Source organism: Papaver somniferum, chromosome 7 (assembly GCF_003573695.1).
Source record: "Papaver somniferum cultivar HN1 chromosome 7, ASM357369v1, whole genome shotgun sequence".
Lineage (NCBI taxonomy): Eukaryota > Viridiplantae > Streptophyta > Magnoliopsida > Ranunculales > Papaveraceae > Papaver > Papaver somniferum.
Genome location: NC_039364.1, coordinates 7,507,761 through 7,579,849, shown reverse-complemented (window position 1 = coordinate 7,579,849; position 72,089 = coordinate 7,507,761). Strand labels below are relative to the sequence as shown.

Here is a 72,089-nt window from a genome sequence, read left to right as displayed (position 1 = left end):
CTTTAGCAAACTTTTCTTTCGCTCCAAATTCCAAAATCTGAAAGGAAAATACAAAAATCCAAAAACGTAAAGAAGAACAAATAAAATAAAAACCTAAAAAAAAAAATCTAAAAACTCTAGCCTAAAGACAAGTCCGCGTCGGCGGCGCCAAATTTTTTATGTGTTTTCAAAGTTGTTGTAGTAAAAAGGTTCGTTGAGACTTGTGAAAGCGGATTTTTAGATTAATTTTTATAAATAAAAATAGCAAACTAAATTAAAAAGATGATGTGAAAATTATGGAGAGAATGGGGGTAGGATTCCACCATTGGTCGATATTAGTGATTTAATAAAACAATAATTGTGCAACTCAACATTTAAATTGATTCTAATAGTGTTGCCTAGACATGTAGATTTCCAAAAGAATAGATGTTAATCCAAGCATAGAATATCAAAACCCTAAAGCAAGCATATTCTATCAAGAGAAAATACACCTAACTAATCAAAATCATATAAACAATTTTTAGTTCAATGCAAAAATCATAATAGAGTTGTTGTAATTAATTAATGAAAATATATCACTTTTACCGAAACAACGACTTCCTCCATAGCCCCAAGGATTGGGTTTAGCTCCTAATTATTACAAAGAAAACCAAATAGAAGAAATAAAAGAAAATTGTGAAACTGGCTACCGGCTCACCGGCTCTCCCCTGATTGTGCTCTCTTGCTCTCTATTTATACCCATTAATCAAATATATTCTTCCATAACTCCAACTCTTCTTCTTTTTAATTAAAAATATCTTCAAGAATTTTTCTTCTTCTTCATATTCTCTAAATTTCTTTATTATACTCAAATCTTCTTTAATTCGCAGAATCAAATTCAAGAGAAAAACCTCTAAGATATCTTTCATGTTTAATAGAAGATAACTTCTTTTTTTTCAAAACTCCAATAATTAATACTCATAGATTTCATGTTTATAAGGAATAAGATATTCTTGTCTTAAAAATTGTAAATCCTTTACTGTTGAAACCCAAATTTGTCGCCAATATTCTGTTCGAAAATGAAGAAGAAGGTGGTGCCCCTATCCAAAATGCAGGTGCCTTTATTATTTTTCTCAGAGAGGTGCAAACATAACTATTCGAGCAACTTTTTCCACACAAATGTATTTCTCCAAAAACACCTACACAAACATGAAAACACCATAATAAATACAAAATCAAACGCTAACAATAGAGATATTGAGGACAATTCAGACACAAAAATGTGTCTATCATATGCCCATTTACAAGTTAAGATCCATTATAAGAAACTACATTTTAGTTATTAAATCTTATCTTAAATAAGGGTCTACCAATTAACAGCATCTGTAACTGATTAATTAAAAATTTAAGAGAAAGATTTAACGACTCTAGATCAAATCTCATGCTAATCGATTCCATAAAGCTAATGCAGGAATACAAAATTTAACAAAGAGATGAGTTTTTGTAAGATGAAAAGGATAGATTACCACCCTCCACCTGAAACATTCCCAAGAAAATCTGTCAATCTCAACAGCACGCTAAAGCTAGCAAAAATTCAAACCGAAAACAATTAAGTTGTCTAAATATTACTCTCTACCAAGTGTTCAACCAGTATAATTATCGATTTTTAGAAACTATCAGCACAAGATATCATACTGGTGACGTAAAATACAAGAACTGGTACAACTATTTTCCCAGTGATCCGAGCACATACCAATTGACCACATATTAAAAAAAAAAATAATGTTGATTTTTCTTTCTCTAAAAAATATTAAAAAACAAATGTAAGAAAAAATAGGGCCAATTGCAAAATCCTGATTTGTTCGTTAAAATAAAACCATTCAAAATATTCCTCTCCCTAAGATTTTTCATGTCATAATCATAACTATAACATATAAGAAAGGTACTTACAGGAAAATGAAGAAAACCAGAAGAACCTTATATTAAATCCTTCTTTATTTTCCTCCATAAAAATCAATATCATCACCCCAAACTCTGCTAACATGTGCCACCATCATGCCGCCGGGAGGTGAACTTCTTTATCCTTCACCGCAACATGAACCCGCAAAGTGAACCTATAATACAACCACACCTTACAATAATATCAATAGCAACATCCCGGAACTAGGACAATATGATTGTAGAGTGCAGGAAAACAAGTCCAGATACATAGCTAGGATACATTGCTTGATTTGAAAATTAAAACCATTGAAAAGATTCTTCCCTAATTTTTTGTGCCATAAATGCAGATATGCAACAAATAAAAACTTTCAAGGGTACTTACAGAAAAATGGGGAATTCCAGAAATCATCCATAGAAATCATTCTCATACCAAACTCTGCTAACATACGCCACCATCATGCCAGGAAGTGAACTTCTTTAATTATCCTTCGCCATAACATCAACCTGCAACACCACCGCTGCAATCACACCCTACAATAATATCAACAGCAGCATCCAGTGGCGGAATTAGGATAATAGGAATGCAGACGTTTTATCCCTGGATATACATCCCACGACGAAGATTGAGAAAGGGAAATTGATCATGCTAATGGGGTTGTGGTAGGAGAAACGGCAGTGATTGGGAATAATATGTCGATTTTGCATCATGTGATTTTAGGTGTGGCTGGAGAAATTGGCACCTGAAGATTAGTGATGGGGTATTGATTAGTTCTGGAGAAACTATACTTGGGAATATTAAGATTGGTGAAGGAGCTAAGATTGGTGCTGGGTCTGTTGTGTTGATTGATGTGCCTGCTAGAACTACTGCTGCGGGTAATCCTGCAAGATTAGTTGGTTGGAAAGGAAAACCTTCTAGGCATAAATATGTTCCTGGGGAGTCTATGGAATATAGTATTTGGTAGAGTTTTAGGCATAAACAATGTCTAAAACAAACAAACATTTGAAGTATTTGGTAGAGTTTTTCTTGTTATGAACGAAATCTTCTTTTGCTATCGATCTTTTGTTTTGGAAATTAGCATTGTCAGATATTGTAAACTGCTAATTACATTTTCCGTATTGTTTGTAACGAATTTGGGAAGTTTTGTGTTTTGAAATTGAAATGGGGTGTTGGGGATTGACTGGTAAATTGGATTTTACCGAACAGTAGAACATCAGAGCACCTTTTTGACAGAGGAGGTTAGTGTTTTGTTGTGGCCGTTGAGCAGACAAGACTTCAAGTTTCTTGATGTTCGTACTTAAGTGGTTGTTGTGTTGGTGTTGGAAATCATGAACTCGATATGGGTAACTAGGATTTGTTAACAAAATGGTTAGTAGGGATTCAGGTTTTCAATGTGGTTTTTGAGAAGATAAGGAAGTAACGTTTGTCGACATGAAAAGATTAAACAAGAAAATAAAGTCAGGTCAGGTGCAGTGAGCATATTGAGGTTTGTGTAGGTTTACTTATAACCATGAAAACATTTGTGGCATTTGGGTCCAAGTGATATGAACTCCCGGTCATTCAAATTGATGGGAGATGAACACCGGACATTTGGACAAAATGAAAAAAATAAAAAGTATTCCTGTGATTAAGAGCACAGTCTTTCGTTAAACACTTATACTAGATGGAAAACACCAATAAATTAGTGTAATGTCTGCTAAGGAATACTATGATTCTCGTAATATTAACAGACTCAAAATAAGTGGCTTTATCTTTGCATGGTCTATTTTGAAGATATGATTAAAATACGATAAACACTTTTCTATTGACGTTCTTTAAGTATAAGGGATGGTTTCTAGCGACACAAGTGTATGAAAATAAAGAGGTCTATGATTATGTTTCTTTGCCTAAGTAGAGGAAAAGAGTAAAAGTCCTTCAACGCAACTGACAACCAGATAGTTAATTAGGATCCTGAATCTCTTATTTGAGCTCAAAAGATAATCTCAGCCTTGCCAAAAATGTAGAGAAATATGCTTCTTGTATCTAATATAACATACAATATTCTGTTTGAGATAAGGATTGGGGTCGTTTTTTGTGTTCTTTTCTCTATGAATGGAGGTTTTTAGATCAAACTGATTTGAGTTTTCCAATACCAGTGAGAACTTGATCCTACGTACCTCAAAGTTCTAGGTGGTAAACCCTGAAGTAAATGGGTATGGAATTTACCTTGCTGATTTTAGCCAACATGCGAAATCACCATGAAGTTTCCCAAACCATCCGAAGATCTTAACAAACTTATGGGAAATCATGAACTTGACTACTACTTTGATTTCAAGTGGTTGTTGGTGTTGGAAATCATGAACTTGATTTGGGTAACTGGGATTTGTTAACAAAGTGTTAGTTGAGTTTTTTTCTTTAGTTGGAATTCAGGTTTTTTCCAGTAGTTGTTAAGTAGACGGAGGAAATGAGGATTTTGATGCTGCATTAAGGGATTCATAGTTGTAAAGCATTTGATGAGTAAGATCTGTCGACATGAAAGGATTGAGCAACAAAATAAGGTCACGTGCAGTGAGTTTATCGGGGTTTGTGTATAAGCATGAAAACATTGCTCGCATTTGGTTCAAAGTGATTTGAACTCCAAACCATACAAGACACTGGACCAAATGACAAAAACTAAAATTATTTTTGTGTTTAAGACATCTTTTCGTTACACCAGTTGGAAAACACCAATGAATTACTGTAAGTTTTGTGAATGAATTTTGAAGGTTTGAGTGATTAACCCTACGTAAGGTATACTATATGATTCATTGATTCCCATGGTATTACAACAGTTTTTACCGGAAAATGAGTAGATTTGTCCATTGCCACACCACACTGGGACTGCCAAACCAAATAAAATAAAATTGATGGCTAAATGTTTAAGTTTAAAAGTTTTCCCATCTAATCTCAAATTAAGCCGATAATTTCAACTTCTGACGAGTACAAATTCATGTTTTTTTTCTTCTTCTGTTTTTTGTTTTTTTTGAAGTAACCAGATTTTTTCATGGTTAAACTGGTTCTAAAGACAGAAAGAAGGTATGTTTTATACTTCAACCAACTTCACGGAAGAATTTATTAATTATTTTGTGAAATAATGTATCTCTTGCTTTATGAGAGCCACTGAGGCAGTGCTACTTGCAAAGCAAAAATATGTTACCTAAACACCATTAAACCACTAACCTGTTTTTATGTGGTTCTTCAGATTTTTTCAGATTTTTTTACAAGTTAAGAGAATGGAGTCAGCACTAATATCGCGAGGAGAAGTAGTGATTTTCTTGAACATAGTAGGAGTTTATTTTTCAGTTCTCGTTTCTTTAAAATTGTGTATATATAGCGTTTGAAAAACTATTTAACTGACCGCCTTGCATGTCGGGATAAAAAACTTAATATCAAAGATGTTTGGGTCTTATATCCTTCTTTTTAGGACTCTCTTGTAAGGAAGGAGACTTTAAATATTGTTTGTAATTCTCTTCTTTGTTAATCTCATGGCGTATTTCTTAGCAAAAAACAGAAAACTCATTTTTATGAAGATTTTTCAGCATCTATGACCACCGACCCATCTTTACGATGGTCCTTCCGCATCCTCCAACATCTTATATTTCGCCGTCAAGAGGCATCATTAATGATAAATTTTGAATTGAGTGTACAAAATTTTCTTTCTGTTTTTTCTTTTTTTTCTTAAATGGAATTGGTAGTTTTAGATGTTACTTATGTCCGAACGTGAAACATTTATACCATGACAATAGCTTACTGTGTGTTGTATAAAAGTCATGAATGTTTGTTGTGTTTATAACGGAAAAAATGCTAGTTACCTCAATTCATTTGTCTTCCCCACTAAGTTGTGTCCTTATCAAATAGAAACAACATGACTATAACGGCCAAAATGCTAGTTACCTCAAGATTCGCCATCGAAGTTTCTTATAAGATGGGTTGGGCTCTCCTACGAAACCCAATATTCTAAAACTTGTCCATACTTGCAACGCGTGCTCTAATCAGTCCAAAGATTCCAAGTCGGCCAAAGAAATCATACTACTTTATGGCAGGCAGGTGAAGTACACCTTTCTGCGCCTACGCAGATCAGTTGGTATCATCAAAAAGATAAATTAAATGAATACTGTCTGAAGTGAATAGGGATGAAAATCAAGTCTATTTGCATTGCTAACTTGGGTTTTTAGCGCTTATTTGTTTGGAAATTTGGGAAATTTTGGATTTGGAACTTGAAATGGGGCGCTGGTGGTTTCACTGGTAGCATCTTTGGCGGAGGAAATTAGTGTCGTGTTGTGGTTGTTGGACAGATAAGAGTTCAAGATATTTGATGCTATGCTACTAGCTTGTGTTTACAAGGTGCTGATAGCTGTAGAAATTCTGGATTAACAAAACCATAGATTGTGATTAAAGCCTTAATTTTGTGAAGATGCATTGAATTTATTTTGTTGGAGCTAAAGATTATTGTGTCAATCCTTCTAAAAGAAGGAGAATGAAAGCGAGAAGACTGTACTGCACCAAAATCGATTCTTACAAATTTGGTTGAAGGTTCCTGTCTGAGGATAGCATGGGTGACTTTATTGTGTCCGTGGGTTTTGGTGTTTATTTCTTTTGGATGTATGGTAGGCAAAGTTTTTTTTTTTTTTAATTCATATCCGAATTTGACTACTATTTTCATTTCAAGTGCTTATTGGTGTTGAAAAATCTGGAACTTGATATTGGTAACCGTGATTTGTTGTTTCCTTCAAGGAAAAAATACGAGTTGGTGAAATTTCTTAATTGGATTTAGGTTTTTTGTTGTAGTTGTTCAGAAGATGAAGTAAATGAGGATTTTGTTACGAGGCAATGTGTTATAAGGATTTATCACTGTAGAGCATTTGATATGAGGAAAAGATATGTGGCATATGGTTTGTTGACATGAAAAACATTAAGTAGGCAAATATGGTGATATGCAGTGAGTTTTTCGAGGTTGTGCAGTTTTTACTTATAGGCATGCAAACACTTGTGGCATTTGGTTCCAAGTGATAGGGAACTCTTACCATTCAAACATATGGGAAATAAAATGAAGGACACTCGACCAAATGACAAGTATTTTTGTGTTTAGGAGAACAAATCTTCGTAATACTATGAAAAAAAAACACCTATGAAGTATTACAATGATTCTCGTAGCATAAACATGACACATAATTTACTTTATGTTTTGTATATGCTTACTTTTTCAATGTATTGAACCTATTGAGTATTGACTTTGTAAAAGGATGGTTTCCAGAGTCACAAATGTATGATAAGAAAGAGGCCTATGGTTATTTTGCTTTGCTTAATTTTAAGGAGAAGATAAAAAAATATCTGAAACCAAATACTTAGGGACCTGAATCTCAAAAGGGAAAAATTCACCACTGACCTTTGCCAAGCATGGTGAGTAAAATACTTCTTTTATCCCATATGACATACAATATAGTATTTTGTTTGAGATATAGGTTGCGGTCACAATTTATGGTTTTCAGTTTAAGGGAACGGTTGAAGTCAAATTTTGTGTTTACAATTTGGAATGCTACTGACGTTTTGATCCGAAGTCTCGCTCGTTGTCAATATCTGATACTTTAAAATGTGCAAGATTGCAAGCAAAGTGCCAAGGTCAATGGTGAACCCTGGTCCTTGAAGTTTATGGCCGTGAGTAACTCGTCTTTGTAATAGTCTTCCTGTATCCTCCGACACCTTATATTTTTTTGTTACGGTAAGTGTTGTAATGAATGAATAATGGTTGTTTATTTTTTCTTTGTTAAATGAAGTAACAAATCTATTTCAATATCCTATATATGTCTAAATTTTTAACAAATTAGGAAATTTATATTGTGACAATGTTAATTATTGTGTGCTCTATAGGATATGAATGTTGGATCCAAAAATATTTGGGATGGTTTGTTTCCCAAATAAATAAATATTGGGGGCGTCTGCCACCCAGTTAGTTTCAAATTTTATTTTTAGAGCAAGGACTTTCTCTATCTTCTTCTATTTTTAAATAAATTTTTATGACAATATGCTGCAATAAATTTTTATGGTAATATGTTACTTGGATGGAGTGTCATAATTTTGTTAGGATAAACATCATGGTTGATGATTTCACTTCGTTATAGGTTAATTATAACGAAATTTACTTGTTATAACGATTTCGCTTCGCTATAGAAAAATTAATCAAATCTGATCCACCCTTAAGCTAAGCAGTGAGACACGGAAACTAAGTTTCAATTTGAAAAATCACTTTATGAACTAAGTTTTCGTGACTTTTTGAATGGATACTGAATTTCTTTTTTCAAGTTTTCATTATTAACCTATTTCTATTCCTTTTAACTTTTTTATTTTACTTAGTTTTTTCTTCTTATTATATCTCAATTTTTTCTTTTAAATTTTTGTTTATCCATAAACAATGTTTTTCTATAAATTTGGAAAATAAATAAATAAATGGAAATTCATTTTCCGTTTTCCATTATTTGCAGGGAAACTAAAATTCAGCGTAGTTGAGATAAGCGATGACCATTACCCATAAATAGGTGCACCTTCATGCTCAGTTCGTGTTTCCTTCCCTCTGAAGATGCAATATTCGCATTTCCTCCCTTAGAGATCGATAATTAGCAAAACCTCTCATCATTAGATTACCTGCCTAGGTGTCCGTTAGGTAAGTCATCATTAAGGGAGGTAATGAAAATTACAGTAGAGCTTCGTTAAATTAATCTGCGATAAATAAATAACTTCACTAAAATATATAATATTTTTTACCGGTCCCGAATTGAGCCAATGTGCTAAATTAATAACTCAGCTAAATATATAAGATAATAAAAAAAATTAAGTTTACGATAGGGCCCAACTAATATATAAATTAATAATCAGTGTAGTAGCATTACATTATAGTGCCTTATTAATATAAATCCAAAGTTGTTTGTTTCTTATTCATATTCATATAACACTGGACTTCATTTCTATATTTTTTCCCTTAACAAGTGTAGGAGTGATTTTATTGTGTTTTTCTTCTTCTTATTTAGTTTACAAGATAAAAGTATATACATTTACATGCATAATATATTTTCTTTGAAATTTAAATCTAAATTTAAATGTTTCATATACTAATAATTTATTAATTTATTGATAAATTAATCCTTTGCTTAAATGATAGAATCTAACAGTCCCGGGACTATTATTTATTATTTTATTGAAGTTGTATTATATAGATTATATAGAAGGGAAGCAATGCAAGTTAATGATGACTCCAACGATATACAGATTCATGACAAAACTAGTTTCATAGAAAAAGAATATTAGTTAATTTTATACATACATCCATGCTCAAAAGGAATTATGAAATGTTTGGGGACGTTTATGTCAGCCGTTCCTCCTTGTACATGCTAAAACAGGTTTAATCGATATTTCAGTATCCTCCATCATCTTAATTTTGTTTTATCAAGACATAACATTTTCGACAAGTCTCCCGTAGAGTAAACAACTTTTGTTTCACCATTTTTAGCTAATGGGATTACAAATCTATTTCTATAACTTATTTATATCTAAATTCTTAACAACTCGAAACATTTTTACCATGAAATGGCCAATCCACTGTATTCAAGACTCCTAAAAGAAGGTTACCAAATTTCACGATGAGTGGCCAATCCACTGTATCCAATGTTGACCTTTGTTTTGTGTTACAACCTCTATGAAATAATAAAACAACAGCAGTTGTTTTTGTCTTTTTTTCCTCGCCTCATTTCATTTTCTCAATTAGTTGAGTCTCCTTGTCCAAAATAAAGAAAAAAGAGAGCCAATATACTCAACGTCGTCTGCCAAAGGATGGAAAACAAATCTAGCTACATTGCCAGTGCCACAGATCGGAACTAGTGGACCACTGGACCTCTCTGTTTTATGTTTTTGTTTTTCTTCAGGAAAATCGGAAGATCCTTGGAAGAATTCACATTGTATAATACTAACACAAAATGTGCTATTTAACACACTGAGACTGAGGGTTTGGCATCCTAGTAACTTCACAAATGTGTAAAGGCCAAATGAGGGTGTTTGATACCATTAGGGATGGTATAGATTGAATTATTCTTAATTTCGATTCAGGGGTTTGATGTAGTTATTGACAATGAGAAGGAAATGATGATTTTGAAATTGCATTAATGTATTATAGATTTATAGGTGTGGAACACTTCATGAGGGAGTAAATATTTGTTGACAAATAACATAAGTATCGGTTGTCTATAGTTTTAGAGCTTCTCCAATAGTGGTTGTATGTGTTTCCTAAGTGGCAACATAAACAAGACATCCTCATTCCAATTTTTCCATAAGTTTAGGGAAGAAAAGTAGTTCATCTCCAATGGTGTTGTTTTGTGGATTAAATGTAAATATTATTTTTAGTAGTTTTTATATTTTATTAGAGCTAAAAATGGTTATTTAATATTAGGTAAGCAAAATCTTACTAGGATAGCTTGACATTGTCAAGTTGAACGTCTAAAACTCGACATTCACGTTGACAATATCTAACAAAAGTGAAGCCATGTCATCTTCACATTGATTTAAGAAGTTGGGGTTGGAGAAGAATTTTAGGAAAAATGAATGTCTATCCTATGTGGACTTAGACATTTATCTTCACATACATTCCATTGGATAAGCTCTTAGTATGATTGTGAAGATTGACTTTCATTGTTGAGATTCATTTCAGACGTAAACTACACTAAGTTGTGTTCTTTAATCTATTGCCTAGGTGGGAATCAACTGAGGATGCTTGATACCTCTCATTTTTTACCCATATGTTGTTCTCATGGCGTGATTTCCATCTAAACCTTTTTATCCGGGAATAACAAACCTTAAGTCTTGGTTTATTTGATAAGGGAGGAGAAATATAATGTGGATTTTGGTTCAGATATGCAAGGAAGTTTTGTGTTACAATATTTGTACTTCTTGAATTGGATAATTTCGTATATAGAGATTTAGCGACTATGCTTCCTTCCTTTTCCGAAATAAAATTGATATTATTTCTTTGCAATTCATGGTCTTCTATCTCAAGGTGAGGCCAATCAGTTTTGACAAAGTGATGTCCCACTTTTGCAAATAGCTTAATGTATTATCATGAATTCAATAATGTTACTCGTATCTAAGCTTGGGATTAAAAAATTATCATGAATTCAAAAATGTGATCAAAGAATGATTAGGGATGTTATTTTGTTATCTTATCTCTTACTAGATCTTAACCCGTACAGTAAAGGCACATGCATATTTTTTATTTAGTTATGCATTTTCCAACATATGAATATTAACTACAATCAGGACGACCGAGAAAAGCGAGGGAGGACTCTATATATGGTGATCTTGTGTCAATGTGGGACATGACTTTTGTGACGCCCCAAATACTAAACCTGCTTAGCTGATAGAATTACAACCTAATTGAAGCATTTAATCCATATTATCGATTCTATGAATCATAATTATATAACTGATTCACAAAACAAACCCATATACTTTGGTATTATAAAAGTGAATATCTCTCGTGAGATATGTATATAATAATGTGTTGTTTACGGAATAAATAAATAAATGCATTTAATAAAAGATACACAACACTAGATTCGATAAACTCTAAGATACGAAAACGGTTCTCTTTGAGTGCTTCATTTCTTCTGATTACTGAAACTGAAGTGGGAACGAGTGAGCACATCATCCCAAAAGGGTGCTCAATGAAAATATATAACTCTCAAGTAATCAATATCATGCTTCACAGTTCTAAGAGAATATAAGTTGAAAGAAACAAGAAGAAACAAATCATTCGGCAACTTATACATCACGAAGCAAGTGTCACTCTAATCTCGCCAAACTCATTGGAGAAGACGACGCGAGAGCGACCCTAATCAATAATAATAACATCGTCCAAACAGAGTGCCCATACAAACCATGATTCAGAATATTACCATCAAGATCAGAAAGTTAGTCAAACAAGCATAATATGCACACGAGTGATTTCCCTCAAATAAAATAGTATATATAATATCATAATGGAGGAATTATCGCCCTACTAAAATACTATTCAAACGAATGAGTTGCCTCCCTACTATATTAATACGCAGTAATATCATAATGGATGAATTACCGCCCTACTAATGAAATAGATATAAACATATTTAAACGGATGAATTACCGCCCTATTAAATAATGTTGTCGACGGATGAATTACCGCCCTATTAAATAATGTTGTCGACGGATGAATTACCGCCTTACTTAACTTAGCCAAGAGCCGTGGGGAAACACAGACACTCCTCGCAGGGAAATATCACAATGCATATCGAACACAACACATCATAACAACACCGTACATACACATACAACATATACGTCATAATCAAGATACAGGAAATAAAACATCACAGTATACGCTATCATGCACTCAAATAGTAAAGACTCATCATGCTCGCAGATAAAGAATGATTAATGATTACAAGAAGGTTACAGAATTCTCACCTGTTTTGGTGGCAAGCCATGCCTACCTCGAAATCCAGAATCCATTACTTCACCCATTGAGTCGATCGTTGTTAAGATAGACTAACTGTTAACACACAAACACTCTAAGAGTCTAGCCAATACCATCATATAATGTTTATATCAGAATATCACATAGGTTTCCAGTTATGGGATAAATGGAAATAACTAATGGTTATAGTTTTATGAATTGTTCAATAACCTGGCATTTAGTGTTTTTGGCATAAATTATTATTTACTTATCCAAATAAGGTCAAATTGGGTACCATTGGAAAGTTCTTGAAAAACCCTATAACTTTGTAGAAGGAGCCGGAAGCTAAATCGGACCTTAAGGGGTCCAAAACATCAAAATAAGAAAATCGGCTCCAATCATGGACCTTAAGGGGTCTGGCACTCGAGTCAGCTCACTGACTCACTGACTTAAAGAGTTCAGTCGATCAATTTATCAAACACTTGACAGGCACTTTGGAATATTTCTTTTCAAGTTTCTTACAACTTCTACACAGCACAAGTACAACTTTGAGAGTCTCTAGACTTCTCAATTTTGATCCAAACAAAGCTATTAATGGCTGGTTAGAAAGGTTACAGTCTCTTCTTCAACTCTTTAGTTTTGACTAGAATCCAACTCGGATCCGAAGATACCTAGAAAAGTATGTTTAATCTCTAACTCACTGCTGTTTTCCAGAAATTCAGTTGCAACTGCAAAACTTTAAAAATTAATATTTAATTCTAGGATTATCCAAATGGAGCAAACTCGATCTCTATAGAAATATAAGAGACTCATCTAAAAGTCTCATGCTTTGGTCGAACTCTAATTCATAAAATAAGCTGATCATTTTCATTATACAAAACATGGAAGAGACACATATTTCATGAACTAAGAATTTGTTTGTTCTCAATCGATTCCATGATTCAACACAAACCCAAATCATCAATTACCTAATAGAAGGTATTAAAAGGGTTACCTTGGTTTAAAGATTGTTTAGAACCTAATTTTCATCATCTCCATCATGTCTTCTATCATTAACACCAAGAACACTCTTTGTTCTTCTCTCTTTTATGAAAACTCTCATATCATCATGATCATCAACTTTTCCTAAGTTTAGATACATATACTCACGGTTTCTGTTTTCTTCTCCTGAATATTTCACCTCGATACTCTCTCTATTCTTATCAACACCCTACATAGACAGCACCTGCTTTAGAATAACACATTTCAAACACAAGTAAACTCCACCACCTCCTACTTCCCACGTGAATATATGATGACTCCCCTCCTGATTTCACCCGTTAATATTGATGATTGATGATACTAAGTCGGAAGATTTAGTTAACCTAATCTTAATTAATTTAGCTCAACTATAATTAAATAACAAACTCTAGTATATCACTAGTAGTTTGGTTAATCCTGCAGTCAACCCTTGTTGACCAAAGTCCAGCTTCGCATCTAAGTTTCTAAGTGACATAATTTCACCATACGGTATCCGAATAACGCGTCCAAATAGTCCGTTTCTTAAGAATTTTCAAGATCTACCCGATGGTGCCATTGGTTTAATCCAAATTATTATTTTAATAATTAACATAATTTGGTTAATTATTAAGTGATTAGGCAACGTAATTGTCAATCTGCCAGTCAATAGTAATTGACCTACTTAAGGATCCTTACAACTTTTTTGCCCAATCTGACACAAAAGATTGGATTGGGTGGTTTGGTGTCATACCCTTGAAATTTCCAAATTGCCCCTCCATTTTATTCCAATTACTATAATTTCGTGTGTGTCCTGTTTTTTCAGGGGTATAATTGGTAACCAAACTTTAATATAATAATATCTAAAAATCCGTGCATTGGAATTTTACATATTTTATCGCGTTGGAATGGTTTTAAAAAATCTAGGGCACGAGTACAAACAACAATATCAAATTTAAAGTTTTTATCGAAATTTCAGAGGTATTTATCATTTTAGGCACAATTTTCGAAAATTAAATGTATATTAGTTATCCAAGCCACCACAAAGGATACATAATACTTTACGTAGCCATATATTGGTTTATGCATCAACGCATTTTCCGTTGCAACTAATAAAACGATGTACTCCCTCCGTTTCGAGAAAAGTGATACTTTCACTTTAGGCACAATTCTTAAAAATTGAATGCCATTATGCAAACCACCACAAAAGATGCATAACCAATTACGCAGCCATATTTTAGTTTATGCATCGGCTAATTTTCCGTTTCAGGAAAAAAAAGTGATACTTTCCCCCCGTGTCAGGAAAAATGGTATTTTCACGCCGTATCAGGAAAATGATACTTTCTCACCGTATCAGGAAAAATGATACTTTCACGCCGATGTTTTGTCGGCCATCCCACCGTGGCAACGATCATCTAGTATTTATTAATATTAAGTTTATCCTTCTTATCATTACAAAAGTAAAGGAAAACCCGATAGATATTTTTATACTTCACTCCACAAACCCTTTCTAGCATTTTCCCTCTTGACATTCTCCCATACCATGCCTCTCCTTTCTCGAGTGGTATTCTCAAGCAGCCATGAAATTATATCGGAATTAATTTTTACATACTTTTTTCCAAAAATAAAAAAACATTATTTGATAAGTTTTTCAGTTTACAAAGATATCATATCGATCCTATGAAATAGTATTACCTTTCTGCATCTTCCTTATTTCAGTGAACGATGTCTCAAGCCAGCCATGAAAATATATCGGAATTAACTTTTACATATTTTCCCCCTAAAAAAACATTATATGATATGTTTTTTAGTTTGCAAAGATATCTTATCGATCCTTTGAAATTGTATTACCTTTCTGCATCTTCTTTATTTCAGTGAACGATGTTAGGATCTTCATGGACCATAGGAACCTACTATGGTCCCAACCACATAACACTGATGTTGTCCCTACTTGACCACCTTGGGATAAGAGGTTTTCGGTTTTAATCTAAACGCATTGGTTCTACGTAAGGAGATGCCCAAGATTATTAAGATTCATATGTACTCCTCTTTCTTCTACATAGGACTATATGTGGCTATACATATGTGGTTAATCGCGCCACATACTCCAATAATTTACACCTTGGCGAGATTAAACCACCTCACCAGTCCAATCAGACTCCACCATAGGATTACCATCTGTATATGCTACCCATCGATCATGATTAATGTTGCTATCTGCCCTGGAATCCTACTCCACGTTGAGTTAATGAGAAGGAAAACACTAACTCCACCTTGACCATTTCCTTTCCCACCTAGAACCCTGCTTCACTTAAGAGTTAATGTGTGAGACACTAACTCCACCTTGAGCGCCAGTTCAACCTTGAGCATTGCGTTGCCGATATAGAACCATGCTCCACCTGAGTTAATGGGTGAGACACTAACTCCACCTTGAGCGGCAGTTCAACTTTGGGCCTTGCCTGTTCCACCTTGAGTCTGACTCCACTTGCGCCCTAAATAGGGTGACATCCACAACCACTTCTGCGTTCGCATAGTATCCTCAATCTTGGGATCTGATACCAATTGTTAGGATCTTCACAGATTATCGGATACTACTCAGGGTCCGATCACATAACCACGAACCTCACTTGACAACCTTGGGTTAAGAGGTGCGGGGTTTTTAACTGAAAGGCCTCTGTGTTATGTATGGATATTCTCAATCTTATTAAGCTCCACATGTTCCTCTTTATTTCATGAGGGACTATCCATGGCTATACATATGTGGTTTATCGCGCCACATACTCCAACAACCGAGCGGAACAAAAACATTAATTATAAAAATAATTACAACACCTGAACTCATTCTTCCCAAGAATAATTATGAAGATATTAATAATGTTCGGATCCTTGTTGTTTTTTTCCTCTTTAAGAGTAGTCTGAAAAGAGTAAAACTCAGAATTAACTCAACAATACATATTGTATTATATGTTTCTTCCTATTTTAATGACATAATGAAAAATTAATTCATTCACTTAAGCTATTGTATTTTCAAATGTTAAGTCATTTCCGATGGCAACCTTTTTAATCACATACGATGTAGTTCTAGTTTTTAAAATTTTCAAAATATATTATGTACGTAATTCAATTTGGCAAGAAGAGTTCACTGAATGGAATATAGGTAATGGATTGTACTTTCGTAAAATTGTGGCATTTTCAACATGGTTGGGTCCCCAGTTGGTAAAAAGCACTGTACTTATGCGTTCTCGGGCGAAATAATCTAGGGATGGGATACCTCCAAGAAAAATGCTAATTGATGACCGCATCCGTGTCAGTTGAAAATACCAAACTGTCGGATAACTGCAGTGACTAAGAGAGGACAGTATAGGCGGAAATCAGGTCCTTACAAATGGTATTAGAGTGGACGATGGGTTACCTGTCGAGGGTGAAAGAGTATGCTTGACAGATTATGTCGAGAAGGGTCTCATGAGTGTGAAAATTGCCAGAATCTAGGATGCAACATATTCGGAACCGGGGACGGCTCCAAATTAAATTTGTGGTATTATAGTACTCCGACTCGAAAAATAGGATTAGTCAAATGGAATATAGGTAATGTTTTTTCATTTTCTAACACCGAGACCTTTTCAACATAATTGGCTTCATAGTTGGCAAAAAATCTATATAATTAAGCATGCTCGGTATTGAGTAATCATGGGATGGGTGACCTCTTGAGAAGCTGTTGTTGGATGACTGCAGCGGTGACCATTCAAAACCCCATACTATCAGATGACCGCAGTGGCTAAGTGATGACATTATCGGTAGAGGTTCAGGCCATTACATTCTACGACATTACGCCTCCAAATCACTACACCATTTTAAGGATATAGCAACCCGGAGTAGCAACAGCAGTAGCGCCGTTGCTAAATTTCCGTTGCGATTCTCCGTTGCTATTTTTCGCAACAGCCGAAATCTGTTTCGAATTTAGCGACAACAAATTCTAGGTTGAGAATAGCAACGACGAGGTGTTCATGCATGCGAAGCACGCATGTGGTCGGGAACACTTTGACGTTTTTTTCTCCCAAGTCAATGTTTGGTCACTCCTCTTCTTTATTTTTCCACCCTTGCAGCCTTATCTACTACTCCCTCATCCAAACGAGTTATGCTTAGAAATTTCTCAGTCATTTTCATTTTTCATCACCCCCTCATTTTTTTCTGCTCCCGAAGATATTTTCTCCCCTTGATATCAACTGAAGATTTAGTTCATGTCCCGATGTAAAATCGATATATTCAGTTGCAGTGTTGTATTCGATCTGGTAAGTATTTATCAGTATTAGTTTTTCGATTTCAGTTAACCGATTCTATAGTTTCAGGATTTTAGGGAATTTGATTTCAGCTTTCATCTGTTTTTTTTTTCATTTTAGTCTATCGATTTTAGGGTTCATCTCTGAATCTTTATTTCGATTTTAGTTTTTCAATTTCAGTTTATCAATTTTAGGGTTTCATCTGAAATATGTTGTTTCCGATTTAGTTTTTTGATTTCTTCTTTCTCTTTTGATTTAAAGGTTTCGTATGTGAATGTAACACGATTTTATTTTTTCCATTTTAGGGTTTGTCAAGGTTGAAGAGGTGACTCTGAAGAACTAAAGAACACAGAAAGCTATAAGTTTAAATTATTGTGTTATGTTAAGTTGTTTTAGGGGTTACTAAGGTGAAGTAATAGAGTTGGTTTTTGTAATGGGTTGATTAGAAACTTTGCTGGTTGGATCTGCTTTAGATTCCATTGTGTTTTATTATTCATTTGGGTCTTAGGTTAAACGGTGTATTTGAATGATTGATCACGTGAGGCATAGTCCAGTTGCCGACTATGAGAGTATGCTCATATACGCAGTTGTTTCATGTTTGTTAATCTTGATTATTTGGCTGCAGGTGCACTCAAAAGGGGTTAATATGAAACTTGTTGAGAAGTTGCTATCACAGTCAGAAAAGACATCAAGTGGTAGACCCATACTCGTTTAATATGCTTTCCTTTACTTTTTCATAGTTTTGATGCTTATTAGTTAATATTAGCAGTATTCATTGTCTTCTTTAAGTCCCCTAGCGCTACATATTCTAGTATATGAATTACAGATTTCAGTTAAATTGAGAGGAAAATTTCCTTTCCATTGCACTCGGAGCGTGCCTCATTGAGTTGTGTGATCACAAGGACCACTCCCTTTGAGAGAGATGCAGACCCTCTGATGAGTCCCAGTTTTCAAGATCAGCTGTTATTAGCCTGTTGTGACAGTTCGAACCTATGAGATCTACCACTAACAGCAGTTAGGTTAACTATCTGTCTTGCTCTCCCTTTTGCCTAGGGTTTCGATATGGCTTTATGAATATGTCTTATGTAGTTTCTGGTGACAGCTGAGCTCCATAAGATCTTTCATCCTCTGTCGTGCATATTCTTTCTTTTCTTTTCTTTTCTTTTTAGGTTCCTCTAAGATTCCCACTATTAGGAAAATTATTTTCTTGTTTCTTAATCTTCACCTAATTTGTGTTTCTTGGATGGATGCCTTTTTCTTATGAATTCCTTCACTATTCCACTTAACAGCTGAAACAATTCCACTGGAGAATTCTTCTCTATGGAAGACCCTTGGGAAAACGTACGAGACTTGGATCTGTCCTCTTGTCCATTCACTTATTGAGCATACTGATGATATGATTTTAAGGTATCCTTTCTGTTTTACTGTAACTCGGAAAATTCCTATTGTGTTTAAGGTATTCAGTAAAAACTGATTTTGCTAAGCTTAATTCCTGATTTCAGATTGTGTCAAGACATTGTTTTGATGAAGGATGAACTTGCGGAGCTACTATTGTCACATGTCTTGGTGAACTTAGCAAGAACTAAGGGTTCACAAGTTGATCTTTGTAAATTAATCTCCTCACAGGTTTAACATCCTACCTACTGTCACTCTACTTACGCATTTGTACCCATTTCGGTGTTATCTCTTTGTGGATCTATTCATTAGGGTCTCCAACCATTCCTTTGTTGCTATAGGGGATATCTTTGTGCTGTTGTTTCCCTTTTTGTTAGAAATGTACTCGTACCATATCTTACTTGCATCAATTTTTATGGTGATGTTTTATCTATATTATATATTTTTCGAATGCAGGTCCAAGAAAACATCTTCACGGAGTCTAATGAACTGATCAAATCAGTTCAGATTATGCTGGATGCACTGAATGAAACCCGACTATATCATGTCATGGAAAGAGGGGGCACTTCCTCAGCACCACTCAAGCGAGATAGTCCGAAGGTAGATGCTAAACAAGCACTTTATTAGGGGTATCTTTTACTGTAAAATTTAGATTCGATTGTGTTTGATCCAAATGCAAATTTGTTTATCAGTTCTATTTCTGTTGCAAATTACTACATAAATGATCCGAGATTATATGAAATTGTTTTATTTTTGGTTAATTTCATTTGTGTGGTTGTGAAACTTGTGAGTCTGAGACAGAAATGTACCTGTCGAAAGATTAGGGGTGTTGAATTGAAGCTGCTAGAACAGGTTAGAATAATGTGACAGATGAAAATTCATGGCCATTCTTATGTTTTGTTCTTTTTGTTATGGGTGGTCTTGGGGTATTTTTCATTTTCAATTTCATTTACTTTGGTTACCACATAACTGTGATCTTTATCCATTCAAAGATGGATGGATGGATGGATGGATGAAGGTGGTGGTTACTTTGATAACATATGTTGTCAAAATGACAAAATCTGGTGTCCAGACTGAGCGCCTTGAAGCATTATCAGTGATGTATGCACAGTTATAATTTTTTCAGTTTTTTGTGCATAATTCTAAAATTTGAGAGCGCTTAAAATTAGTTCTTGTTTACATTTTATTTGTTAGTCTTATGTTTCTTCCATTGGACTTCAAGTTATTTAGAAGGGAAGTAGGTAATATTTTCTGTAATTGCGTTTCAATTAGCCATCATACTTGAGAGTTAAGTTGAAAAAAGCATACATCATTGACTACTTTTTACATGGATGAAATCCTTTTAGTAGAATTGATCTTCTCTTCATTTGAAATATGTTGTTTCCGATTTCAGTTTTTCGATTTCTTCTTTCTCTTTCGATTCAAAGGTTTCATATGTCAATCTAATACGAATTTATTTTTTCCATTTTAAGGTTTGTCAAGGTTGAAGAGGTGAACTGCTTTGAAGAAAGAACTCTGAAGAACTGAAGAACATAGAAAGGTATAAGTTTAAATTATTGTAGTTATATGATTACTATTTATATGAACTATTAGTGAAGTTTTTTTGATTGTACTTCAATATTGTTTTTGTGAAGTTGTTTTGATTTTGGATGATAATAACATTATGAGATTTTGGAGTTTGCTGAACATGATAACAGAACATGATAAATAGTCCTAGTGGTGATTCTGGAAAGATACTTGTAGCTCATTCTCTCTTCGTTGAATGGATGTTTCTGTCGTTAACCTAAGGGCTTCGACAACCCTACCACTAGGACTAGTTTGTTTAAAATCTGAACTTAGGGACTTTTGTAAGTTTGTATGAACTGAACTTTGGAAGTTTTTTAAGATCTTGTAAAGTACTTTGTTTGATCTTGTAAAGTTTATTTTGAAGAGTAATATATCATATGATGAGAACAAGAAATGGATGAAGCGGATATGTCAAAATAGAATTGGTTAGCAGGTTATTTTGATTCAGTTCATAGCTACAGGTTAGACTTCAAGTGGGAATATCAAATTCATGGAATGGAAACTGTCGGAGTTTGTACACTTGAATTCTATCATGTGACATGTAGATTCTTATGCAGTTGTGCATAAGGAAAACTCTTAGGCAGTTGTGCTTTATCTTTTTTTTACTTTTTTTGAAACACTTTTGTACATGTGCTTAGCATGCTAGCATGTAGGTTTTTATGCATTTGTGCATAAGGAAGACTCTCAGGCAGATTATTATTCAGTTGTGCATAAGGAACACTCTCAAGCAGTTGTGCTTAAAAAACTTTGAATCGTTATGTATCTATGTGAACCGGCAGTATTAATATAATCAATTTTTCTTTATGGATGTGTGTGGTTTGCGTTATGTTGTATTTTTTTTGCGCAGGTGACCGCAGTGCAGGTCAATTGAAGTAGTAGCAACCCAGGGGAATATCAATCCCTGGTAAGTACACTTCTATTGCTTATGATTATCATATTGAGTTCTGTTGGATACTAATATTCAGTATATAATTGCTTTTGAGGTAATATGTTGTTCGTTATGTTGCTACGGGATTATGTTGTTGCTGACCTTTCTCCGGTAAGTCTCTGTTGTGATCTTCATTGCTCCCATGAAGCCATTGGGTCTGATGGGTCTTCATAATTCAACAAGTTCCTAATTCTTTCATATTTGTGTAATTGGAAGTTTCAGTATGTCTATTAACAACAAAATATGAAGATAGATTCAGGTAATGTTCCGACTTACTCTTAGATTTATTGTATCAATATGTTGTCAGATTTATATGCGATGTATGAGTTATTTTAACACTCTTAAAGTTTCGCAGGAATCAGCAAAAGCTTATGTCCTATGCTGTCCGGATCCCCATTATGCACCGACCTGTGAATTTCCAATTCCCTTTCTTGTCATTCAACATGATGTAGATACACTCACAGCAGCAGTAGTTTCTGAATGTTCATGATCAACAACTACTCTGAAACGAAGGTAAACAAACTTCTTTTGAAAGCTTTCGTATATAAGTCATAAGCTTATAATGCCAGACCTTCCAAACTAGAATTTAGCTGATTGAACAATTATTTCATTCCTTTGGATTAGGTAAACAATTCTGAACATGATACTATTTTCTTGTGCGATTGTATGGTATTGAGGTTGGATTTTAGGAGTGTATTATTGTTCTCTTGTTCTGACACTTGTCTCTCTGAACTAACCGCATTATCAAGGTTCCTAGTTATTATTACTACATTTTGATAAGTGAACTGAAATGGAGTTCTAAGCGTCCTACGACCATACAACTCAATTTCAGTTCACTTATAGTAGAGTAGTGTAAGATGGAGTTCTCTACACCCTCTTACAAGATGTTCTCTTAAATATTTTGTTCGGATTTGCTTCTACATACCTCTCCATTTAGTTCACTTATAGTAGAGTTTGTTGATATTTGTTTTACATGGTTTTGACTTGTCTCTTAAGATTATACAAAATCTAGGGTTTGGTCTTTTGTTTGTGACATCAGTACTTAAACATCAAGTTGGTTATTATGCAGGTATTTGGGCTTAAGTCAAAAAGCAGTACTCTGGTGATATTTTAGAAGCAGTTGAATCTTTGCTGGGGAGATTGGTTAAGCAAGCGGAGTCTGGTGATACTTCTGGTGATATTTAGTCTTTGCTTCCCTGTTTTTCAATGCCTCTGTCAGTTGACACAAACTAGGTTACCCATCCATTTATAAACATCAACATAGATCGAATATTTTATGTCAGACACAACATACATAAGTTTACTTGTGTACATTTGTATCAATTGAAGAATCCGTTCTTTTATGATAATATTATCTAGTGGAGATTCTCAGCTACATTTTTATCAGTTTTGTATTTCCATTGTAATTTTTAAATCTGTGTGGATGTTGGATATGGGAAATGGGTAATTGTAGGGGGAAAATGTGGGGGTAATGAATTTTGACTAGGTCAATAAACATAGACTTGACCTTTTTTTTTTGTGGTATGTTGCTAAATTAGAACCAGAACCAATAAATTAGAACCGGAACCAACAGTATCTAGTTCCGGGTAAGGGTATTCCTGTAACTAGAAACGGATTAGCAACAACAGGTTGTTGTTGCTAATAAAAAATGTAGCAACGGCAAGCGCCGTTGCGAATTGCCGTTGCTGAGCGAGTTTCGCAATAAAGCCTATGCCGTTGTTAAAAATTGCGACACCGTGTTTAGCAACAGCGAAAGCCTGTTGCGACCCTGTTTAGCAACATCTATGGTAGGTTCCTGATACCTTAAAATGGTGTAGTGAATGTGAGGTTATTTGTTGCATAAAAATAATAAAACCATGATCAGTTAGTAAGTCAAATCGTTAAGTACTGAAGCTAATAACAATACGCTCTACTAACAATAAACTTTTTTATCCATCATCATTGAATGAAAATAACATTAAACCATTTATTAAGAAATACATGAGACGATGCGAAATTGCTCATTGGGCACCAATACTTTCCACAGTCACTATGGTCCACTTATATTATTGTTAGCCAATATAACTAAGTTTGGTGCTGCTTTTTTTCTTTAAAAAAAAAAACGTACTTTGAAAACATAATTATAGCAATATTTTTTCATCCTATTGTTTGGTAAAGATGTCATAAAGTGTTTTTTTATGTAAACGCTTCCAAAATCTATCAGTTTTAAAAGTGGAGGAGAATGAGCTTTTAAAAAGCTACAAAAGCAAATGTTATAGTTCATCCTAATCTTATATTTTATTTTCCAATTCCATCCCATTTTTTTTGTATAACTGACAAAAATTATCCTTGAATCTATATATCACCAATTTATATTCGTTATATTTTATTCTTCAAAGATAATTATTTTATTTTCAAACTACATTTTATGTTATACCGTATCACATAAATATACTTTAATTTATCAACAATAAATTTTAAGCAATTATTGATTTTAAAAAAGTGGTTACGAAAAATAAAAATAATTAGTTAATTTAATATTACATATATGTACTCTAATAGTAGAAAATTTTATTTATTTTAAGCATAATCAAATAGAATAAACAATTTTTAGAGATATGTCTTCTTTGGTCATTTTCTAACAAACTATAGCTGAACCTGATATTTTCTCAGACTCAATTTGATTGCTTTTTAAAATAGTTTAAGCTTTAGTTATAATTACCAACCATTCAATTGTTTTTTTTACAGAGCTCCGCACAGTAACGTACATCGGCCACCATTCAATTCCTTTTTTTACATAGCTCGACACAGTAACATGGAAAAACACTTTTGTAAAACTCGCAGCAATACCAACCTAATCCCAAGTATTAGCTAATAAAAATGTATTTATTATCATCATTAATAGAATAATTTATATATTATCATTTTTTATTTGACACTTAATAAGATATTATCATGGAAAATTATTAGAGTATTTATTATGAAGAATTATGAAACCTTAATGATATGAATTTTTTTTTCTGTTAGATGCATTTCTAATCTCAATCACAACCATCACTTATGACAAATGATTACATCCCTAGATTTATCTCTTGTGAGGATAAATTTGAACCGCCACTTAAACAGGCAAAGTTATCCAAACTGTGCTTTATATTCTTGATAACTTTCATTTGTGGGGTTTGATTAATATTTTTCTTCCTTTCAGATTCTTAAATGATGCAGTGCTAATAGGATATTTCATTTCTTTCCTTTTATTTTCAAAAATTCACGATGGATACATTAATTATGAGCGAGGGATTAAGAACTAGGGACAATAAAAGTATTCAGACTTGGGAATTTTATGAGCACCGATTACTTTCACTATGCCAAGCAAGAAAAGAGAGTAAATTAATTTTGTTTTTGTGGACATGAAATTTTAGATTGACAAGGAACGAGAAAAATAACTTATATATCCTGTTTATTTTGTAAATTCAGACACTTCACCCGAACATTTATCATGATACCAGAGTATAATCGTACAAACCATAAACAATGTTTTCAAAATGGGTGCCTTCCTATTAATACGACATGCTAGCAGCTATGATGGCTCCAGGATTTACTGCAATTTACCTAGTTTCCCAGTCAGTCATAGATTACAAGTAAGAAAATTTCTAATATAAAACACATATTTTTTAATTGTTATCCCAAATTGTGACATTTAGAGTATGTTGTCTGATCTGCAGATGATAAATCTCAAAATTCCTGCAAGTGTGAATCAATAATTCTGGGAACCGGCTTCTCATGTACTCATAACAGTCTTCATGGCCTAATAAAGTTCCCTGTAATAAACATTTATGTAATACGATATTTGTTCATCAGAATTTGTTGCATTTCTATTGGTTTATGAATGCATTCATCTAACATTTGCTTTCCAAACTTAATAATCCGGTTTTCAATATGTTAACGTGGGTTTCCATCCGCAATAGTTCTTCAATATCCTCTAACATCTTATATATTTTCTTCAAGACACGATAACATTGACCAGCTTTATATTCGAGTGAACATTTTTCTTTTTCTTTACTAAATGCATTTAGGATTCTCTGTCCATAAAATTTTATTTCTAAAATTTTAACAACGTACAAGATTTATATCATGACGATAACATATTGTGTGTTGTATGGAGTCATAAATATTTGGTCGGAAACTTAATTAGTGTACTGCCCATTCTTAATTAATCCTTATGACCTGGTATTTTGTTTTCGTTTTTGTATTTTCTCTTTCCATTTATCTTACCCACTGAGTTGAGTACCCTTAAAATGAAAAAGTAATGAAAAACAAATGTAACAATAGTTTGTTTTCCTAAAAGCAGTAGCTACGGAATGAACAAATCATTTGCTTCCACTATGGATTGAATAAACATGAAAAACGGATGGCCAAACCAACAAATTTGTTGTTTTATTAATTGAGGACCATCATCAACCGCGCGGACCAACTAAATCTGCGAGAGGATCTTCTCCAACCGCCCGTGGTTCTTCCACACACACGCAATACAATTTCTGTTTTCCAAAAATTATTTTACTACTTCTTTATTCATTTTATCCTATTTATCCCACTTTATCCTATTTTATCTCACATAAGTATAATATTTTATATTTTAACTTTATCCTACAAAATATTTTTAATATGCAAAAGTGGGCCCTAGAAAACCAAATTTGTTTATTTTGCTCTCATTTCCAATAATGCAAAAGTGTGTTTTTCATCCACGTGGCTCAACGAAATTTTATTATTTTTGATTGCCATATGAATTTCCCTAAATTTTTTAAAGATATTATAGTTTACTGTATGGACTTTTCTTCTGCCTTTCTGCGCGTTTCATCAAAAGTTATAAGAATGCATTGTCCAAAGTGTACAACCATCGAAAACATGTCTAGATACTTGGCGGATGATAATATCTTTTTTTTTTATTATTATTATTATTATAATGAAGCTCCTTAAAAAACTCAAGGATGTATAAATGGTTAAATACTGCTAATTGAAAAGGATATCTATAATACAAAACAGAAGGGGTTCTTGATCTTGGACGAACGGATAACATTTTTAGAGACAAACATTCCATCCGATCATCCCAGTCTCATCCCAGTAAAAGACATCTAACAAATGATAGAGTGGTAACCTCTTTTTATTATGATGTATACTTTGAGTGGTTCCCTCATAATTAGATTCATAATAATGATCAATTAAATGTGATTTTCATTAAGGTCATTAGCTTTAATTATCTCATTATTATTTTTTTACCCTATATTGTTCATCTACAAGATTACAAACAAATAAATATTTAAATAAATAAATAAAACACCCAAAAATCCTCAATATCAAGAATCATAAAATTTCAATTAAATCCATAAAATTATATGAAAACTAAGTTATTCTCTATCTATTTAAAAAATGTGCATAAAAACACCAACTATAGAGAAAATCCATGATGACCAATTGTCTTTTATTTAAATATTTAAATAAAAACACCAACTATGATGAAAACTAAATATAAATAAATAAATAAAACACCCTAAAATCCTTAATATCAAGAATCATAAAATTTCAATCAAATCCATAAAATTAAATGAAAACTAAGTTATTCTCACTATTGAAAAACTGTGCATAAAAACACCAACTATAGAGAAAATCCATGATGACCAATTGGTTTTTTTATTTAAATTATGTATCGAGAGGAAAATTAAATAGTAAAAAATACAAATCAATCATTTACAAAGAACAAAATCTTATAGCATGCCTAGAGAGGAAACAAATCAAAGAGAAAAATTGTATAGAAATTACCTCGGTGATATGAAGACATTTGATGCAAAGAATCACAACCACCATTTTCATTCCTATATATGGATCAACCCTATCAATTGATAAACATGTGCAAAGAATCAAAGATACATAATGGATTCTGCATGTTTTACCTCAATCATGTATCACAAATCTGATATATAAAATCGTTGAAATGCCCTCTCCAAAATTTTCAGTAGATTTGACATAGAAAATAAAAAAATGGATCCAAAATACATTCAGTCGATCTGAAATTGAGAATGTGAACGGTTTCATTAAATTGTGTAGAGTGAAAATCAAAGACGTAGTAGGGGTCAATGAAAATTTGAGGGAAATTGTTAGTTTTGTGAAAGTTAGTAATTTTAGGGAAGGGAAATAAAAGTTCATATAAGTTTTAGGCTGGATTATTGTCAGAATGTTTATTTGTTTTAATATATTTTACATAGGATAAATGCCAACCTTTTTTCACTCTAATTCTTCATATTTTAGTTTTGGAGTGAAAGCTGATGTATGGGTAATGGCATACACATGTACATGCCATCTAACTTAATCCTAAAATTTTCTTTATTAAAAACTAATAAAAATATGAGGAATTTAGCCTAACCAGAGGTAGAATAGAGGACAATTATATTGCCGCTAGAAACATCAATTAAATTATATGAATGTTACATTACCCATTTTTTTATATTAATTATTAAAACACGAAGTTATAGGTGATTTTTATTGGATTCATGGTTTACCGTGTTATTAGATAAATGTTACAACACGTGCCATCACGACACAGGTTATTTCTAGTATTTAACATGCTAGGATGGTTGTTGGGCAGGTCTTTTGGAAAATTTGTCAAATGAAATGTTTAAAAGCCAAATGAGGGTGTTTTAGCCACTAGGGAACGTCTTGAGAAGTGGGTAGTTCAATTTTTCTTTAGTTGGGATTTATTTTCATTTTATTTTTTTGATTTGCGGTAGCTAGAGAGGATGGATAGGAAATGAGAATTTTTCATGGCTGCTAATGGGATATCATATTATTAAAGAGGTTACCAAAAAAATGTTTTGTTTTATACGAGATCCAATACCCTCCCAAGTACGCCTATTAGCAATTTTGGATTTTTTGATCGGAAATGCTAGACTCAAGACGGTTGAATCTAGAAATGAATCCAGAGTGCTACTCGGCTACTCCAATGGCCTTTAACGGGGTTCTGAACATTTGGATGGTGCAGTGTAATGTGGGTCCCTATTTTTTTCTCTCTTGTGGAGTATTCTTCGAGAAATTCTATCGGTAAACTATCATTTTTGATTCTCGATACCACATTAACGTGCTATATGTAACGCTTTGTGTCTAGAGATTGATGATTTGGTTCGTTGCCAAGAACGAGTTCAAAAGTAAAATATAGTTTGTGTTGGTTGAATTTGACTATTAAGAATCGTTTGACATCTAAGTTATATATACTCGGTCGTTTCTATTAATATATCGCCTAGTTAGGGATCAATAAGCAACTAGGGGCTGTACACTTGTAGGGTAAGAATATTTCCTAGGGAAGGATAAATAAAGGTTTGCATAACATAAACAGAAATGCTTCTGTTTTCTAGAAATATAAGCAAAACCAGTTTGCTTCATAAAAATTTGACTTTTTTACTTTTAGAAATCGTTTTGAAATTTTACATGTAAACTAACTTCTTGTTTTTGGTATCTCAGAAGTTGAAAAGCTACTTCTGAATGTAATTGTAACCCAAACGTGCTAAGTCCTATAAGGAAGAAAAGAAAAAGTGAATTCCTAGGGTTTCAGAGATAAACACAAGAATACGGGACCAAATGACAGAACTTATAATTATTTTTATGCTTAGTTTATATATCCATGTTAATTAAACGAGAAAACAAATAATTCCCCCAAATAATACAATGTAAACTTTTAGCTACAGGAAAAAACTTCTGAACTTTAAATTTAAATCTACAATCACGAGCATGATTTGGGATATTTATAATTAAAGGTTCCATGTCTATTGCGTAGCCATCTTATATATTTATGTCTTCGATCCATCTTTATAATATTTCTTCAGTAACCTCCAACTTCTTATGTACCTCTCTGACTCTTAATTTACCTTATAAATTTGTAGCATTATAAAGTTGTCTAATTTTATCGGTAGGATGCAACATAATTGATACATTAGATTTTTTTTTTTTTGATTTGGAATTTTACTGGAATAAAAAAAATAGATATTTTATTTTCCTTTGTTTCCCTGTCTGTTTTTATACCTGGTTTATTTCTAAGGCCTTATGTTTAACAACATCAAACATTTATATATCATCAGACTAACTTATTGTGGGCTAAGGTCATGAAATTTGTTTTAGAACCTAGTGTCATACAACTAACCTGAACCACCCAGTAAATTGAGTGCCCTTGTACCAATTAATAGTTGGATTAATAGTTTGTTTCTAAACAAATTTTAGGGACGTGCGGCCCTTAATTAGCTCCAAAGATTGGTATCATCAAAATTTTAAAATACAAACCCTTTGTCGGAAGTGAACATGATTGACAAACAAGTCCAGATACATTCCCAGATCAGACCTTGAAGCCACTTAGTTTTATGTTTTTTTTTGGAGCATCCACATTCTTCAATTGTTATTAGTTCTATCAATGGCAATATAATACTCCGTTGTTGAGATCAGCAGGGAGTTTAGTCATGTAAGCATGAAAATAACCGTGGCATTTGGTGTTTATTCCATGGTATTTGTGGATTTTCAGGTTCATAATACTTTCTCATGATATAACTTTGGAAAAATATGACCATGATAGACGTGAGTTTTGGTTGCCCACGTTAGCTTTGTACTTCATAGTCCTTCCAAGTTGCATCCACAGACGGACGCATACTAGCCATAATTAAAGAAAGTAATTATCTCTATACAATTTATAATTTTCTACTACCAAACAATGGCATCTTCAGTGTTCCCACCTGGTACATTGATTCAATCATCCAAGTTCCAAAGTAAATCAACATTAAAATTTAAAGATTCAAACCATAAACTTGGAAAACTGAATTTTGCAATCAAATGTGAAGCATCAGCAGAGTCATCATCCGGTAAATCAAAACAACTGCAACAACCCTTGGCATCCACAACAATAACAAAATCAGAGTTAGTTGTAGAAGATGAAACCTGGCTCTGGTCTCAAATCAAAGCAGAAGCACTTCGTGATGCAGAATCTGAACCAGCGTTAGCATCATACTTATACTCCACTATCCTCTCTCACTCATCTCTTGAGAGATCATTATCATTTCATCTAGGTAACAAACTGTGTTCCTCAACTTTATTATCAACACTTCTATATGATTTGTTTCTGAACTCGTTCGCTACCGATCCCGATTTACTCTCTGCAACTGTAGCCGATTTAAAAGCAGTCCGAGCTCGTGACCCGGCTTGTGTATCTTACTCACATTGTTTGTTGAATTACAAAGGATTTTTAGCTTGTCAAGCACATAGAATTGCACACAAATTATGGGTCGACTCTCGTCGTCCGTTAGCCTTGGCATTACACTCTAGGATTGCAGATGTATTCACGGTGGATATACACCCGGCAGCCAAGATTGGGAAAGGGATATTGTTTGATCATGCTTCTGGGGTTGTGGTAGGGGAAACTGCAGTGATTGGTAATAATGTGTCAATTTTGCATCATGTAACGTTGGGTGGGACGGGGAATTCGGTTGGTGATAGGCACCCAAAGATTGGTGATGGGGTGTTGATTGGTGCAGGAGCCACTATATTAGGGAATATTAAGATTGGTGAAGGAGCTAAAATTGGTGCAGGGTCTGTTGTGCTAATTGACGTGCCTGCAAGAACGACTGCTGTGGGTAATCCTGCAAGATTAGTTGGTGGAAAAGAGAAACCTTCTCGGCATGAAGATGTTCCTGGTGAATCTATGGACCATACCTCTTTCATATCTGAATGGTCCGATTACATTATATGAACAATGTCTGATAACAAAATAAATTTGATTTCACTTCTTCTATTCTTCAATAAGTTTTTATGCCAGTATACTTACTTGGAGTCTTTGATAGAGTTTTTTTATGTTGTTATTAAGAAAAAGAACTTTGTCTTTTGCTATGGATTTTGTTTTGGAAATTAGTATTCTCATATAGTGCAAATTGCTTAGAGTAACTTTTCTGTTTGAAGTATTACTCTTGCGGGTATTAGTGCTTGTTTGTATTGGAAGTTTAGGAAATTATGGATTTTAAATGCGTTGTTGGGAATCGGATGGTAGAGTGGGGTTGTTCAGTTCGTAATTGGGATTCAGGGTTTTTGCTGTAGTTGTTGAGAAGATGAAGAAAATGACGATTTCCATATTGCATTAATGTTCTATAAAGATTTACAGGTGTGGAGCACTTGATGAGTAAACTGTTAGAATACCGGCATCCAACTCAAAACCAATTGGCAATGAGTGGAGAGGCCCATAGAGTTATAAATCGCAGGATCTTAGATTGCCCATACTATGTGGGACCTCGTTGGGTCTAACACGTGGACAATAAATCGGGTGACGCGGAGTAAAGGCGCGGTCAAACGATTCGTCGCAAATAGCCTGCTCTGATACCATGTTAGAATACGGGCATCCAACTCAAAACCAATTGGCAATGAGTGGAGAGGCCCATAGAGTTATAAATCGCAGGATCTTAGATTGCCCATACTATGTGGGACTAATAATCTCAACATAAAAAAGGTCGGTTGACAAGAAAAGAATCGGCAGTAAGATATAAGGTATAGTGAGGTGCTGCGAGTTTATCGTGGTTGTGTAGATTGAGTTCACACTGTAGAGAATCATTGCAGAATGTAAATTACACTCAGTTGTGTCTTCATCTATTGCCTCCGTAGGTATCAAAAAGGGGTTGTAGATTTGTAGTCCTATGTAAGCACGAAAAAATATGAACTCCCAGCCTTTCATATCAACTAGAACATGGGACTAAATGACAGCAATTACAAATATCTTTTGGCTCTCCAAATTAGTATTTGTTGATATTTAACAAACTTGATTTATTTATTTTTTTTTAATAAAAATGGGAATAGCAAAACTAGCTTAAATTCATGGTCAAACTGGTTCCAAGCACAAACTGTTAAATATCAACAAATACTATTTAACAGATACTTGCAAATTTACGTCTTGTCTTACATTTTACGTCTTGTCTTACAAGAGATATTGATACTTGCAAATTTATGAGTGTGTTACATATACACCGGTTAAAGGATTAACCCATCTTTAGATTCTTTACAATGGTTGTAGGATTAACCCATCTTTAGATTCTTTACAATGGTTGTTCAGTATACCCCAACATCTTATATTTGTTTGTCAAGACATAACATCGACGACAAATCCTATATATAGTAAACAATTTGTTTTATTTTTTTCTTTTCCTAAATGAATTTAGGATTTCCATATCCTATTTACGTCCGAATCCTTAACAACCTGAAACATTTATATCATGGCGGTGACATATTGTGTGTTTTACAAATGTCATGAATGTTTAATCTGAAACATAGTGTTTTCTTTTTTGTTGATCGGTTAATAAGAAAAGATTCATTGAAAAAGAGGTATTTAAGAGAGGTACCTTAACCCAATAAATACAACCGATATAAAAAAACTGAGACCGAATTAGGAATCCATCACCTAAAGAAAAACATCCACCCAAAATTTCAAAACCAACTCAAAACGGCCGATATAAATATGGTTCCATAAAGCTATCACTATGTTAGCCGTTAAACCCAATATATTAGTGTTTGACTCCTAAAAATAACCTCGAATCTTAATATCTTGAACGAGACTTTCCAAATCTGAAACATGGTATAGTGCGCCAATATCCATTCCTTTTGACCGCAATGTGGTTTTTGTCTCTTCTTTTCATTTTGTTTATGTATGATATCTGATAGTTTGGTTTGTGATTAAATACGTGGAACGCGCGCCTTAATCAGTCCCATCCAAAGCAATTATGGTGGTTTATTGCAGGCAGGTGAGGAGGTATACCTTTCTGCGCCTAGACAGATTGGTAGCATAAAAAACTAAAAAAACACTCGGTCTGAAGTGAATACGGGAGTCTGGGATGGTTATGCATTTTGGCAAGTTTGCCAAATGAAATGTCCGAAAGCCAAATGACGGTGCTTGATGCCACTGGGGCTGGTATGGGCTACTGGAATTTGTTCATAGAGAGGGTAGTTGAATTTTTCTTAATTGGGCAGATAAGCATGGGGCATCCGACCAAATGGGAAAATTAGCTATATAAATCCTGGATAAACTAGATAGAAAATAAATAATGTAGCCTTTTTAAAAAACTTTTAGCCAACTAGGTAAAAAATCCGCGCCCTTTCCTAAAAACAAACATCACATTTCTTTTATCTATTAATCTATGTATAACTTGTTTTGCTCAAGACACTGGTTGAGTTCAGATTTTGTGTTCTTTTTTCCCTTGAAATGTTGGTGGAGTTGTTTATATCGAACTTCATAATAGTTTTCCGTTCACCAATATACTCTGATATCTTATATATTTTTGATTTATCATCTCCCCATATAGATATAATTCATCAAATAGTCTAATTTGTTCAGCAAGACGGAACATATATAATTGATAATGTTGGTTAAACTTCAACATAGAAGTCACTAACAAGCTGGTTAGCAAAACAAAAAAAGGAAAAATTGGTCTAGTAAGCTTATAAACTTCAACATAGAAGTCACTAACAAGCTGGATCCTAAATTACTGTTAGCAAAACAAAAAAAGGAAAAATTGGTCTAGTAAGCTTAGCATTTATCTAATGGCAACTGCAAAATGAAACTTAGCTTATATAAAGACAACTCTCTTTATTGATGTTTAGAAAATCTCTCAAAATTAAACACAAGCTCTAATCTTGCTCATATGATCAACCACAATTTTGGTGATCATATATATATAGAACTATGAATTCCTTTTCCTAATCCTATTACCTTATTACATGTATTTCCTTTTCTTAGAACTAGATGACTTCTAATTCCCTTAGGATTACATCAATTTCCTAATCTTGTCCTAACCAGCTTGTTAGTGACTTCTATGTTGAAGTTTAACCAACATTCTCCCCGTTAAGTTTCAACCTTACCCGTGACATATCTTGTACTCCAATAAGTTGTCTCATTTCTTCAAACTTGATCTGAGCTAATGCCTTTGTCAATATATCTGCTTTCTGCTCAGTTCCAGGTATGTGTTCTACGTTAATGACCTCCTTCTCGATGCATTCTCGTATGAAATGATACTTTTGTGAATGTGTTTCGTCTTTCCATGAAACACTGGACTTTTAGTGAGTGAAATTGCAGACTTATTATCAATCTTGATGAGAACTTTTTCAGGTTCTCTTCCTTTAATTTCACCCAACAGTTATTGAAGCCATATTGATTGTTTAGCTGCTTCTGTTGCAGCCATAAACTTAGCTTCACAGGATGAGAGGGCTATAGTGTCTTGCTTCTGTGAATACCATGTAATAAGTGCTTCTCCTAGATAAAATATATGACCGGTTGTACTTTTTCCATCATCTTGGTCAATATTATGACTGCTGTCACTATACCCAACAATTCCTTTTGATCCTCCTCAACCATACTTCAATCCATAGCTGATTGTTCCCCTTAGATATCTTAATAACTGCTTTATTACGTCACCATGAGACTTGCGTTGACTCTGCATATAACGTCTTGATACTCCCACAGAGAAAGCCAAATCTGGTCTTGTGTGTAATAAGTATCTTAGGCATCCAACATTTCTTCTATAACTCGTTGAATCAATCTCTGCTTCTTCTTGTGCCTTTGAAACTTTAAGTCCAAACTCCATTGGTATCTTAGTTGGATTACAAGTTTCAAGTCCTGCTTCTTTCAGAATTCTCCTAGCATAAGCTTCTTGTTTAATCTGAATCCCATCTACTCCTTGATGAAATTCTATGCCAAGGTAATAAGTGAGTTTTCCGAGGTCTGACATATCAAACTTTGATGACATTTCTCTCTTGAACTCATTGATCACCTTAAGGGAGTTGCCAGTCAAAAATAGATCATCTACATAGACTGCAATCACAAGAAGCGTTCCCTTTTCTTCTCTTCTGTATACAGAAGTTTCTTTAGAACACTTTATGAATCTCATTCCCTTTAAGATTTGATATAACTTTGTATTCCAGGCTCGAGGAGCTTGTCTTAGACCATATAGAGCTTTTGATAACTTATAAACCTTATGCTCTTGTCCTTTTACTTCAAAACCTTCTGGTTGTTCAACATACACATCTTCTCGCAATTCACCATGTAAGAATGCTGTCTTAACGTCTAAGTGGTGAATTTCCCATGAGTTTGATGCTGCCTCTGCAATTAATAAGCGGATTGTTTCAATTCTAGCAACTGGTGCAAAAACTTCATCAAAATCTATGTCTGATTCTTGTACATATCCTTTAGCTACAAGCCTTGCTTTGTATTTATTGACAGTACCATCAGCATTCCGTTTTATTTTAAAGATCCACTTAAGACCAATCACTTTTACCCCACCTGGCTTATCAACTAGAAACCAAGTCTTGTTTCTGTTGATTGAAATAATTTCTTCTCTACATGCTTGTGTCCATTTAGTCGAGACCTTTGCTTCCTGAAAATTCCTTGGTTCATCATTAACAAAAAGTAGCATAATCTCACATTCTTCTGCAGCTTGAAGAACATAATCCTCCAGGTACTGTGGCTTTTGTATCTGTCTTGTTGATTTTCGCAGTGGAATGGGTTGAGTTATTTCATCGATCTTCTCTTCTTCTTCTTCTTCTTCTTCTTCTTCTTCTTCTTGTTCTTGTTCTTCTTCTTAACTCAAAAGCCACAGTACCTGGAGGATTATGTTCTTCAAGATGCAGAAGAATGTGAGATTATGCTACTTTCTGTTAATAATGAACCAAGGAATTTCAGGAAGCAAAGGTCTCGACTAAATGGACACAAGCATGTAGAGAATAAAGTATTTCAATCAACAGAAACAAGACTTGGTTTCTAGTTGATAATCCAAGTGGGGTAAAAGTGATTGGTCTTAAGTGGATCTTTAAAATAAAACGGAATGCTGATGGTACTGTCAATAAATACAAAGCAAGGCTTGTAGCTAAAGGATATGTACAAGAATCAGGCATAGATTTTGATGAAGTTTTTGCACCAGTTGCTAGAATTGAAACAATACGCTTATTAATTGCAGAGGCAGCATCAAACTCATGGGAAATTCACCACTTAGAAGTTAAGACAACATTCTTACATGGTGAATTGCGAGAAGATGTGTATGTTGAACAACCAGAAGGTTTTGAAGTAAAAGGACAAGAGCATAAGGTTTATAAGTTATCAAAAGCTCTATATGGTCTAAGACAAGCTCCTCGAGCCTGGAATACAAAGTTAGATCAAATCTTAAAGGGAATGAGATTCATAAAGTGTTCTAAAGAAACTTCTGTATACAGAAGAGAAGAAAAGGGAACGCTTCTTGTGATTGCAGTCTATGTAGATGATCTATTTTTGACTGGCAACTCCCTTAAGCTGATCAATGAGTTCAAGAGAGAAATGTCATCAAAGTTTGATATGTCAGACCTCGGAAAACTCACTTATTATCTTGGCATAGAAGTCCATCAAGGAGTAGATGGGATTCAGATTAAACAAGAAGCTTATGCAAGGAGAATTCTGAAAGAAGCAGGACTTGAAACTTGTAATCCAACTAAGATACCAATGGAGTTTGGACTTAAAGTTTCAAAGGCACAAGAAGAAGCAGAGATTGAATCAACGAGTTATAGAAGAAATGTTGGATGCCTAAGATACTTATTACACACAAGACCAGATTTGGCTTTCTCTGTGGGAGTAGCAAGCCGTTATATGCAGAGTCCACGCAAGTCTCATGGTAATGTAATAAAGCAGATATTGAGATATCTAAGAGGAACAATCAGCTATGGATTGAAGTATGGTCGAGGAGGATCAAAAGGAATTGTTGGGGTATAGTGACAGCAGTCATAATATTGGCCAAGATGATGGAAAAAGTACAACTGGTCATATATTTTATCTAGGAGAAGCACCTATTACATGGTGTTCACAGAAGCAAGACACTGTAGCCCTCTCATCCTTTGAAGCTGAGTTTTTGGCTGCGACAGAAGCAGCTAAACAATCAATATGGCTTCAAGAACTGTTGGGTGAAATCAAAGGAAGAGAACCTGAAAAAGTTCTCATCAAGATTGATAATAAGTCTGCAATTTCACTCACTAAAAATCCAGTGTTTCATTGGAAGACGAAACACATTCAAAAAAGGTATCATTGCATACGAGAATGCATCGAAAAGGAGGTCATTAACGTAGAACACATACCTGGAACTGAGCAGAAAGCAGATATATTGACAAAGGCATTAGCTCAGATCAAGTTTGAAGAAATGAGACAACTGATTGGAGTACAAGATATGTCACGGGTAAGGTTGAAGCTTAACGGGGAGAATGTTGGTTAAACTTCAACATAGAAGTCACTAACAAGATGGTTAGGACAAGATTAGGAAATTGATGTAATCCTAAGGGAATTAGAAGTCATCTAGTTCTAAGAAAAGGAAAGACATGTAATAAGGTAATAGGACTAGGAAAAGGAATTCATAGTTCTATATATATATGATCACCAAAGTTGTGGTTGATCATATGAGCAAGATTAGAGCTTGTGTTTAGTTTTGAGAGATTTTATAAACATCAATAAAGAGAGTTTTCTTTATATAAGCTAAGTTTCATCTTGCAGTTGCCATTATATAAATGCTAAGCTTACTAGACCAATTTTTCCTTTTTTTTGTTTTGCTAACAGTAATTTAGGATCCATATTTATATCCTGTTTAATTCTAAAGTTCCGACAACATGAGATTTTTACACCATGACAGAAATTTATTGTGTGTTGTATAAGTTCATGATATTTGTTCTGAAAACATTTATACCCATTGCCTGGAGTTCCGTCGAAGGAGAAAAAAGTGCTAATTTATTCGAATCTGCAGGGATAAGGGCCCTAACTTTCTTCCTACGTAAGAGCATGATTAAGATTTGGTTTGAGAAAGGCTTTGCGAGTGAGGATTGCTAAATTCTTAAAAAATGATCCTGTTATTGAAAAGCAATAAGGAACCCGGACTAAGTGAAACCAATGGTGGAAATGGAACTATGGAAGTGTCGGATATCCCGGTCTTACCAGTTTTATACGCTTAAGCCTAAATCATGACGATTGACGGGTAGTTAAAATTTAAAGAATCCTGATTTTGGGCATACCTAAATCTTTATAAGCATACAAAACAATAGTCCCATCTTGGATGACCTTATAAGGGGTACCCTATGGGTAGTTCAATTACCTATATACCCTTAATACAAAAATCTAAAATCAGTTTTCTAAAAAATAAAAATCAGTTTCCCTTAGCATCTCTTCTTCCTCCTCCTCCTCTACCTGAACTCTTCCCCCTCCTGCGAAAAAAAAAATTCATCATCGTGATTAATTGTCCATTCGTAAAAATTTGATCGTCGATTAAACTCAACCACATAATGACTCGTACAAAGAAAAGCAAGGACTAGGAAAACCAAATCGTCTTCTAATCCATCAATTGAAGAAGAAGAAACAATTGAAGATGAAGGTGTAGAAACTGAAAATCAACCACCAATTGAACCAGAAATTGAACCAACTGCATCTCCAACTCCGGAAATGATGATAAGAAAGTAAGTTTTACAAACCCAATCTCCTATTTGTTGTTTTTCATCGATTAAATGACGGTTATAGTGTTGGGTTCGACTCGAAATTGAGTTGCGTTTTTAGCCGAACTGTTCTTCACAAAAGCTTCCTGGAAGTGTATATGAACAGTTCGGCATGAAATTTCATGAAATTTCAAGCCGAACCTAATCACAAATAGAGATGCATAGGGGTTCGGCGTATTCGATAATCATAATATGTGCCGAACCTAGCACATTTACGAGGTTCGGCTATTACGATATTCTCAATATGTGCCGAACCAATAACAATATTTTAACCCAAAAAATAATAAATTGATGTTCGGCTCATACAATTTTCGAAATATAAGCCGAACCAGTAATTATTATTTTTTTCGGGCTATTCAGGATGTTGTTCGGCTTATTATGAAACTTTCATATAAGCCGAACTAGTGTCTAGCAGAAGAGTTGAAATTGAAAATTATAGGTTCGGCGCATGCAGTAAACAGATTCAGTGAGCCGAACCGTTCATCAATTGGTAGATTCGGCTCATAGATGTGTGCCGAACCTGAACTTGTTTCGCCGAACCATGATCCAAAAAATCATCTAAACAACCTTTATAATTCTGAAAATTATCTTAATCACTAAACAAAATATTTAATCACTAATCAATATTACTAACACTAATGCGTAAAGGGCAGATTTACCATTAAAAAAAATTGGGTTAAGAGGTAGTCTAATTTTGCTATTTCACAACCTTTTTTGTCTATATGCAGTATACCTAATAAGATTTCAGTATGCCCAAAATAAGGTTTCAATTTAAAAGCCTAATGAATTTTTTTTTTTTTGGGCTTTGGAGGTGGCTTCAGCCAGTGAAAGCGGTGGGCCGGTGGCTTCAGCCAGTGAAAGCCCAGCCACAGCTCTGTCTCCGAGTGAAATGATCAGCAGTCATCTGTTGGTTGCACGCAAGGGTAGCATCGACCTAGAAGAGACTTAGAGATCTCTTGACCTTTCATTAGCAAATCTAGCTAGTGCAATTGGAATCTCCTGAGAAAAACCAAGGATCATACCATAAATTACGAATATTGATTCTTTTGATACATAAGTGAGAATAGGGGTGTAAATTTTTCCCGGCAGCCCGAGGCCCAGTACCGTCCGCCCTGTCCCATGACAACCCATGGGTGACCGTGGCCCTTTACGGGCTGGCCCGACCTAGCCCATTTAAATAATAGGACGGGCACAAGCCACAAGTCAAATTTTCTTGCCCGACTCAATACCCTCCCTATTATCCCGTCAATGTTATCCGCCCTGTTAGCCCGCCCGTGTTATCCATTTAGCTAGCTTAAGTGACTGTTCTCATTTGTTTTATCCTAGAATATACTTGGTACGTATACTTAATACAGTTAACCCTCATAGTTCTCATATGTATTTCTTAACTTTTACTCCATAAGAGTCTAAATTTGTTAACCATATAGGGAAATATTGAGCAAAATTTAAGGCAGATTCCTTTTCTAACGATTCAATTCAGGAAAAATTATAGGAAGTTTGGTTTATCTTATTCCCATCTCAATTCTCGTATTTGATTATGAATTTTAAGTAAAACTTGTGTATTATTACTATTTTCTTTTTATTTTTAATAATATATATGTATAATATATATTTGTTTGTAATATTCAAGTCCCTCCCGGCCTTACCCGCCCGAGTCCAAATTACAAAACAGGCTTGGATAGGCCATGGGTACTAACTGTAGATAAATAACCCTGCCCGCCCGGCCCTTTTAATTTCATGGATAAGAGATGTTCTGGCCCGCCCTATACCGTCCCATTTAATAAAGTGAAAACTACAGGGAGACCCATTCTCCCTGATGTTTCTACTGTGAAACCCACGCTTCCAAAACTACAGACGCGCACCCAAATTCTGGAAGAAAATTATTCTCAAACCCAAAATATATAAAATTTTGTTTATGTCTTTTTTTTTTCTTCTTCTTTTTCTTCTTCGTCTTTTTCTTCTTCTTCTTCTTCTTCTCCACTATACCTAGATCTCAGAAAAAAGGAGAGATTCGATTGATTTCGAGAACAAATTCATGCCTAAATTCGATTGATCTCAACTGCTGCACCAAATCGTCTTCTTCTTCGAATTAACGACGAACCCTCTTACTACCGATTCTCTTCATTACAATTTCAATTCACTACTGTTATTAATGGTAGCAGCAAAAATCCCTAAATGGGTTTGTAGAACACGGTTTGATCATCATAGATCTATGATCAAAACTTGTTTTCAATGAAGATTTTGAAATGAATTTCAGATTTATATGAAACTCTCAGCCGTGAATTGAGTTGGAGTAAGCAATACTGGATGAGTTGTGAAGAAGGTTTAATTGCAGATGATGGTGTAAATACATGAAAGAAGATGATGGTGTAAATACATGATTTTAACCAAGAGACCCCGAATAACTGAAAGATAATGGTTTGCGTGGGATTTAATGAAACATGAAAGAAGATGATGATGTGGTTATGACTGCATAACATGTCATTCAGTCGAGAAACTGTCTGCATAACATGTTATGCATTCGTGAAAATGGATGGATAACCTGTTATGCATCTACAAAATTTGTTGCATAACTTGTTATGCAGTCCAGAAAACCTGCATAACCTGTTATGCGTCCGAAAATATGGCTACATAATGCATTATGCATCGAGAAAATAGATGCATAACCTGATATGCATCCGTAAATATGGATGCATACTGCATTATGCATCAATTTTTTATATGTACGGCTAAAATCAACCAAAAAATGGTAATATAACTTGTTATAGATGCATAATTTTGTTATCCAAATGCATAATTTGTTATGCAGTGGAGAAAATGGTTGCATAATTCGTTATGCGTCTGCAGAATGTGTTATGCATCGTCTTTGGTGACTGCATAATGGTTAAGTATCAAGTTTTCAAAAAATTTCTCTAAAATGAGGATCACCTCCGATTTTTTCGTTAAAATCAAAAATTTGATATTCTTGTTTGTACTCGTTGCGTAGCTCTTTTAAAAAGATTTCCAACGATATAGAATTTGTAAAATTCTAAGGCGCGGATTTTTAGATATGTTATGTCCAATTTGCGCTGCCAATTATACCCCTGAAAAATTAGGCTGCATAACGAGTTATGCCTGAAAAAATAGTATGCATAACCAGTTATATATTGATTCATATAATAATTTCATATAATTATGGAAAAGATCCGTACAAAAGGTGAAATTTTTTATTAATTTGATTTGAGATTTGCTTCCACTCTTCAGTAACACATCTAATGCCTCTTAGGGTTTTGCACAAATATGTTTCATGTTCTTCTTATAATTTTGGTTATGTACTGATCGATTGGAAGAAATTTTTGTTAATGGGTAAGAGTCACTACAACGTCTGCTCTTGCTCCTATTACCTAGATCATTACAGGAATTGTAATGAATAAGTGAAAGAGTCGAGAACAACTCTAAAATGTTTGAATCTGTAATTATGCTCATTTTCCTTGAAACGGTACATCTCAAGTATCAAAGATCGTCAAGCCGGGTGGCATCAGGTAAGCTTTATTTGGATCTGTTGCATGTAATTAGAATGGAATCTTTATTATGTTTTGAGTAGAAAGTACTTTTGATGCTCTGATTCTTACGACAATGGTTGAGGCTCACCACTCACTCTTATTGCGGGATTACTTGATTATCAGCTTTCGAGTCTTGATAAAAAAACTTGGATTTACCTAAATTTGGAAATCGTTGGGCAAGAATTTGCATTAGTCCGCTGCTGCCGACGTGTGCCGTCATTAGACTCAGTTTTGTTGGGTTACATTAGATGATGTGATTGACGAGGTTTTCTTTGATCCTCCCTAATTATCTTAGTTTCCTCAATTGGTTTAGTCTTCATTGAAGGCTTGAACGGATTGATTTGGGTCTTTTTGTTTCGTTTGCCCATTCTTTTGTTGTTTGATTGGAATTGTTTTCGGCTGAGTCGGTTGTTTTCTTCAGATTTCGCCATTTTTATTTTTTTTGTGCGAAGAAAAAAAAAAGAAGTTGCATAAACAGTTATGAAATCTAAGAAAATATATGCAGATCTTGGATTGATCGAACAGAAAAGATTTTCGGTTCTCTTCGCCGACAGAGCATGGGTGTAGTGGCTACTGCACAGAAATCTGAATTTTTGAGTGTTTGATGAGTCGTGATTTGAAGAGTTTAATGTTTACAATGTTGAATTCTAGGTTCTGGAAATAAAAAAAAAAAGGAAAGAAATACAAAATCACCGACCATGCAATCTAACAGAAACTAAGTTACTAGAGTTTTTTTTCTTCTGTTGGCTGATAGCCCATAAAGGACTATTGGATGGGCGTCCTAATCACCATTGACTGGCTAAATTATTGGAATTAGCAGAAGAAGAATGGAAGGTAACATTTACCAATTTTTCTCTGTTACATTCTTTTACCATGGCATACTTGAGCCACAACTTCTTTCAAAGATATTTGGTAAATGGTTTCAGTTAGTTTCGGGATTTGTTTTCAAATAAATGACAGTAATATGATGGGCACGCTAATGGAGGAAGAAACACTTTGAAGGTAATCTAAAACCTCTTGAAAGTTACTGTATCCTTTTTGGTCTTTAAACGCATATGAAGTATTAAGTTTTTCCATCCCGGTGAAAGTATCTGAATTTTGCATGCAGTGTTGTAATATTTCGATTGCGGTAAATAAGGATTCGTTGCTCGGACTTGAAAAGATTTTTAAAACAAAAATATATACAAAATTTGTCACAGGATCAAGAGATACTAGGACTCAGGATTCCACCAATTCTTATACTCATGCGAATCAACTATTAATTCTAGACAATTATAGCTTATAATGATAACAAATATCGACTCTTTTCTTTGCCAAAAAATAGATTTTGTAAAGTATTAGATGTAAATCATAAGTATGATGCATCAAGAGTTCCTAGACTAAGCATACATCATCAGATAAAATCACAAATAATCAAGAAAAATCATAAATCAACTCATAATAGTGCAAATAGTCATAAAAGAATTAAATAGAATTACTCATGCATAAAGAATGGTTTCCTCCATCATCCCAGTAATGGGGTTTAGCTATTCATAATATTCATGTTCTAAAAATATATATTTGATGCTCAAAATATGATTAAAAGAGTCAAAAGTTATGAAACAATGATTCTAAGACTCACAAGATGTTTAAAAGATTGAGAAAGGATAAAACAGAGGATCTACGACCCTCAGTAAGCGTCCAGAAAGAAACGATAGATTGGAACTCCAGCTAAACTACGACACTTCCTCTCTGCTGCTTGCATTGTTGAAGAACGACGGCCCTGGAGGGTCCGTTCTTCGTCTTCTTCTTCCTCCTCGAGCAGCAGCAGGAAGCTTTCCTGCAACTCCTGTTCTTCGCCTCTGCAACCTCCCTCTGGTCTTTGATCGACCCCAAAACTCTTGATAATCTTCTCTCACTTCGCACCAGCCTTTATATACCCAATCAACTCCAAAAATCCCGAGAAAATCTCTTCTTCTTCCTTTCTTCCAAGTCACGGCTTTTCTTTTCTACACGGCTGTTGATCCTTGTTCAAACTCTTCGTAGGCGTCTTCTATTGTTACCAAACTTTCCCAAAATATAAGGGAATCGAATAAGAGAAGATATCCTCCCTAATCCTCCACGCAATTGCCAAAACTGGACCCAACAGAATCCCGTGAAAACAACATTCCCTGTTGAACTTTGTTCTCTTTTCACAACTTATCCAGCCCAATTTGCTTCGTGAAATCACTTACACTATCCATGTTTAGCTTAATCACGTTCATCCCAACTGTTTCCAGCGATTGAATCTCTTCAAATCTGCTCCAAAATTCGAACCCTAAAAATTGTTCTTCGCTGCCCATAGTTTCCCGCCAAAACGAATGTTTGAAAACGTGAAGAAATGTGACCTTCCCCTATCCAGTCCCGGTCTCCCTTTAGCAGATGCCTGGAAATGGGTCACCCCTTATCCAAAGTGAGTCTGTATAGTAATTTTCTCCCACGGGCGCAAAAACCACTTTTTTAGCCAATTTCGCCGCAAAAACTTATTTCTCCAAAAATACCTACAAGGACATAAAAAGCCATAATAAATATAAAATCGAGCACTAATAATATATACAATTGAGATTATATAAGACACAAAAATGTGCCTATCATGCAGCTAGCGACGGACAACTATAGGAAGTGCTCTCCGGATAAACAGGTAGTTGCAACGAAATGGTATGGCAGCATTTCAAATTCATAATCGGATAATGGATCAAAAAAAAAATATCCATAAGTGGACAAGACATGAGCGGTATAACTGCAATAAATGTTGCATCAGGGTTAAATTATTCCCTTCATGGCGTTGTTCAAGCATTAAAAATATCATGGTATATTTGACCACATAAATGGCTGCATCTTTACTGGGAAAGAAGTAGGTGTTTTGTGTACTACATGAATTACCAGACATGCCGCGGGATGTAAATCATTTTCGATCAAGAATTTGCAGTAAAGGTATATAAAACTTCAGTTCCAGGATTCAAGTACGTCCACTCATCTTCTCATTTTGGTTTCACTTAATCATGAGTCCTATGCCACAATTAATGCCTAGCTAAGAGAGGTCGTCCACATCACCTAGATAAGGCCTGATCTTCAAAGTAAATCGATCTTTGATTTTTGTGCTTCCGACGAAGTAGATGCATGTATCCTACAACGACGGATGGTGGTGCGGACAGATCATCCATAAAACTAGCGCAACTTCACATTTAAATGTTGGTTCTATTTTCATGATAGAGAAATCAATTGCGACAGCATAATGTTAGAGAGACTAAAACATTTCTTTAGATTGCAGTTCATAATGTTGTGGCAATTGATTTCTCTATCATGAAAATATAACCAACATTCATGTACCAAGACAAAACTAAGATTATGCAGGTATGTCCAAAACAAAAATGGTACCTTTATTTCTTAAACTTTATAAAGAGATATTAGTTGTTCCATTCAAACTTGAGATTATGCAGGTATGTCCGAAATGGTGAATTTGTCACTGATTTGTTATTTATTAGAATACTAAGGAAAAGTGTTGCCCAACGGATTGAGATGACATGTCGGTCTCGAATGAAGAACCTTTGGGCTATAAGATGATCATAAACTCAGTGAAATGATCTTACACATAATTTGTGCAACATCAGTCTATGACTACACTTACTTTTCCGGTTGGGTCAACTAATGAACTAGCCCGTCCATTTGGACGGACTTACGGAGCTTGTTCAATATAAATGGAGAAGGCACCAATAAGAGAATCAATCACATCGAGTGTACTCTTGTTCCATTTAATGATGGTTCCCCCAGAATGCCCATTCATTGGAATCAAGCGCCATCCAGTTGAAGACTTGACACTTGCTCCAGGATTGTCCCACTTGATGTCTTTACCAGCCCTCTCAACATGGGTTTCTTGCATACAGGTGATATTTAGCTTCCACAACCTTTTGAGAACCTTCAACTTATCCCTTCGCTAAGTTTTTTCTTCGTGGATCTACTAGATGGACTGATGCATCGATTTAGGCACACTCATTATGTTTGTCTGGATAAGAAGCTTCCTGCTCTTCCAGTTGAGTGAACCATTTTCTGGCGGTGGATTTCTGCTGTAATTGCGCTTTTGTATGTTTAGGGGTGGGACTTGCGCGCGTTGGGTCAACCCGCCAACCTCAACGTTGGGTAAGTATGAGAAATGTGATTCAAAACATCCAGCAAGCATGTGAAATTTTTTACCAACCCAAGCTAATTTGGGCGGACATGACACAACTTTTGCTAATCCTAACAACCCGTCAACCCGAATAACAATAATTTACTTTTATGGATGGTATTTTTCTTTCTTTTTTTTGCCTTTAGACAATTCTTAACTATAATTATTAAATTTAAAACGGGTAACTAGCTCAGCTGGTCATCCCTGTTTCACAAAGATTTCATGCGTGTTTCAGGAGGTCACAAGTTCGAGTCTCCTATATACGGTGCAATACAAAATTTAACATGGAAGGTAGAGTTAGCTTGCCCCACTTGCTGACATAATCATCCACCCTATCCGCTTCGGCTTCCTTGACTGGTTCTTCATGAGACTCGCTGGTAGGCTAGCACAGCAACCTGTTCAATTAATGTAATAGTACGTTGTTGGATCTTAGCTTGTTAGGCTTCCAACTAGTTTACTTTCTTGTAATAAAACACTTTATAAAAATACAGTTATTATTATTAAATTATAGGAACAATTATATATATACATATATAATTACGTCATATATGAGCGTTTGACAGAAATCCTAGAATATAATGGCAAGATGTGTGCTCCATAAATTGATATCACAAGATATATTATTTGGGACTGCCCATTTTGAAGAGCAGTATGGATCTATGTATCTGGTGCACGAAGAAGTATCCAACATCCTGACATCACTATGCAAGACTGAATCAAAAGTTGGTTTAAGCAATATGTTTTACTCTCTTTTCTTTATTTTATTATTTCAGAGCAATGCTCCGAAAACGTTTTAATATAAAGGCACAAACAAGAATGAGGTGGACTAGGCCGGAACCTTAAAAGAATAAGAAGGGAAAGATAATGAAAACATGTTACAAGTTATTGAAACGAAACACAGAAAAACTTAATTTGTCAACTCAGATAGCCGATCGAACAAAACCCGGGGTTCATCCCACCAATGAGATTTCGTGGTTGTCTCCCACTTTGCTAATAATTTCATGAATGAGGATTGGATTGTTAAAATGGCTAAAATAACTTTGGGAGATTTGGAAAGCTATATGTTCATTTATATTTAAAGACATCAAACCTAATCCAGTTAGAGTCAGCCGTTCCACGTAGTACTTGAATGCCTCTACTTGTAATCTTATGATACAAAAATTAATTTAGCAGCAACACTGCAACTATTTCTGCACAAATAACCCATAATGTTTGGAGACCACCAACCAGTCAATTTCACTCAATACGTTGTGACGCATCTTTTAAGAAGATAAATAACAGCTCTGAATCTGGCTTTGATCTATTCTTACATGATTTTATATTCATCCAAGAAAATTTCCATAATTAGATGTACACTTTACTACAGAGGAAGCTGGATGCGATGGATTGATGCAAGCTATATATTGGCCATAATATTTAGGACTTTAATACGTTCAATCTGAACTGGATGCAAAATTAGTATCGAAAGCAGCTAATAGAGACGTAATGAAGGTAGCTTAGGATAATAAATCAATTGCTTTAGAAATAAACACTATATTAAATTATAGAACCTCATGGACTTGTAAGTTCACCGGGAGGAAATGCAATAAGACAGTAGATAAACTAGATAGGCATGCTAGGATTTTCAAGTTTTCAAAATGTGGATTAATCATCCTCCAAGTGTTGTTGCAGGTGTAATACTGGAGGATGCAAACAATGTTAGTTCTTTTGTTTAAGTAATCAATTTCTTTTTGCATCAAAAAAAAAAAAGAATAAAACATGAAGGTTTGTTATTGTATTAGTTATATAATCTCAATATTTGGAACATTATGTAGTCAAATATAATATTTTACTTAATTACTAGCACACGCCCACACTTCCATGGGCCAACCCGAGGAATCCAAGATACATCGTGGTTCGTCCATATGAACAAGATTTCCATATATATCACGGGTTTAATGGGCATTCCCGACAAGAAATTCTAGTTTTGTCTAGCTTGGCCAAACCTCCTAACCTGACCAACACAACAGAATCCCACCTCAAGTATGGTTGGAAGAGACTCCCAGCAAAAGTCCTGCTTGCGGAAAATTCTGTAACAAGACTTGAAAATACAGAAAGTGTTTTACAGTAAAACTAGTCTAGATGGGGAAACTGGTTCCAAATAAGCATGATTATCATTTTATTCATAAAATACAAATCCACATTCTTGAAATAAATGATTGGATTTCCGGTGAATCATAGCATCTCTTGTTTTATAAAAAAAGATGAATATTAATTTGTTTCATAATATATAAATCTATAATCTTTAAATAAATAACTGAATGAATCATTGCATCTCTTGTTTTATAAAATCCGTTGCTACTTGCAAAAAAAGTATTTTGCCTAAACACCAATTGACAATTGCTTCAAAAGCAAAAACAAAAAAACCAAAACAAAATATTGTTTATAGTGCTTCTTCAATATCCTCCAACATCTTATATTTATTTGCCAAAACAAAATATTGTTGATAACTTTTTCTCCTCGGAAGTATGTAGGCATATTTTGTTTCACTTTTTTTTTCCTAAATTAAGATTTCCCTATCTTATTCATGTCTGAACTTTTAAGCCGATTGATTGATGACAATAACTTATTGCGTGTTGTATAAAAGTCATGAATGTTTGATCTGAAACCTAGTGTAGTACTGCTACTCATTCTCTTGATTTCCTTTGTTAAAAAAAAAAAAAAAAAAGAAAGACCGGTGAAAAATTTAATTACCCCAAAATTTGTCATCGAAATCTCTCACCAGATGTGTCAACAATTAGTTAGTTATGGCTTTAGCATGAACCTATTATTCTTTTCTTTTTTTCTCGGTAAAGAAGTGATTTTATTATTTATAGAAAGAGTAAGTACAAAGTACAAACCCCAAAGGAAGCTTCTCACTTGGGAATGTGAGAAGCCCGGATAAGCTAATGTAAAAGATAAAAATTACATTGCTAAGAAATGCAACTCACAAAAAATTGAGAGAGCCCATATAAAAAATCCTAGAATTAAAGAGGAGAAAATTAGAATCCTGATTTTGGGCATACCTAAATCTTTCTAGGTATACAAAATAATAGTTCCATCTTGGGTGATCTTATAAGGGGTACCCTATGGGTAGTTCAATTACCTATATACCCTTAATACAAAAATCTAAATCAGTTTTCAAAAAATCAAAATCAGTTTCCCTTAACATCTCTTCTTCTTCCTCCTCCTCTAGCCGAACTCTTCCCTCTCCTGCAAAAAAAAAAAAATCATCATCGTGATTAATTGTCGATTCGTAAAAATTTGATCGTCGATTAAACTCAACCACATAATGACTCGTACAAAGAAAAGTAGGGACTAGGCAAACCAAATCGTCTTCTAATCCATCAATTGAAGAAGAATAACCAACACAGACCTAGTTTTCATCAACAGGAATCACGACGTAGATCCCTTGTAGATATGTTTTACACAACTCATGCAGCAGGATCTATTTTAGGATTCCTCCAGTCACCTATTCTGTCTTCCCTCGGAAAAACATGTATAATAACACACCAGACGATGCATCATGCTTATAAATGACATCAGAAGCATGCAACTACATAAGAACAACAACAACAAAATTGATCCATCCTCCACCATTCAGACTATAGAAGTGCTAATAAGGAACCAACTCAAGAACTATCATCTATGGTTCCAACAATTGATAGAATGCAACAATTGAGTACAACACAGACCTATAAAATGCGTACAGAACGAAGAAATACTCACTTCTCATCAGATGTTTTGGTTGTACAAGTCTTTGTTTAGCTCGTTTTCTGGCAAAATATGCATAACCACCACCCAAATTGTTCAGAAATGGTGATAAAGGTAAAGAAACTACAAATCGCGTAGAACAGAAACCACGTAAAAATGAACTGAGGACAACTTAAATAAATTTGATAGAATAACTAACTTTTCTAATGTAGACATGCAGTTGAATATATTTTCCATCTATAATTCTGTTTTTTTTTTGTGGGAAAGCATATTTTTTGATTCAGATTTCCTTTTGAAAGCATTAGCTTTACATGGAGCTTTCTCCTGCAACACCCGTTAAGAAAAGCATTAAATGCTAGATGATCATGGTCTTATATCTTGACGCATATATAGTAGTAGAAGATGCATAAAATATTATAGCCAATTCAAATACATGGCCTCACTTATCAGCACTGGTTTGGTCTTCCAGCTGTATGCATTTCATCAATCGTCTGAAAAAATCAACAAGAAACAACATATAGACATTGTAAGTGTACTAGTAGTGTAATTCTCTCATTAATTTAATGAATCTGTCATCAAAAAGCACTCTTAGTAACTAAAAAAAACCACGGATTGAAATTAGTAAAGATTAGTTATATTTGATGTTCACTTTCACAAGATTATTAACCTTGTCGAGCACCATTTTTACCTTGACAAACTTCACTGATAGGTTTGCACTTATATTCATCAGAAACATAACAACAACAACAAAACAGAAGTAAGAACAATAAAAAGTAAACTTCTTCATCCCACCAAACTGAACAGTCTAAACAAATTAATGACTGCAATACTGAAAACCCATGTCAAATCCAGAAGAAATTCGAACACAAATAAACAAACCCAATAACAACAAACCCTTCCTTTGTTCATACAATCCAACAATATTTATACACATAGACCCGTTAAAAAATTTATACATATCATCTTCACTACTAACAGAGTAAGAAAGTCCTCAAATTGAAAAACCCTAGTTTAAGATCGAGTAAAAAAACAAATAAGAACAAAAATTGAAGATCTATGCCAACAAAGAAGAGAGAGACAGCATTAGGGTTCATGAAACTATACATTTTTTAAGCTCCAATAGTCTTCTTCTTGTTCATTAATTCTTCTTTTTCCTGAGAAAGAATAAAGAACAAACCATTTCAGATCAAAATCAAACAATATCATAAAAAAACAAAAACAAATTAAGCTCGGTGTTATACCTCAATCGTTGGTTAGTAGATCGAAGAACAATAATTATCACAAAACAAGGGTTTTTTTAATTTCAGGGAAAATATCAAATTTTCAGGGTTATGAATGTTTCAATTGGAGGTTTTTTTTCGATGATTGATTGGTTTTTGATTCACGGATTAACAAGGATTCAAGGATTTGTGTTAGAACTTGATTTGGAAATTCTGTTACGATAGAAGGTTTTGGTTGACGCGGAGTTTGGGAGGGGAGGGGAAGAGAGGAGAAAGAGAAAAGAAAGAATAGAAAGAGGAAAGTGAGAGGAAAAAAAAGTTTCGGTATTTGTATAAAGAAATTTGGACGTTGGATTCCTCATACGGATTGTGGATATTTTTGAACGATAGACAATTGGTTTTGGATTCTCATACAGACTGAGACAAGTGTGTTTCTTTAGAACACAAGTGTGTTTCTTTTGAAGCTTCATAAGACCAAAATCCAAAGTTTCATATTTCGAAATACTCTCATTTTTGGTAGGAGTTTTATATGAGGAACATGTCACCAAAATCTTGGCTTCAAATTAATCGTCGTTTAGATGTTTTAGAGAAAAAGGTGCCACCATGTCAAGATTAGGTTATTATAACAATGTTAAAGGATACTACCCCTATATATAAAACAGAATAAATTTTGATATTTTTATCGACCTTCTGATTATATATAAATCCTAAAAATATATAATAATGAATCAGAAATGAAATCAAGAACTGTTATTCTCTTTCGATTAAACAAAATTTCAAAACTTAATGACGATAGATTAAGGGTTCCGTTAAATATTCTGACTTATAAGTGAAAGAGGTCAATAAAAATATCTGACCAATATTGGTAGGTTTAGTGGCCAGGTGTAGATTCCGACATAGTATGAGATAACATTGAGGATAATATGAATAATATTAGTAGGTTTATGATTATGATGAAGATTTTCAGTTAGTGGAAAAGAGATTTCGAGTCACTAATCACTTTCTGAGACACGAATCCGATTTTGTTATAAACTACGAATATTACTTTGGATAATAACACAAACTTGTGCCTAAAGACGTTATCAGATTGAGATTCACTTGTCTAAACCAAATAGTAGGTTTTGGATAATATAAGGTCAATCTAGAATGACTAATAGGTTTCTGAGAAACAAATCCGTTATAAACTTCAGATACTTCGTTCGGTAACAATACAAACTTATTTCTAAAGGACGTTATCAGATTGAGATTGACTTGTCTAAACCAAATAGTAGGTTTCGGATAACAAAGTCAATCTATTTTTTATTCTGGAATCCATTTGTAAAGCGATACTTGAGGGAATGGAAATAATTGTACAAAATCGGAAGATTTCGAGTCGCTAATCAGTTTTTGAGACTCGAATCTGATCTCGTTATAAACTTTGGATATTTCTTTGGATAATAACACATACTTGTGTCTAAAGGACGTTATCAGATTGAGATGAAATTGTCTATACCCAATTGTAGGTTTTAAATATTATGAGGTCAAATCTAATTTTTATTCGGAAGTCCGTTCGTAAAACAAGATTGAGGAAATGGAAGTAAATGCATTAAATCGGAAGATCTACAGTCAATAATCGGTTTCTGAGAAACGAACCCTATTTTGTCATAAACTTCGAATATTTCGTTCCTAATAATACGAACTCGTGTCTAAAGGACACTATCATACTGAGATTGACTTGTCTAAACCAAATAGTAGGTTTCGGATAACAAGGTAAATCCAATTTTTATTCGGGAATCCATTTGTAAAACGATATTTGAGGAAATAGAAGTAATTGCACAAAATCGGGAGATTTCGAGTCGCTAATCAGTTTCTGAGACTCGAATCTGATCTTATTATAAACTTCGGATATTCCGTTGGATAATAAAACAAGTTAAAGGACGTTATCAGATTGAGATTGACTTGTCTAGACCAAATAGTTGGTTTAGGATAATATAAGGTCAATCTAATTTCTATCCGGGAATCCATTTGTAAAACAAGATTGAGGAAATGGAAGTAAGTGCATAAAATCGGAAGATCTGAAGTCACTAATTAGTGACTGAGACTCGAATCCTATTTTTGTATAAACTTTGGATATTTCGTTCGGTAACATTACAAACTTGTGTCTTAAGGATGCTATCAGATTGAGATGCATTTGTCTATTCGGGATTCCATTTGTAAAACGAGATTTGAGGAAATGGAAGTAACCGTACAAAATCGGAAGATTTCGAGTCACTAAAAAGTTTGTCAGACACGAATCCGATTTCGTTATAAACTTCGGATATTTTGTCGGGTAATAACTCATACTTGTGTCTAAAGGACGTTATCAGATTGAGATGAACTTATCTAGAACAAATAGTAGGTTTTGGATAATATAAGGTCAATCTAATTTCTATTCGGGAATCCATTTGTAAAAAGAGATTGAGGAAATGGAAGTAAGTGCATAAAATTAGAAGAACTGGAAATTGAGGAAATGGTAGTAAGTGCATAAAATTATAAGAACTGGGGTCAATAATCGATTTCTGAGAAACAAATCCCATTTTGTTATAAACTTCGGATATTTCGTACGGTAACAATACAAACTTGTGTCTTAAGGACGCTATCAGATAGAGATGCACTTGCCGAAACCGAAACCAGAGTTACTAGTTTTTTGTGATTTGAAACCAGTGTCAACCATCAACTTATTCGGTTTGGTTTAGTTATGCTCGATTACGGTTGACCGATATTCCCGTCAGTTGTTCAAAACTGAAATTTAACTAGAATGCTGCAAATCTGTCATAACTTACAAAATATTTAACCAACACATCAAAATTGGAAAACAATAACTAAAACAAAAATATTAACAATTGAAAATCATGTGAGAGCAGCAAAAAGAACAACTGACAACCAATAACTTAAACAAAAAGATTAACAATTGTGAAATCAAAGCAAGGGATGGTAGTATTGATATTATGATATAGTAGGAATGTAAAGTAGAATGTCAGAATTCCTACTGCCACTCCATGACCATACATCCTTAGCCCAATCTATCTGTTTCTTAGGTAATGTTCTGTACTTTAGTTAGTGCGCAACAAAATTTCATGCTCCTAATGGACTCACCAGTTCCTGCACGAAGACATAAAAGGAAGTTCCATTGGAGTTCAGTTAAGATGGACGACTTTTTCAAGTGCAAATCTTTAGATATTCGCAGTTCAAACTTGGGCCTCGTTACGTACGAAGTCTACAGGCAGCATGGACCAGCCAACAATGGGTATAAAAAGAAATCATGATAATATGCAGAGTTCAAACTTAGTAGTTAGGGTGGAGATATTACAAGTTCGTTGAGATAATATAAATGTGAACCGGCAACATTTATAAGTGTGAAGCGGCAACATTTTTGGAATACGTGAATACAGCTACTTAGAGCGCTCTTTATAAGTGTGAAGCGGCAACTTCAAATTCATTTGTATCCGGTATCCCTACTATATATACTAACCTCAAGAAAGGTTACCATCAAACTATCCCCATTGTTAAGATTAACCAAACTAACATGATGTATCATTTATATCTAGTGTTCCCACTTTTCTGTGTGAAGCGGCAGCATTTCAAAAAGAGAGAATGCTATTATAAGTGTGAAGCGGCAGCATTTTTGCAATACGTGAATAGAACTATAGCATTATCTAGAACCATGAGGATCGCACATTACATGGCTGACAGGGCATCTAATTTAAACAAGTCAAGAAGATTATTCTTACAGTTACAGATCACACTACTCGAAATTATAAGCTGACACTTAAAATTGAGACAGGGGATAACATCTATGGTTTTGCAATAAGTGAATAGCACTAATTAGAGAATGTAAGATACATTAACGAATGTTCATCCAAATGTGAACTACATTCTCTTAACATTTTCTAAGTTTGGTGAGTGGATGAACTGTTAGATGCTCATTCAAAAGAAGCCTCACCTCTTCAGGGGTACAACCAACCTAATCAGTAATCTTTATATGCCTTTGCAGCTTCAAAACTAAACCAGTTACAGGCTAATAACCATTGAGAAAATAGAAATCTCTTATACAGTCTTTAACAATACAAATGGTGTGTCTTAGAGGCCTTAGACATTTTCGACGATTCTCAACTATATAAATATATGTGTGCAGAAAACATAGAAAACAGATAAAAAAATTATTATAAATTTTTTAAGAAGCTACGGCATCATAAGTTAACAAAGTGCATTAGAAATATGAATGCATGTGATGAAGAAATGGTACATATACACATTCATAATTTTTACATTACACTCTCAAGAACTTTGCTGAACACCAATGTCTTAGCAATGGGTGAACAATCAATTCCAGTGACATCTGACCAAAGCTAGCTTTGGGTTCCAGGAGATTTTAAGGGATCAAGAAACAAGATTTGCAAATTGGTGGCATTGTGACAAGTAATACGAGAGGTAAGTTCTAAATTAAAGGATCTCAATTATACCCATTTGGTGGTGCACTGTATTGAATTATATGCGCAGATCTTTCTAGAGAACCCTTAATACAGAACACTGATGATAGTACTCATATGACCACCTTCTCAAGTGCCTTTAGGAACAAATAAAGATCCATCTTATGGTTCCAAAGATTGACAATACGATAGCTGACACGCTATAGATAAATAAAGATACTAGAGACAAAGCTCAAGCATACAGGTTTAAGCGTGGTCGACCACCACTTAACAACTATGATGAAAGAATAAAGTTTTTGCCCAACTTAAACAAAAATCAAAACTGGGGGAAAACAAAACAAAAAGAAATAGCGGAGTGCAGTATGCTAATACTAGTAGTTGATTAAGAGATAATGAAAATTAAGCTTATATGTAAGGAAATTAAACTCCCACTGGTTTCATCATTCTGATTAAGTTAATATGAATATTTTAGTTCATTGTCAACTAAAAAGTTCCTATAATCAATCTGAACAAAAGTTCATATTAAGTTATATGGATATTTTAGTTTAGTGTCCATTGGTTTCAGAAGATTCGAGGAAATAGTCAAGTTAGGTTGCGGTTCCCATTTCATTTTGGTTCCAGGATGTAAGTTAATCTCAGGTTCTAGAACTTAAATTGGTTCCAAACAAAAGATTTATTAAATATTAAAACTCTATTTTTCATTTTCTAAATTCAAAAATAAATTATTGTGTTACCTATGCCTAGATGTGTTACTAAGAAAAATGATAAAGAGTTATAAACATGGGGTTCATTTTAGTATACATTAAATTTTGGGTAGAAATATTTATAATAGTGATTTAGTATAAAGTTTGTTAGAAATGAATAACTAATAATATAACACCATGAATAGTTATTTAGTTTTTATGAATTAATTCCTAATTATGGTAACTATTTCTTAATTTTCTAATTCTATATAACAGTTACTAGAATCATAATGGATCATTTGAGTTAGCAAAATAAAACTAGTTAGGAAAGTCATTGTTACAAAAACCTATATTTGGTGTAGTGTTAATAAACTTCTCTTGATCATTTACCCGCTGTTTTGTAGTTAACAGCTTGTAAAACACATAATGCTTCTATTAGAAAATGCATAATAGGTTATGCAGACAAGTGGGTGTCCATAATATCTCATTTACCTGTGTGCTTACATTTTAAAAAGTAGTGCATCATAGGTTATGCATGGTAAAAAATCTGCAAAATACATTTTAAGAAGTAGTACATTATAGGTTATGCATTGGTAAAAAATGTGCATAACAGTTTATGCAGATGCCTGAATAAGAGGCATGGCAGGTTATGCAGTTAAAATAGCGTTTCTAACCTAGTTAAATGCAATATTTTTGTTCTTTTATTTATGCAGTTAAACCTAAAACCAAACCTGCAACTCAGGGAGGTACTTATAGAGCAGGATTTCTAAGGGTAGGTACATTGTTCACAAAAATAAAGGAAATAGGTGGTTTTACTCCAATGCAGGCTAGTATGATGAATGTGAGTCCAGTTGGGAAATTCTATAACTGGGTATCTACTTCGGACATGTCAGTGTTTGATGGTAAGGGCAACTAGCTGATGAATGAGGTCCTTTTATCATATAACCATGATGATTTGAGTCAGCATTCATTCAAGGTGTCCGAAAACATGTCTATACAGTCAATGGCTAGTGAGGTTGATGTTACTTTTTAGATGCCAAGTGTTGAAGGAGATAGAGGAATAAATATTCTGACTTTAAAGGAAGAGATAGAGCTGACTCAGTCACTTTCCATCTTCAAACAATTCCCATTCAAAACAGCCGAAGGTAAAGTGAGTACAAATTCCAAAGCACGGGTAACAAAGGTTTGGGTAGATGATATTCAACGGCTTGTGTTGGAAAAACTTGATAAGAAAGGTTGTGAAGAGGAAATTGTCTGCCTTGTCTGCCTCTACATGTTAGTCGTCTTGTTCTTTTGTGGGTCAATGGGAGATAATTTTGACGTCTCATATGTTGGTTTGGTGAAGAATTTGGAAACCATGGACTCTGTATCATTTCCTGATCTGATACACGAACACCTGATGGACGGCATCAAAACTGTGAAATAAAAGAATCGTCTTATCAGGAATTGCACTGGTTGCACTATATATTCTCTTGTGAATTTTTTTTTCACTTAATATCTATAAATAAATCAAATATATATAATATCTAATTAGTTATTTTTTTTTTGCAGCTTTGGTTGGATCAGCACTCTAACATAGCTGAGTTGGCATCTGACATCAAGGTCATTGACAATGCTACTACACCAAGAGCTGGGAGGTGGGACTTTGCAACAATTAAGAAAGCAATGCTCAAGAAGCATATTACAGACTTAAAGGTACTTGTTTATGAATCTTTATAAATAACTGCATAACATATTATGCAGATGCAATTGTGAATGCATGACCAGTTATGCATAAACTCTGAATGTAAGACTTAGAGGAAATTGTTTATGAACCTTTATAAATAGCTGCATAACATCTTATGCTGATGAAATTGTGAATGCATGACCAGTTATGCATTATTTAAAAATGGCAGTGTTAAGAAAGTTTGTGAAATTTGAGTGCATAATATGTTATGCACCTGAAAAAAATATTTGCATAACTAGTTATGCAGCTCCAATGTTAAATGCATGATTAGTTATGCATTGTTTAAAATATATGCATCACATGTTATGCATATAAAAATGTTGTTATATTTGTTATGCATTCCCTGATGAGTGTTATTAATCATGTTGAAGATTCATGAGAACTTTAAAGAGTACATTCCAATGGAGTTGGAACTCTGTGAACCAAGAGAACCAAGAAATAAGATATATATATATATACATATATATGAACTCATCGGAATGGATCTTGAAGAGAACAGGGACAAGTATGAAGAAGAATTTCATGATACGTTGAAGATCATTGAACAAGAAATGTGTCCCGATAGTCCTGGAACAAGGTTGAAGATTGTTCAAGAAATGCTACAAGACATGAAGCAGACTCAGGAAACAAAAAGACATAATGGAGAAGCATTCAATTCTTAGTCGTATGATAATGTGAAGAAGTTGCTCATTGCTTCAGGCATAAAAGAGGAGGTGCGAATGGAATCATCAAGTCGCCCTAGCGTCGATGCATCATCAGCTGAGCCTAGCATCCCATTGAGTCAGAATTTTTCAAGGAATAAGACAGTTGTTGAACTGGTATCTTCAACTGAACCACCTACACAAGAATCATTGCCGGGAATTATCAGGCTTAATAGACAAGATCAAACTACTAGTCAGGAACTCCAGTCTTCACCTTACAAGTTCATGGACATGGAAAAAGTTGGTAATCTCTCCAGCGACAAGGAAACAGACACGCCAGAGGAATTGCTGACAACACCAAATCTGGCAACAACTCAAGAAAGAATTGAAGCACAAGAAAAAGAATTCTTGGCTGGTGATGATAGTGCTGGAGGAAAAGATGATGAACATCTCCCAGAAACTCAGACTGTAGCAGAAGTAGCTGAAGGGCCCACATTTAATCTCCATATTTCACAAGTAGAAGATGGTGCTGGAGGACAACAACAACAAGATGTTGAGATTCCAGAAGAGCCAGTCGCAGAAAAGCCGCAACAACAAGCTGTTGAGATGCCAGAAGAACCAGTTGCAGAAAAGCCGCAACAACCAGCTGTTGAGACGGCCGTTGATGCAAATAAGGAGACGGTCGTTGAGAAGGCCAGTGATGTGGTGAGAAACCTGGCAGAGAATCCTTTAACTCCAGCCACAGAAGAAGCTGCTGAAAATGACTCGAATGAAGCCGCGCAGAATTCCTCAACTCCAACCACACAAGATGCTGCAGAAGCTACAGAGATGGGAAGAATTACCACACAGGAAATGGTACAGAAAATATAAAGCAGATTATGTATTTTAAAAAGCATGAACTGCTTGAAGTTTTTTTTTAATGTCGAATCAACTATATACTATTTATTATTTTTAATCAAACTATATACTATTTATTATGTTAATGTTTTAATGTACTACTATTTACTTAATTTCAATATAAATTGGTTATATCTTACATTTTTTGGCTACATGAATTTGTAGGAAGATGAACTGGGAGAACAATTTGAACCAAGAACAGGATTTGCGAAGAGGGAACCTATGAAGAAATACCCAACAAAAGGAAAACCAACCAAGAAGGCAGAAGAGGATGGGGACAAGGAACATAAAGGAGAAAACCATCCAGGAAGCAAGGTAAAAAGAATCAAACAAAGGACAACATGGAATGAAAGGACAATCAGGGTACTACCCAAAGATTGTGACCTAGGGAAACAACAGAAGCAAAAAGACAATAGCTCAGAGGTGGTACATTCTGCCAAATAAGCTCTACCAAATAAGCCATAGAATGGTGGTACATCCAGGTTCGAATAAAGACACGAGTTCCGGTGGGGAAGAAATAACAAAGCAGATGCTTGAAATAAATCAGAGGAGGTCCAGATGGTGGTGTACCAATATCCTGAAGGTATGCATATTTACCAACTGTATTATGCTCTGTCTATGTGGACTTACCTGAGTTTGGGTCTTCCTTTCTCGGTCCACGAGATCTTGCATTAAGCCCCTATCAACTAATTGTATTTATGGAACTTAGCATAACTGCGCAATAACAGAATACTCTGGCAGCTTGGAGCAAAGAATCACAATGATTTTTTTTCCCTTTTTTACTTTTATAGAGACCGACCACAATCACTTTACTGCAGCTACTTGAGAAATCCTCGCTTTAGAATGTTTGAATTAACGAAATAATGAATCAGGGCTACATGGTATCAATCGCGGGGATATCGCCGACCCCATCTTTGGTAGACATCCAAGTTAGGATGACAAGAAGGCAATTCCCGGTAAGATTGCATATCCGATGGCACAATAAGTAAGTTTCAGGGACAGTCGGTGAAATTAGTGGGAATCGATTTAAGAATGACGGTGTTCAGTCATGGAAAACTTTACGTGGTTTTATCGAGATGCACAACGGTGAGGCAAATGAGGTTTTTGATGTCAGATAACGACGAAGGAAGCAAATGAGGTTTTTGATGTCAGATAACGACGAAGGAACTACTACGGCGAATGTGGTCTACCAGGAAGTTCTCCTTTAAATCACATGGATAAGATTTACTATTAGTTCATATGGGGACGTATATTTCTGATTTTTGAACAAATATATCTGCTTCTTCCGTTTAGGTAGGTAGAAGTTTAGACCTCTTTGGCTTTGTTTTCAATCTAGATATATTTGGTTATGTGGGTTTTAAATTTAATTTGAAAAATACCAAGTTTAGGAGAGATTCAGAAGAATGGCGATGCAGTTGTTGGATGTAACTATAAATGAGCTTTCAATGAGGAGTTCGGTTAAAACTATGTTTTGCGAAACAACCGAACTCGGAGTTCGGTTACGAAAAAAATTTCGTGATAACCGAAGTGTTCTACGTGTTCATGGTTTCAAAATGTTCGGTTACAAAACTAGTTTTTTTTTAAACTATTCCTAACCGAACATGCCACTTTAACTTCCATTTAAACCATATTTTAATGGTTTCTACTCAATTTACCCAATCATTTGATGATTTCTACTCAATTTACCCTATCAAAAAATGAAACAAAAATGATTGATGGGTTTTCAATCGAACGAGGATCGCCAAAGAAAGAGAGAAGAAGAAGAGAATATTTTTTTTTCAAAACTAAAAAATTTCGATTCCCCTCCATTTTTTTTTGGTTTTGATTTTGGTTAATAGATTCATTTAGATTAGATGTATATGATTAGATTTATATAATTATTAGGTTAGTTTTAATTTAAATTAAAATAAATGATAAATGTGTATTTACCTAAATTTAGGACACCTCTTATAAGTATAGGGAGGCTGGCCTAATAAGACCATGATCCCCAAAAAAACCATGGTCCCTAAAAAATCGTTTCTAATTTCAACAATTTCTATCTGCAAAGTGTTTTGTATTCACATCATTAACTAAAACACTACAACAAACAAATACGATAAAGAAAAAAATAAATACAATATTTATCAGATTTAGCAAAATCGAACAATTATTGTACCAGTGAGAAAGCAATACAAATTCCAAACATAATTTTGGATACCGGACAAGTGAAAGGGCCACCAGTCCCGCCACCAACCCGTACGGTAGACATGGATTGAATCATTTTAAGGTACCTAAATACGCATATTTTACCACTAACAAAGTTCCCTAAACCACCGACACTTACTATGACTACATATTCTTCTCAGAAAAAGAAAGGGAAAATAAAGTAAATGAAACTAATGATATGATCCAAAGAGTAAAGACCATTGAAAACAACAAACAAACTTATACAGTAACTATTTTAATTTACAACGTCTTCTTTATTCTCTATTTGATATGATCTTCTTTCGCAAACTTTTAAAGGGTGTCTAACACCCAGCGTAAAACACTGTGAAATAGCCCGTGCCGTAATCATTCCCTAGTGTATCACATGCTAAAGTTGTCTAATTTGCTCAGCAAGACGTAACATTGATTGGTTAAGTTATTTTTCTCTGCTAACTAAAAATTTGGATCCATTTTTTGTAGCCTGTTTATTTCTTAACAGCATGAAACATATCATGACACTAACTTATATTCTGTTGTATAAAGTCAAGATAAGTGTTGAACCCAGTGTATCCTGTACGCTGGCCTAAATCATCCCATAGTGAATTGAGTGCCATTACTAAGAGCAAGTTTTATGGCGGAAGAAATCCATCTTCCATCTTCCATGCTACCTCATCATTTGGAATCATTTATGAAAAATTCCAAATAGCGTTTCAGCCCTAAACAAAATAGGGTTTTCAATAAGTAATTTAAATTGCGTTTGATTTGTGAAAGGATAGATGGCACAAAACGTAAAGAGTTTTTCGGTTGGATCTCAAAGTATCATCCAACGGTTAAACAATGAAGGATGATATTACATGCCGGTATTTCCTAGGGTGAACACTAATGGTACTAGTAAACGAAATTCCATTTTGGAGTGGGTGAACTATGTAAAGATAATCAAGGGCATCTTGTTATGACACGTATTATCATCAATGGACAGAAATGTTCGATCACTTGTTTGGATATTTTGATTTCACACGATTTTAAACATCATTTGACTGACGGGATTTTGATTTCCCCAAAACGCTAATTTGATTAGCGTTTTTTTTCCCCTACTGCGACGCTAATCTGATTAGCGTATTTCTTGGATTCCACCAAACCTTCTAGAAATCATGGAACGTTGTTTGGAAAAAGTGTGGATTCCACCAACTTGAAAGCCATTAGACTTGACATTCCACAATTTTTCCACACTTGGAATGACTTGGATTCCACCATAAGACTTTCTCTAAAAAGAACCTGCTGGATTTTTGAATAGAAATATGAGTTAGTTAGTGTGAATGGATGTGTCCACTCACTTGAACCTTTTCAATAGGTAGTGTCTTATTCCAAGGGATGTGACTTTTCATGAAAGGATTTCACCAAGAGTCACTTCTAACCTATATAAACCCTACATATTCTCCATTGTAAAATAGTGTTTTTAGAGTAATAAACTAGTACTAGAAATTTTAGAGTTTGCATGTCGTCTTCAAGAGTTAAAGAAGAGTTTGTGGTACATCTATTCGCGTTCGTTGTTCGGTGTTATCGAAGTGCTGCGAAAAACATCGAGGTATTGTTAAATGTTGGAGACATATGCCGCTAAACCTATAACAACATTATATACAGGGAATCAAATGTCTTAAGCAAAGACATTAGTCGCCTCAATACACCAAGTAATTAAGTCTGTTTAAGTTTTCTGATTGATCATCTCTTTTGTATCATTCTTTTCTTGTTTTGTTGTTAGTATTACGAGATGTAATACATGAATGAAAATCTTGTTACCAAGAATTATAACGGATCGGTGGAAAATACACGAGTTGTATTATTGGAGAATTGGTAGCAAAGATATTTATCCAACAGAACCAAAATAATACAGAATAGTTAATGAACTGTTTAAACTGTATTGTGGGTCACAATTAATTAGCTTGAGCTCAAGTCAACCAAAGTACTTCATATACAGATTACCAAATTAATCAAAACCAGGAGGCCGTCGGTCGATGGCCACAAACTGTTACCAGACTCCAGATTTTGTGTCAAGAACAAATCCACCAAGACGACACATGGGCTGGTTATGGGCCTCTGTGCTCTCTCAGTCTCAAGCTCATTAGGGTTTTGGATTCAGTTTGCTCATGGGAAAAGGGATGCTCAAACACTTGAAATATCTTTTGTACTACTAAGTCTCTTTTCACTAGTTTTCCTTCTTGGTTTAAGAAATAACTAATAACTACCTTAGACCTTAATCTACCGCTACTGTTGAATGTTGATTAAATGTTTTTAGTTTTTATGCTTTTGTAATTAAATAAAACTTTGTTTTTCTGGGCTCAAGCTAATATATAGATTTGAACAAATCATTTTTTATTGTTTGGGGTAGATAAGGTTGTGAGTTCAACTATGCTTGATGAAAAACAAGGAAATCATTCTCGATCCTGTTCAAATCATTGGCCATACTGAAATTTGTTTGGAATGTATGCTTAATTTAGACGAAGCTGGTTACAGTTGTTTGGTTCTAGGGATTTGAAGTTTAGCCATATGGATATGAAAGAACTAAGATTTCATGTCGTTTATTGTCAAGCATATACAATTATTCGTCCTGCTAGAATGAAGAAATGGAATTAACGAAACCCAGAAATTGCATTCTCGAAAATGCAATTCCATTCATCTGCTTGGTTAATAGAGTTGGCTTTCATGGTTACTAGTTTAAGATTGATGATTATTTTAGTGGGATAAATTTTTTAGTATTAGTACTACACTTGTGGTTTTTACTTTTAGTGCTTGTTTGTATTGGAAGTTTGCAAACTATGGAATTGGAACCTGAAATTGGGTTGTGGGGATTGACTAGGAAAGTTGGTTTCAGTGATACACTGTTGACAACGGATCATCTTTGACAGAGGAAATTAGTGTTATGTTGTAGTTGAGAAGATAAGAATTTCAAGATTTTTGATGCTATACTGATTTGTGTTTATAAGGTGCTTATGTCTGACAATTGTTTTGATGAAATTTTTATACTAGAACTTGCAACAATGAATTAGTATATCTGAAGTTACAATGAATTAGCTTTAGCACAACCAAATACTTGGACATACATACATACTTATCAAATTCATAGTACAGACCAGAATACGTACTCAATTAGAGTTAGACTTGAAGAATTAGGCCATGTAACTTGAATCACCACCATTTGCTCCATCTTCTCCATCAATGCGACAAATTTTAGGTTGCCCAGATGCAAACACTCTCATTTTTCTTTGTTTTCCCTTCCTGCCAATTTTCATTGAATCTTGGTTGACGCATAGGGATTGAATTGCACCAACGGGAATTAAGCATGTTTACTAGTCCTATAGGCACAAATCGAACCATTTTCTTCGGTAGAACCATTACAGGAGAAAATGTTAGAAGTTCAAGTTTAAATGGATCCAATGTAATTTTTATATGTTCATTGTTCTTCAAGAATCCCAACTTCTTTGCCTCTAATTCGTAAACAACGAATTGTTCAATATGATCAATGGCAATTGAAACTTTACCATTTTTCCAATTGATGTCAGTTGGATATATTGCAAAATTTCAACTTCCACAAACTATTGCCTAAGAGTTGGTTTAGATTCTGCATCATGGAGGGTATATATTTCAAAGGTGTTAGGAGCAAGAAGCGCAAAAACAACCATTTGCTAATTATTCGAATGTTGAATAAATAATTAGTTTGAATATAATGTCTTTTCATACTGTTGTTATAACCAGAGCAAACAATAAACATAAAATTGGTTAAAAAGAACAAAATCAACAATTCCTGGGTGAAAAAGACATTTAGATGTAGATATTGTTTAAATGGCCAAAATTTTAAAAATGGTCAGGATGTAACCAGTTTCATCGTTCCCATTTTCAAATATTTTTTATTTATTTTTAATTTACACAGGATGTATCCAGTTTCATCCTTACTATGTTTTAAATTTAAGGTAGAATGAATCCAGTTTCATCCTTACTATTTTTTTTTGTCCATTTCATGTGAACTATTTTTTACTTGTCCATTTGAACCGTGATTTAAAAATTTTTGGACAAATAACTCATTTTCCGAACAATAAAATATGCTCAATCACTGTGACATAATAACTAGTCTCAATAGTTCATCCATTTTTATCAGTGTATTGAAATTTTAATACGATAGAGGACGACAATGTATTGAAATTTTATTTAGAATGCCATCAACATCGCGTATCTGAATGCCAACATCATCAACATCGCGTATCTGAATGCCATCCCAACGTGAGGAGGACCGAGGACCAGGAGGTCCCTAATTCGATGTGCAGTCAGTAACAAGTTGTTGCCCGAACCTGGAATAGATCCACCAAGACGACCTATGGGTTGATTATGAGCATCTATGCTCTTTCAAGCCTATTAGGGTTTTTGATCTAGAAAAATTGATGATATAAAACGTGAGTTTGATAAAAAACGTCTGCTTCCATGAAAGGAACACCGCCGTTTTCGTTTCTCTTTCTGTATCTTAAAATCTAGATCTGGTCCTCAAGCTCTTCACAATCCGAACTCATTCCACTGAAATTCTCTTCATAATGATTCTGCAAATTCCGGTTATGAATGAATATATTGGTTTTGTATGGGAACTCTCACTCTCACATACTCCACAAATCATATATCTTTGTGGACTAGTATAATGATTTCTACTCTCAAATCAAAACTCTTTGTTTAGTATTTTATCCGATAGGTTTGGATCCATATTGTGTGAGCTAGGGGAATGCTGGTTGTCAATAATACTGCAAAAGATGAAATATTGGGCCAGTGTTCCACAACCAATATAACTGCTATTATACACTATATATCTCTCTTCAGTAGGCTTTCATCTTCACTTAAGAAACAACCATGTCTGATTTTATCACTGGAGACTCTTATATGTAAGAGATCTACGTTTCCTGTTGAATAAATGTTTAGTGTTTATGCTTGTAAATCTAATTGCCTTCTTGTCTTCTTGAAAATGGAATTCCGTTCATGTGCTTGATTAAACCTAATGTTTTTGCACTTGGATCGGATGAAGCATGTGGGGTTAATGATGAAAGAGTTGACCCTCAATTTTCTTTTACAAGCTCATCTGATGATACGATAAATAGTAACAAGATTCATGGGAACTGTCTGAAACTTGCTTAGAATCAGAACTCTTTATTTCTAATTGTAAAATTTTTGTGTTGTTTATTTATTTTTATTTTTGTGTTGAATTCAGTCTTGCTGTTTGTGGTTTTTAGCTTGCCAAAATTTTGGATCTGGGACTTGGCTGGTTAAATAGTGATACAGTGTTGCATCTGAACATTTTTGACAGGGGAAATGAAACTGAATTAGGTTTTAGCTCAGACAAATAATGCACAAACATATAGAGAAGTACTTGATTAGAGTTCCTGAACTCGAATTTGGATCGACTTTCTCCAATTGTAGCCGATTTAAAAGTAGTCCGATCTCTGTGATCCAGCTTGTGTATCTTGCTCACATTGTTTGTTAAATTTCAAAGGCTTTTTACCATGTTAAGCACATATAATTACCCACAAATTTTGGATCTCCAGTCAGTTAGCCATTTTGCATCATGTAACGGGCATCCGAATATTAGTGATGGGGTGTTGATTGGTCTGGAGCCACAATATTAGGGAACTTAAAGATTGGTGAAGGGCCTGAAATTGGTGCTGGGTCTGTTATGCTAATTGATGTACCTGCAAGATCAACAGCTGTGGGTAATCCTGCCAGATTAGTTGGTGGAAGAGAAACCTTGTAGACATGAAGATATACCTGATGAATCAATTGATCATACTTATTTTATATCTGAATGGTCTTATTATACTACATATAAGCAATGTCTTAAAACAGTCAAATTTATTGTCAGTCTTCTATTCTTCAATAATTTTTTATGTCTATATATATAGAGAGTTTTCATATTTTGTAAATGAGAACTTTGTCTTTTGTTTTGGAAATTGGCACTGTTAGATATTGCAAATTGGTGATTATTTTCAGTATTAGTCAGGTGTTTAGAGCTTGGTTCGTATTGGAGATTTGGGAAATCTGGACTTGGAACTGATGTGGGGGATTGGATGGTAAAGTGATGCTCTTTGCAAGAAGACATAAGTGATCTGTTGTGGGTGGGTGGTTATTACAAGGTAAGAATTTAGGATTGTGTTGTTTAGTGAAGGCTTTGATGATGGTTAATTGTGGTTCTGCAGATTGTTAAATCAAACTCGACGTAGATAATTTTTGTTTTCAACATACTAGCTTAATTAAGAAGTTTGAAGTGTGTACAATATACATATTATTACACATATACAGTTTGGAAATAAGGACTCGAGAGTTACTCTGAATTTAATCGGACATATTTCCGAAATAACATTGTCAAGGTGTCAAATTACCGCCTGAGACGATACCGATCGGAAATTAACTACACAAAATTGGTTAAAAAGACCAAAATCAACAATTTCTGGGTGAAAAAGACATCTAGGTTTTGATACTGTTTAAATGGACAAAAATGTTAAATAGTCAGGATCTAAACAGTTTCATCCTACCCATTTTCAAATACTTTTTCTTATTTTTAATTTACATCAGGATGCATCCAGTTTCATCCTTGCTATTTTTTAAATTTAAGCCGGGATGAATCCAGTTTCATCCTTGTTATTTTTTTTGTCCATTTCACCCGTAATAAGTTTTACTCGTCCATTAGAACCATGTTTTAAAAATATTTGGACAAATGACCCATTTTCCGAATTAACTACATTGGCCACATGTTGCAGCCAGACTCCAGATACTCCAGATAGTATTAGTCTCTACAACAGATCCACCAAGAACAACGATGGGCCGGTTATGGGATTTTATGCTATCTCAAGCTTATAAGGGTTTGAGATTCCGAAAATGACATATGAAATGTGAGTTCGACTAGTGTCTCCTTCCCTAAACAGAATGTTGTAGTCCCCATTTCTCTCTCAGTCTCAAAATCTAGATCTGGTCTTCAACTCTTCACTCTCAAGATTTGTTCTTCTGAATTCTCTTTATAGTTTACAAAAGGTTATGAATGAAATACAGGTTTTCTTTGGGAACTCTCACATAGTCCATATATCGTCCATCCTTGTTCACAAGCATAATGATTTCTCCTCTCACAGGAAAACTCTACTGGGAAATGTCGGTGCGATAGCTGGAGATCAGGATTTCGTGTGCCCGTAGTGTCATCTCGGATCAAATATTCGGCTAGTGTCTACTTTTCTCAACAGAACACTGCAGTCCATATCTCTCTCTTCTATCTCAAAATCTAGATCTGGTGTTCAACTCTTCACTCTCAAGACTTGTTCTACTGAAATTCTCTTTATACAAAAGGTTACGAAAGAAATACTGGTTTTATGTGGGAACTCTCACATTCTCCATATGTCATCCATCCTTGTTCATAAGCATAATGATTTCTGAAACTCTACTTGAAACTGCGAAACCAATAGATTAATATTCATATTCAATCGCATGGGGATCAGGTTCCTGTACGCCACCAGTGTATATTCGGATTCAGGTTGTTAATGGGAAAAATGGTGCACTGAAATATTCGGATCAAGATCTTTATCTTATCACTGGAGATTTTTATTCATGATAGATGTTATTTTTCTCCGGCTAATATGTAAATCTGAACAAATCAATTTATTTTAGTCGAGTGTTAATATTATCTAATGTTGAAGAATAAACCAAGATACTATGAAGAATACAGAAGGGATAAACAAGAGTTGTTGATACAACAGAATGGATAAACAATGAGTGTTGACGCAGTCAGGTTGGATCAACTGTTATAGTTGACATGAAGTGAATGGATAAACAAACGTTGTTGATCCATGGTACGATATTTAGAAGTTTGCTTGGGTTGCAAGTATTACTTGTTTTAGAGTTTGTTTACGTGAGAATATTCTAGAAGTTTCTTGTTAGAGTTTTATTTTGTTTAGGAAAGTCTTTTTACTTGAGAGTCAAGTTTGTTAATCATATAAATAGGTTGTTGAGCCATGAGTCGAAATATATCAATCAACAGAAGTTTGTTTGAGTTTTAGTTTGTATGTGTTTTCATTAAGTCTTTGATATCAGACTTTACATCTGGTATCAGAGCACCGTTATCATATTCTAGGGCTGTGGGTATGAGTTGTTGAATTGAAGAAGATGACGAGTTTAATTTCAATTAAGGTACTTGTGTTCGAAGGTACAAACTTCGAGCAGTGGAGGTTGCAGATGGAGAATAGTTTCACATACCAAGAGCTATGGGATATTGTGAAAGATGGGTATGTAGAACCAGTAAAAGGAACTGTAGTTGAAGGAGCTGCGCAAACCCTAGTAACTGAAAACAGAAAGAAGAATTCTAAAGCCACATATATTCTTCATCAAGGTATTCATGAATCTCTCATGGATAGAGTGATTTATATTAAGCAAGCTACATCAGCATGGGATGGTTTGGTAAGTTACTACACAGCATCTGACAAAGTCAAGAAGGTTAGATTACAAACTCTGAAGAGAAAGTATGAATTGCTGCAGATGGAAACTATTGTAACAATATCAGATTTTTTCTAAAAACATTAAACCGTGTCAATGAGATGAAAGCTAATGGTGATACTATAGAAAATTCAGCCATTGTAGAGAAGATTTTAATAAGCTTACCTGAGAAATTTGAATCAAAGGTTACTGGCATAAAAGAATGCAACACAATTGCAACTATGACTCTTAATGAGTTGTTGGGTTCATTACAAGCTTATGAACAAAGATTACAAGAGAAAATAGTTGCTGCAAAACAAGTTGAAGAGGCACTTCAGAGTCAAGTTAGCTGGAGAAACAATCAAGGAAAACCTAATGTTGGAGGTTTTCAAGGAGGATACAACACTGGAGGGAGATCAAATAATGGGAGTTATAGGAAGCCATTTGATAGATCAAAAATACATTGTTATAATTGTGGAGGTTTTGGACATATTGCTACTGAGTGTCCAAAACCAAGAAAGACAGTTGCTAATAATTACAAAGCAAATTTCAAAGCTAATATTGCAGAAAGTCAAGAAGAAGAAGAAGAAAAGAAGGATGAAAACATGCTACTTGCATGTCACACAACAGAAGAACAACCACAACTTAAGTGGTATTTAGATACTGGTTGTAGCAATCATATGTGTGGAAGAAAACATTTATTTAATAAGCTTGATGAGTCTGTTAGATCAACAGTAAAGTTTGGTAACAGTTCTACAATTTCAGTAATGGGAAAAGAAAGAATTGGAATTGTTCTTAAGAATGGTTCAAAAGCATACATCATGGATGTATTTTATGTTCCAGGTTTACATCCAAATTTGTTGAGTATGGGTCAGTTGTATGAAAGAGGATATTCTATGAATATTTATAATGGTTTATGCTTCATCAGAGATAGAAGAAGAAGGTTGATAGCTAAAGTTCAGATGACAAAGAACAGGTTATTTCCTTTGAATATTCAACATCAAAGGAAAGCTGTTACAGTAGCAGTGTTCATGATGATTCTTGGTTATGGCATAAGAGGATGGGACATGTGAACTTTAACAGTTTGCAAACTTTAGCAAAGAAGGAGATGGTTTCAAGCTTACCCTTTATTGAGGTACCTGAATCAAGATGTGAAAATTGCATCTTTGGCAAGCAGCACATAAATACTCCCAGTCAACAAAGCTAGAAGAGATGATCAACAATTAGAGATTGTTCATAGTAATTTGTATGGTCCTATTGAAGTAACTTCACATGGAGGTAATAATT

General features: G+C 34.3%; 1 protein-coding gene and 1 long non-coding RNA gene across 2 annotated transcripts; both read left to right on the top strand.

Annotated features, from left to right (window-relative positions):
* Positions 1–21,782: 21,782 nt before the first annotated feature.
* Positions 21,783–22,809, top strand: LOC113294689. Its single transcript, XR_003332679.1, has 3 exons — positions 21,783–21,807; positions 22,001–22,061; positions 22,618–22,809. It is a non-coding gene; the product is annotated as an uncharacterized LOC113294689 (long non-coding RNA).
* A 7,423-nt stretch (positions 22,810–30,232) lies between these two features.
* On the top strand, positions 30,233–31,510 carry LOC113295089 (serine acetyltransferase 5-like). The gene has a single exon (XM_026543443.1). It carries the CDS (start codon positions 30,268–30,270, stop codon positions 31,297–31,299), a length of 1,032 nt encoding a protein of 343 aa, XP_026399228.1. The 5' UTR covers positions 30,233–30,267; the 3' UTR covers positions 31,300–31,510.
* The last annotated feature ends 40,579 nt before the right edge of the window (positions 31,511–72,089 follow it).

Excerpts from the sequence above, each read along its gene's own strand:
- LOC113295089 (XM_026543443.1), top strand. The coding sequence starts at position 30,268 with ATGGCATCTTCAGTGTTCCCACCTGGTACATTGATTCAATCATCCAAG.